General features: G+C 43.8%; 1 long non-coding RNA gene and 3 other non-coding genes across 5 annotated transcripts; all 4 read right to left on the minus strand.

Annotated features, from left to right (window-relative positions):
- Positions 1-20,175: 20,175 nt before the first annotated feature.
- On the minus strand, positions 20,176-29,901 carry LOC123366217. Of its 2 annotated transcripts, XR_006577963.1 has the most exons (6): positions 29,849-29,901; positions 27,920-27,975; positions 25,866-26,759; positions 24,712-24,741; positions 23,699-23,742; positions 20,176-23,138 (listed from the first exon to the last, which is right to left on the minus strand). It is a non-coding gene; the product is annotated as an uncharacterized LOC123366217 (long non-coding RNA). The 2 variants fall into 2 exon arrangements; XR_006577964.1 differs by lacking the exon at positions 23,699-23,742.
- LOC123367733 lies at positions 23,353-23,422 on the minus strand. Its single transcript, XR_006578616.1, has one exon. It is a non-coding gene; the product is annotated as a small nucleolar RNA SNORD50 (small nucleolar RNA).
- Positions 24,591-24,659, minus strand: LOC123367731. The gene has a single exon (XR_006578613.1). It is a non-coding gene; the product is annotated as a small nucleolar RNA SNORD50 (small nucleolar RNA).
- On the minus strand, positions 25,230-25,299 carry LOC123367732. The gene has a single exon (XR_006578615.1). It is a non-coding gene; the product is annotated as a small nucleolar RNA SNORD50 (small nucleolar RNA).
- Positions 29,902-72,089: the final 42,188 nt, after the last annotated feature.

The following is a 72,089-nucleotide window of genomic DNA, read 5'->3' on the forward strand; positions in this document are numbered from 1 at the left end:
AAACAACAGAGTAAGCAAAGTAGTTAGAAGAAAAAAGGCATCCTTCAAAAATTGGAGTTCAAATCCTAGTGAGGAAAATAAAAAGGAGCAAAAACTCTGGGAAGTGAAGTGTAAAGGTATAATTACAGGCTTAAAAAAATAAAATAAAAATAAAAAAAAGAGAATCTGAAGAGCAACAAGCAAAAGACTCAAAAACTAAAAGCAAAAAAATGTTTAAGTACATCAGAAGCAGGAAGCCTGCCAACAACCAGTGGAGCCCCTGGATGATTGATGTGCTAAAGGAGCACTCAAGGAAGACAAGGCCATTGTGGAGAAGCTACATTAATTCTTTGCATCAGCCTTCACTGCAGAGGATGTCACAGGAAGATTCCCACACCTGAGCCATTCTTTTTAGGTGACTAATCAGAGGAACTGTCCCAGACTGAGTCATCAGTGGAGGAGGTTTTGGAACAAATTGTTATATTAAACAGTAACAGGTCACCCGGACCAGATGGTATTCAGCCAAGATTTCTGAAGGAACTCAAATATGAAATTGCTGAACTACTCATTGTGGTATGTAACCTATCACTTAAATCAGCCTCTGTACCAGCTAACTGGAGAATAGCTAATGTAATGCCAATTTTAAAAAAAGGCTCCAGAGGCGATCCGAGCAATTACAGTACCAGGCAAATTGGTTGAAACTACAGTAAACAACAGCATTTTCAGATATATAGATGAACACGATTTGTTGGGGAAGACTAAACACAGCTTTTGTAAAGGGAAATCATGCCTCACCAATCTATTATAATTCTTTAAGGGGTCAACAAACGTGGACATGGATGATCCTGGATATAGTGTACTTGGACTTTCAGAAAGCCATTGACAAGGCCCCTCACCAAAGGCATTTAAGCAAAGTAAGCAGTCATGGGATAAGAGAGAATATCCTCTCATGGATCAGTAACTGATTAAAAACAGGAAACAGAAGGTAGGAATAAATTATCAGTTTTTAGAATGGAAAGAGGTAAATAGCAGTCTCCCACAGGGATCTGTACTGGGACCAGTGCTGTTCAACATATTGATAAATGATTGGGACAAAGGGGAAACAGTGAGGCGGCAAAGTTTGCAGCTGATACAAAATTACTCAAGATAGCTAAGTCCAAAGCAGACAGCAATAAGTTACAAAACTGGGTGCCAGGACAACAAAATGGCAGATGAAATTCGATGTTGATAAATGTGAAGTAACGAACATTGGAAAACACAATACCAACTATACATACAAAATTAAGGGGTCTAAATTTGCTGTTATCACTCAGGAAAGCGATCTTGGAGTCATTATGGATAGTTCTCTGAAAACATCTGTTCAATGTGTAGCAGCAGTCAAAAAAGTTAACAGAGTGTTTGTTAGAAACCATTAGGAACGGGATAAATAATAAGTCAGTTAGTATCATATTGCCACTAAATAAATCCATGGTTTGCCCACACCTTGAATACTGCATGCAATTCTTGTCACCCCATTTAAAAAAAAGATATATTAGAAATGGAAAATGTACAGAGAAGGGCAACAAAATGATTAGGGATATGAAACAGCTTCCATATGAGGAGATATTAAAAAGACTGGGACTATTCAACTTGGAAAAGAGTCGACTGAGGGGGAAAAGAGGTCCAGAAAATCATGAAAGGTGTGCAGAAAGAGAATAGGGAATTTATTATCCCTGCACATAATACAAGAACCAGGTGTCAAATGAAATTAATATGCAGCAGGTTTAAAACAAACAAAAGGAAGTACTTCTTCACAAAATGCCCAGTCAACATGTGGAATTTGTCAGGGGATGTTGTGAAGACAAAAACTATAACTAGATTAAAAAAATAATTAGATAAGTTCCTGGGGGATAGGTCCATCAGCTATTAGCCAAGATGGTCAGGCATGCTGCATGCAACCCCATGGTTTGGGTGTCCCTATGATGCTGACTTCCAGATCCTGGGAGTGGATGATACGGGATGGATCACTTGATAATTGCCCTGTTCTGTGCATTCTCTTTGAAGCATCTGGCACTGGCCAATGTCAGAAGACAGGACACTGGGCTAGAAGGACAGATCATTAGACTGACCCAGTATGGCTATTTTTATATTCTTATGTTCTTATTATAGACCTGTCAGTTTAACTTCAGTACCGAGAAAGATAATGGAGCAAATAATTAAGCAAACAATTTGCAAATACCTAGAATAAGGTGATAAATAACAGTCAGCATGGATTTGTCAAGAACAAATCGTATCAAACCAACCTAATAGCTTTCTTTGACAGGGTAACAAGCCTTGTGGATGGGGGGAAGCAGTAGAGGGGGTATATCTTGACTTTAGTAAGGCTTTTCATATTGTCTCATATGACCTTCTCATAAACAAACTAGGAAAATACAACCTAGATGGGGCTATTATAAGGTGGGTGCATAATTGGTTGGAAAACCATTCCCAGAGAGTAATCATCAGTGGTTTACAATAAAGCTGGAAGGGCATATCGAGTTGGGTCCCACAGGGATCAGTTCTGGGTCCAGTTCTATTCAATATCTTCATCAATGATTTACACAATGGCATAGAGAGTACATTTATAAAGTTTGTGGACAATACCAAGCTGGGAGGGGTTGAAAGTGCTTTGGAGGATAGAATTAAAATTCAAAATGATCTGGACAAACTGGAGAAATGGTTTGAGGTACATAGGATGAAAGTCAATAAGGATAAATGCAAAGTACACCACTTACGAAGGAACAATCAGTTGTACGCATACAAAATGGTAAATGACTGCCTAGGAAGGAGTACTGTGGAAAGGGAATCTGGGGGTCATAACAGATCACAAGCTAAATATGACTCAACAGTGTAAGCTGTTTCAAAAAAAGCAAACATCATTCTTGGGTGTATTAGCAGGAATGTTGTAAGCAAGACACAAAAAGTAATTCTTCCGCTCTATGCCACAACATTACGGTCATGTTAACATGACCTATGTGGGAAGATTGAAAAAATTGGGTTTGTTTAGTCTGCAGAAGAGAAGACTGAGAGGTGACCTGATATCAGTTTTCAAGTACATAAAAGGTTGTTACAAGGAGGAGGGAGAAAAATTGTTCTCATTAACCTCTGAGGATAGGACAAGAAGCAATGGGCTTAAATTTCAGCAATGGCAGTTTAGGTTAGATGTTAGGAAAAACTTCCTGTCAGAGCGGTTAAGCACTGGAATAAATTAAACAAACACCTTTCAGGGATGATCTAGATAATATTTAGTCTCGCCACGAATGCAGGGGACTGGACTAGGAGACCTCTTGAGGTCCCTTTCAGTCTTATGATTCTATGATTTCTCACTTGAGCAAATTTCCATTGGAAATGTAGGCTCACTTGCACAATTATATTTGAACTGATGAAACATGCTAGCTTCATAGTGTTGGGGAGAGAAACTCTCTATTCATAGACAGACACAGCATGGCTTAGCAGCAGCACAAGCTTCTCCAGGCTACTTCACCTCAATCTTGAACTGCACGAGCCATCTCTTTGAATTAGATGGTAGTTCAGTTTCCAAATCTATTCAGCCCTTGGCATCTCTGCTGAGATTGACAAATGTGTCAATGTGTGTTTGTATAGCTAAACAAATACAGCTACAATAAACCTGATTAAAAAACAAAATCAAACTCTGTGCCTCATACATTTAATCCCTCTCTAAAAACTAGTGCTCTCATCCTACGGTCTTGCATGATATTCTTATCGATAAACTAGGCAAATACAATTTAGATGGGGCTACTATAAGGTGGGTGCATAACTGGCTGGATGACTGTACTCAGAGAGTAGTTATTAATGGTTCCCAATCCTGCTGGAAAGGTATAACAAGTGGGGTTCCGCAGGGGTCTGTTTTGGGACCGGCTCTGTTCAATATCTTCATCAGCGACTTAGATGTTGGCATAGAAAGTACACTTATTAAGTTTGCAGATGATACCAAACTGGGAGGGATTGCAACTGCTTTGGAGGACCGGGTCAAAATTCAAAATGATCTGGACAAATGGGAGAAATGGTCTGAGGTAAACTGGATGAAGTTTAATAAAGACACATGCAAAGTGCTCCACTTAGGAAGGAACAATCAGTTTCACACATACAGAATGGGAAGAGACTGTCTAGGAAGGAGTATGGCAGAAAGGGATCTAGGGGTTATAGTGGACCACAAGTTAAATATGAGTCAACAGTGTGATGCTGTTGCAAAAAAAGCAAGCGTGATTCTGGGATGCATTAACAGGTGTGTTGCGAGCAAGACATGAGAAGTCATTCTTCCGCTCTACTCTGCGCTGTTAGGCCTCAACTGGAGTATTGTGTCCAGTTCTGGGCACCGCATTTCAAGAAAGATGTGAAGAAATTGGAGAGGGTCCAGAGAAGAGCAACAAGAATGATTAAAGGTCTTGAGAACATGACCTACGAAGGAAGGTTGAAAGAATTGGGTTTGTTTAGTTTGGAAAAGAGAAGACTGAGAGGGGACATGATAGCAGTTTTCAGGTATCTAAAAGGGTGTCATCAGGAGGAGGGAGAAAACTTGTTCACCTTAGCCTCTAAGGATAGAACAAGAAGCAATGGGCTTAAACTGCAGCAAGGGAGGTTTAGGTTGGACATTAGGAAAAGGTTCCTAAGTGTCAGGGTGGTTAAACAGTGGAATAAATTGCCTAGGAAGGTTGTGGAATCTCCATCTCTGGAGATATTTAAGAGTTGGTTAGATAAATGTCTATCAGGGATGGTCTAGACAGTATTTGGTCCTGCCCTGAGGGTAGGGGACTGGACTCGATGACATCTCGAGGTCCCTTCCAGTCCTAGAGTCTATGAATCCTGCAAACTAAGTATGTGCTTAACTTTATTCAGTTAATTATTACCATTTAATTCAATGAGACTATACATACAAATAAAGTTAAGCATATGTTTGCAGATTCAGGGCTTAAGTCAATTACTCTAATTTTTAAAAAATAAATTTATCAACTGGAGACAAAAGCACATTATTTTTCACTGATCAGTCCCTTTTAAAGACATAATCGAATTAGATTTAATTAATTTTTTAACCCAAATGTGTGAACAGTCTTAGGGTTAAATCGATCTAACGCTGATAAATTCGATCTAAACTCGTAGTGCAGACCAGGGCTTATTCTGCAATAATAGGGTCCACACATGGGGTTATTCAGGAATAGCAGCTGTTCCTTAATAACTCCCTCTGTAGGCAATCCCCCAGGGCTTGTCCACATTTAAAAGTTGTTTTGGATTAATTTGAGGATTTCTGGATAAAATTGCTATATGGTGGGCATGACGCTGGCAGGCCAGGTGCCAGCTCTTGCAAAGACTGCAAGCATTAGCTAAGAAATGACAAACTCATTGCTGGAGACCAGACCAGTTCACTTATATCTTAGTGTTGCTCAAAAACGGTATTAGCCTTATAAGAATGTACTTAGTGTTTAGACTCTGTAGAAGTTTGTAGGTTGCTGCATGTATTAGTCTTATTTGTAATATCTGTATTCCCTGCTATAGGGAAATATGTAATTTATGCTTTATAACTTTGAAAATGTTTGCTCTAAACTTGTGAACTCAGATGGGAAGCGTGTTCCCACACCCCTCCTCCTGATCCAGAAGAATATCAAAATCAGATGGGCCAAGGAAAACTGGAATACAGTAAGTCCTCACTTAAAGTCATTGCGGTTAACATTGTTTCATTATTAGGTTGCTGATCTATTAGAGAGCATACTCGTTTTAAGTCGTGATAACATTGTTTGGCTTGCCCCGCTCTGCCTGCCTGCCCGGTGCCCCTACTGGGGAGCGGGGTCGGGACAAAGCGGGCTTGCCTCACACTGCCTGCCCAGCATTCCAGCTGGGGAGTGGGGCGTGGAGGCTTGCCTCGCTCCGCCCAGCATTCCAGCCAGGGAGTGGGATCAGGGCATGGGGGCTTGCCTCACTCCGCCCGGCGTTCCAGTCGGGGGGAGGGGATGGGGCACTGGGACTTACCCCACCCTGCCCGCCCAGCATTCCAGCTGGGGAGTGGGCAAGCACCCGATTCTGCTCCCTGGCAGGAGCACTGGGCGGATGGAACTGGGCAAGCCCCCGCTCCCCGACCCTGCTATGCCCCTGCCTCAACCAAGCTTCACTATCATCATTGGTGAGTACAGTATTAAATTGTTTGTTTAAAGTTATTTAAAACTTATACTGTATATGTATATAATGTATTTTGTCTGGCAACAATTTTTTCCCTGGAACCTAACCCCCACCCATTTACATTAATTCTTATGGGGAAATTGGATTCGCTTAACATTGTTTTGCTTAAAGTAGCATTTTTCAGGAACATAACTACATTGTTAAGCGAGGGGTTACTGTACAATGGATTGGTGAATGGTCTTGTTGGATCTTGGAAATGCTACATGCAAGGAAGCTCATCCTATCCTGAAGGACATTTTGAATTGGTAGATCACTACAATTCTGTCACTCTGAGGTTTTAGACTGCAACTCATTTGTGTGTCTCTGTTTACATATTTTAACCTGTAAATAACTCGCATTTCTTTTTCCTAGTTAATAAATATGTAGATAGTTTATTACAGGACTGGCTACAGGTGTTGCCTTTGGTGTAAGATCTAGGGTACCCATTAACCTAGGGTAAGTGACTGGTCTCTTGGGACTAGAAGCAACCTGAATATTTTATGGTTTTTGCTGGAAGTCATTATTTATCACTAGGTCCAGTTTGCCTGGTGTTAGGTTGGGTTCACTTTTATATGTTTTGTGACTACAGGAATCCATGTTGGTTCCAAAATGGAGTTTTATGCCCACATGAGCTATAGATTACTTTTCCTGCTCTTTTATTTCTCCTGGAGTTGTAAACAACTTCCAGTCAGAACTGGTTTTTCCTAAGGGGTTTCCCGGGCAAGTGTAAAAAAGGCTGCCCCGTACAGGGCCTCAGGGCTGTCCATCTGTGTGGCAGCCAAGGACAGTCACAGGTTTTACTTGCAGGCATCTAACCATCTTAGTGATAGCAGGGTTAGGGATTTTCCTCCAACAGCTTCCTCACCTGTAAAAAGAGAGGAGAAGAAACAACATCTCCTGAGTGTCCTATCTGTTCTGATTTCCCGTGATCCTGAAGGAACATCAAGTGACTCCTTGGAGCTCCCTTCCAGAGGCTTGCCATTAGCCAGAGGATTGCCATCACTTTAATCTGTGAAGGTTTTTTTGATATATTTGTTTTATAGGGTTGAGCTTGAGGGGGTAATCACTGTATCGTGCCAGTTTGCTGTTTATTCCCCTTTTATTTGCCCCACTCTTTGTTATAAACCCTTCAATACACTTTATTTGATTTTACCTTTATTAATTGACTCCTCATTATTTAGGGTGGGAGGGGTCCTCTTTGCAGGAGAAGGGATCCTACCAGATGACAGACACTGGACAGGGAGGCTGAACCTAGGGAGACAGAAAGCATAAGGGTCTCTTGTCTTTACACACACACACACCCCTCTCCTTTTGGCTTTCACACACACACACACACACACACACACACACACACACACACACACACACACACACACACACACACACACACACACACACACACACACACACACCCTACCTCCTTTTGCCTTTCCGTCCTTTTCCCCTTCTAACACTGGGTGGCAAGATAGACTGGAGAGTCTAAGGGGACGGTCTGTGACTCCAAGATTGATGTAGTGGATCCAGGGATTCACATTTGTTACTGGGTTGCTGAAATCTAATTACAGTAGAACCTCAGAGGTATGGACACCTCGGGAATGGAGGTTGTCCATAACTCTGAAATGTTTGTAACTCTGAACAAAGCGCAGTTTGGGCTCCAGGTCCTCCAGCCGACACTCCAGGCCAGGCTTCAGCAGCAGCTGAGCTCCCTACTCAGCACTGGCATGAGATTGCAAGCTTTCCCCCCTCCCGGCAGGGATGGAGGGGTGTATGTGTGTGTCTGTAAACTGCATGTCCCCGCTTCCAGCCAGGGGAGAGGGGGTAAAAACATCTTGTCCCCCTCCTGGCGAAGAGGTGAAAGCCATGCAGACCCCAGCCCTGCTCCTGCTCTGCTGGCTCTGGCAGCCCACATCTTGCTGTAAGAGGTTGCTCTGCATGTGGGGGTGGGGACAGGTAGCCCAGATGTGCCTACCTTTAAGATAAAATACACGCACAGTACAGTATTTGTTGTGGGTTTTTTTGTCTCTGCTACTGCCTGATTGGTTACTTCCAGTTTCACATGGTCTCCAGTTGACCAGTCAATCCGTAACTCAGGTGGTTGTATCTTTGAGGTTTTACTGTATAGAACATACCATGAGTTTGTGATGTATGCCCTGTTTTTGACTGTCTGCCCTGAGGTAGGCACCATGGTCATGAGTCACTCCAGATAGCATGCCAGTGGGTGCATAACTGGTTGAAAGACCATATGCAAAGAGCAGTTACCAATGGCTCACTGTCAAGCTGGGAGAATGTATTTAGTAGGGTTCCACAGAGGTCTGCCCTGGGTCTGCTACTATTCAACATTTCCATTAATAACTTAGATAATGGAATGGAGAGTATACATATAAAATTTGCAGATGACACCATACTGGGAGGGGTTGCAAGGACTCTGGAGGAGAGGATGAGAATTCTAAATGACATCGACAAATTGGAGAATTGGTCTGAAATCAACAAGAAGAAAATCAATAAAGACAAGTGCAAAGCACTATATTGAGAAAGAAAAATCAAATGCACAACTACAAAATGGGAATAATGGGCTGGGTGGTAATACAGCTTAAAAGGATCTGGAGGTTATATTGGATCACAAATTGAATATGAGTCAACAGGGTGATGCACTTGTGAAAAAGGCTAATATTCTGGGGTGTTTTATCAGGAGTATAGTATGTAAAACATGGCAGGTAATTGTCCTGCTCTACTTGGCACTGGTGAGGACTCAGCTAGAGTATTGTGTTTGAGGCTCCATACTTTAGGAAAGAAGCAGACAAATTGGAGAGAATCCAGAGAAAAGCAACAAAAAATGATAAAAGGTTTAGAAAACCCATGCTACGAGGGAAGACTAAAGCAACTGGGCATGTTGAGTCCTGAGAAAAGGCAACTAAAAGGGAACCTGATCAGTCTTCAAATATGTTAAGGGTTATAAAGAGGATGGTGATGAACTATTTTCCATCTCCACTGAAAATAGGACAAGAAGTAATGGGTTTAATCAGCAGCAAGTGAGATTTAGGTTAATGTGATGGGGTATACAAATACCACACTGGGCTGGAAGTGGTTAAAAGACAGTATTGGGCCTAGATAGCTTTGCCCCTCCTGCCCTGCAGAGAAAGAGTTGAAAAGGGAGCAACACAGCTCAGAATGGGGAAGGCTGGGGAAGAGGACAGTCCTACTCTGAAGGCTCCTGACAAAGGCACCAGAAGTCTCCCTGAAGGAACAGAACTATATGCTGACCCCAGTTGGGGCTATGGTGACCAGATGTCCTGATTTTATAGGGACAGTCCTGATATTTGGGGCTTTGTCTTATATAGGTGCCTATTACCCTCCACCTGTCCCGCTTTTTCACATTTGCTGTCTGGTCACTCTAGTTGGGGCTGACAGTTTGTTTTCTTCATTCTACCTCAACTGGGACCTGAAGGTGAAGGAGGAAAGTAGCAGTAGGAAGTGACCCAGGGAGGGTAACTCAGAGGGTCCCCTTGGAGGCCAAATGCTGTTGACCCTCCAAGTGCCCTGGGTCAGAGCCTGGAAGAGTGGGTGGGCCAGGGCTCTCCCTTACTACTGCCCCCACTATAGGGTGGATGCTAACCACTAGGAACCCAGCCCATCAAGGACCCTATTACAGTTAGATATTTGAAAAAACTTTCTAATTATATGGATAGGCACTGGAATAGGCTTCCAAGAAAGGTTGTGGAATTCCTGTCATTGGAGAGTTTTATGAACAGGTTAGACAAACACCTGTCAGGGTTTTGACTAGTATAGTTCATCCTGCTTCAATGCAGGGATCTGGACTAGATGACCTTTTGAGATCCCTTCCCACCCCTACAGTTCTATGATTCTATCTGAAACTGGCACCATCTTAATCAAACTCACTCCCACAAGCCACTGAGTTTTATATTTACTGTAGTGACAAAAGTTTTTAGCTGACAACTAATAGAACACAATTCTATTCCCTTTGCATGTTATCAACAGAGTTTTTAAATAGCAGTTTTGCTTTGAGAAGGGACTAAAAATGGCATGTGGCTGGCAGAGGGATACAGTTCCCATGTTCATTCCTAATGCCAACTCTGCATACTAAGCCTGGAATTTGAAAGACAATTATTTCTCCTGGTTTATGCATCATCACCAACAAAAAGAATCTGCAGAAAAAATCCTGAACTAGTTGCACCTATCCAAGCCCCACTGGATACAAGAAGATTACATAGGTTTAACTAAGGACTTAATTTAAAGATAATAGGTTTTCAAAAGAATAACTCAGGACAGTATTTGGTCTGTGGAATCTTTTACTGGTGATAAAGAAGGAAAGAACCTAAATTACCTTTTAAACCTTATGTTGACTATGCAGAGACTGAAGTTAGGCAAAAAATGTTTTTATGTATATATGTAATAAATATATGCATACACTTAACTGAGTAAATCTGATATGCCAATTATTAAAAAACAATAACAATGAATCCACACTATGCTATTTTTGTGGGTACTTCTCACATGGAACCACACACAAAAATTGGATCATGATGTTATAAAAATATACTATACATTCAACTTTATATGAAGATTTCAAGGAAAAAAATGGTTATTAAACTGTTCTGTAACTGTTGTTTTTCAAGATGTGTTGCACTTGTACATTCCACTCGGTGTTGGTATGCCCAGTTCACAGCCATCAGAAACTTCTTCCCTCAGTGGTACCCAGGGGGTGGCTTGAGCTTCCCCTACCATCTTCGTTGATAGATGCAGCAGCAACCAGATACCAACAGTTCAAGCGGGACCCAGAAGTCTTGATAATATTAAGTTTAGATCCCACAGAGCAGTGGTTCTCAACCTGCAGCCCGCTTGCAGTCCAATCAGCACACAGTTGCGACCCATGTCACATCCTCAGGACCACACCGGTAGTATATATATTGTGGACTATAAAAGAGAACTGGATAAATTCATGGTGGTGAAGTCCATAATATATAACACAGAGAGAGCAGCATATGTAGCCCACAGTGGTAAATAGGTTGAGAACCACTGCCACAGGGGAATGGGGTGTTGCACTTGAGGGTATAATTTTACTAAACTCTTTAAAAACTTTATGGATATGTCCTTGAAGAAAACAGAATTGTCCATTTTAGGATAGAATACTGAAATGGCAGCCATATGTACTTAGATGGAACTAATTACCAAACCTTGGTATTTCAGGCATAATAAGTAGTCCAGAATATGTTGAACTGAAGAACTGGTCGGTGCTACCCATACTGATAATACCAGATGGAGAAACGCCTCCATTTTGCAAAGTAGGTAGCTATTGTAGAGGGATTTCTACTAATTAGCGTGACCTCTTGAATGTCTTTTGAGCAAGCCTGTTCTCTGGTGTCTACTCATGGAGGATCCATGCAGTTAAGTGAAGGGACTGTAGGCTCAGGTGGAGTAGGTGACTGTGATCTTTAGTGATTAGGTCCAACTGTAGTGGAAGTGAAATTGGAGGTTTCACTGACAGCGCCAGGAGAGTAGAGAACCAGTGCTGATGGGTCAAGGCTGGGGCTATAAATATGACTCTGACCTGGTTCTGTCTTATCTTTAGAAATATCCTGTGAATGAGTGGGATTGGTGGGAAAGTGGAAAGAAGTCTGCCTGACGATGTCAGTAAAAAGGCATCTGTTATAAAACCTGGGCTGTGACCCCACCGAGAGCAGAACTGCTGACACTTTCTGTTGGACTTTGTAACGAACACATCCATTTGGGGAAAACCCCACTGCTGGAAGATGTATATGGCCACATCTGGGTGAAGAGACCCCTCATGGTGACTTGTAATGATCTGCTCAGGTGGTCTGCCAGGTCGTTTTGTACCCTTGGCAGGTAAGATGCTTCTAGATCTATTGAGTTGGCAATACAGAGCTCCCAGAATAAAGTAACTTAAAGTGAGCTCCCTACTCCTTGTAGAGGTAAAACATTGCCACCCTGTTGTGTGAGGACTAATAGGCTGCTTCCTCTGATCTGTGACAGAAATACCTGGCACACCATTCTGACAGTTTTCAGTTCTCTGACACTGATGTGTAAAGCTAAGTCCTTTGAGGACCACAGACCCTGTGTCTGTAGAGAACCTAGATAGGCTCTCCATCCAGAGCAGAAGCATCTGTCATGAGCATGAGAGTCATTTGTGGGTGGGTAAACACATACTTTGGCTGGATTTGTCCACCACTCTAGGGATGTGAGGACATGGGAGGGCACTCTTACCACTGAGTCTAACTAATGCCAGCCAGCTCTGCAGAGTTCTGAGGTGCAGTCTTGCACACTGAACATAGGTGGCAAGAGGCCATATGATTTAGAAGCCTCAAACAGTTTCATGCTGTTGTGACTCGATGAGCTTTCAAACCTATAACAATTGATTGGATTGCCTGGAACCTTAAGTCTGCAAGAAAGACTCATCACAAGCCAGGGCCTATTACAGCCCCTATAAAGTCTATCCTCTCTACCAAGGTGAGGAGAGATTTTTTTGTGTTGATTAACAGTCCTAGAGCATTGAACATTGACTGGATTAAGGCAACACTGTTCTGTATTTGCAGTTTGGACTGCCCCCTGATCAGCCTGTTGTCCAGGCAGGGGAAAAAACTTGAACTCTTGATCTATGGAGGAATGCAGCTACTATGGCCATGACCTTTGTAAAGACTCTGGGAGCTGCTGACAGGCCAAAAGGCAGTACAGTGAACCAGTAATGATTTTATTAGAAATTGGAGTTTGATTGATTGCCACATGGAAGTAAGCATATTTTAAGTCAAGGGTGGCATGCCAATCCCCAGGATCCAGGGAAGGGATAATAGAAGCTAGGGTGACGATGAGAAACTTTGTCTTTTTTAAGAATTTGTTGAGTTGATGCAGGTCTAAAATTGGTCTAAGACTCTGCTCCCCCCTTCACCTTTGGGATTAGGAAATATTGGGAATAAAACCCCTTCCCTCTGAGACCATATGGAAGCTCCTCTCTTGTTCCCAAGTGAAGGAGAGATTGTACTTCCTGGATGAGGAGTTTCTAATGAGAGTAGCCCCTGAAGAGAGACAGGGAGGGAGGAGTAGAAGCAAACTGGAGAGTATATCCCACTTTTACAGTGCTCAAAACCTACTGGTCTGAAGTAATTTGGGATGAAGCACTGTGGAAACAGGACAAGACAGTTAGGGACTTTGGAACTGCACAGATGGAGACTGGTATGTCAACCTTGACTGGCCCATCAAAATAACTGCTTTGCACTTCCCAGGTGTTTTGAAGGACCTGGAGTAGAGCTGGAGAGAAACCAGCAGGAGGGAGAGGTCTATGCCTGTAACCCCTGGACCTCTTTTTTGATAAGTCCTGTCAAGGAAAAGGTATGCAATATTGGTGCATCTGCTGTGGCCAATAGTGCTTCCTAACTAGGGCAGGTGTGTATAGACCTAAGGACTTCAAGGTGGCTCTCCTTAAGTCCATGGAGATTACCGTCCATCTGGTCCGAGATGATGATCTGTGCATGGCAACTGTGGAAGCCATGGTTGCAAACCGTCACTGAATACATCTTTCTGCTGAATAAGTCTAGCCTCTTACCATCTTTTGGTTTGGAGGGTGGCAACCTCATGTCCCTGTTGCGCTCTCTCATTAGCTGCCATAACTAATGAGCCTGGATGTGGGTGAGTATAAAGGTAGTCAAAACCTTGGTAGGGGACACGATACCTTCTTTCTATCTTTCTAGAGGTGGGAGACAAAGAGAGTGGAGTCTGACATAAAACCTCTATAAGTTCTAGTATTGCCTCGTTAATTGGCAGAGGTACCCTAGTGGAACCTACAAATGACAAAATGTCCAACAGCCATGTAAGGACTCCCTAACCACCTTAACCTGTACACCTAAGTCTGCAGCCGTTCTCATTAACTATGTCTGATAAACTTTAAAATCATCAGTAGGGGTGAAGTTGTCCTAGACAAAATGGCTTCATCTGGAAAGGACAAAGAGGAAACCAAGACTGGAGGGGGCAAAATCTCTTCTATCAGCAGTTGCTCTGGAACCTCTTTTTCATGCTTATTACTAGGCAAGGTATCAGACTCTGGAGACGGAGCCACTCAGTGCATAGATTCTGCCCTTCTAGATGAAGGCACTGAGTACGCATGGTGTGGGGAAGATCTGGAAGCGGTGGGAAAACCCCACGGGTTCCAAAACAGCCACTGGTATGGGGCATGGCCCCACTGCCCTAGCCACATTCCCATGGCAGGTCCCATTGAAGGGACATGCTGGTAGGTCAGAAGAGAGGATCTTTGAGGAGACTGGCGGATCCTGCTTCAGGGTTGTGAGATGTAAGAACCCACCTCCAAGTCCAACGACAAAGAGTCCCCTACCTCTGACCATGGTGGGGATGATCCACTTGGTACCAGGAACTGGTGCCAAGAGCCTGGTGATGGGTGGAGTGATACCATCATTGCAGGCTTCTCCTGGATGGTACCAAAAGCCTGCCTGTCCAGGAAGCAGGCAACTGCAGTTAAATTGCTGGTGGGCGGGGCAGGAAGCAGAGATTTCTTGCCATTGCAAACACCTCTGGGGTAGTTGGCATCGAGATGGTCTCGTTGCAGTGCCAAAGAAGTTGATGGTTCCACTTCTGGCACCAGGCTCAATGGTGCTCCTTTAAAAGCTGGAACCAACGATGCTGACTTAGGCATCAATTTGGTGGTGGAGTGGTTTCAGGTGCACTCTACTTGACTCCTCCTCAATCCTCTTATCAGATTTAGAGGGGGGAGACTTAACCCTGGCTAGTGCCTCCCTGGAAGCTTTGGGGATTTTTTGGTATGGGTAAGAAAGGTGCCAGGATTCTGCTAAAGCTGTAGGTGCACTTCTCACTGAAATTGTAGCACTTGGTACTGAGTCAGAGTGGGATGGCTCCAATGGTGGCCTAAACGCCACCTCTGTCGGCAGGAACTTCAGCCTAGCCTCCCTATACCTGCAAAGGCATTCATCCTTCCCAATGCTTCCTCCAAGCACTTTAGGCAGCTATCGTGTGGGTCATTCACTGGCACAGTTGCTGGAACAAGAAGCACATGGCTTGAAACCCAGTGAGTGGGGCATACCTCTGTACTGTGAATAGAAAAAACCCAAAACAGGGAAAAAAGTCCAAAAAACTTTATATATAACACAGCTGAAACTTGGAAGTCACCAAGAGTGGAATGCACAGGTGCAATCACTCAAAGAAAAAGAGATTACTAACCTGCTCCGTATCTGTTGTTCTTCAAAATGTGTTGTACATGTCCATTCCATGAGCCACCCTCCTACCCCTCTTCATCAGTTAGGGCAAGAAGGAACTGAGAAGGTCTAAGGACAGCTACTCCTTTTGTGCCTGCATGCACTGGCACATGGCAGCAGGGGAAGCTTGAGCTGCCCAATGGGTACCACTGGGCACACAGACACTGAGTGGAATGCACATATACAATCACTTCAAGAAACTGATATTGTAGGATATGGAGGGCTGGTTGTGGTAATAGGTGGACAGGAAACCTCCGTCAAATGTGAAAGATCTACATTTCAGGGTTTTTTTCCCTAATGTTGATGCTATCTTTAATATTTTCTATATAATTTTGTTTCACATGGTATCTGTGTTTCTGATGGAAATCATGTGGCAATTCTATAGTTCTGATATTCACTGTACATTATTTTAGCTTAATTTGCTACAGAGGCAAGTTATCCTAATATAAGAACATAAGAACAGCCATACTGTGTCAGACCAAAGGCCCATCTAGCCCAGTATCCTGTCTTCCGACAGTGGCCAACTCTCAAAATGCGGATGGAGTTTATCAAGTGTATTACAGATGCTGATTATTTTACATTACGATTAGCATGAATATGTATGTGAAGTGATGTTAAAGTTGTATTTTTAAATGAATTTATTTAAATGTTAGGGTTCTGGGACTATTATAGATACAAAACTTAAAAGAAAATGAGTGTTAATTATTTGTAACCCAAGTTCTTTGAGATGACTGCACCAGGCAGTGCATTACGCATAAGAACATAAGATAAGAACGGCCGTACCGGGTCAGACCAAAGGTCCATCTAGCCCAGTATGTCTACCGACAGTGGCCAATGCCAGGTGCCCGAGGGAGCGAACCTAACAGGCAATGATCAAGTGATCTCTCTCCTGCCATCCATCTCCATCCTCTGACGAACAGAGGCTAGGGACACCATTCTTTACCCATCCTGGCTAATAGCCATTTATGGACTTCACCACCATGAATTTATCCAGTTCTCTTTTAAACACTGTTATAGTCCTAGCCTTCACAACCTCCTCAGGTAAGGAGTTCCACAAGTTGACTGTGCGCTGCGTGAAGAACTTCCTTTTATTTGTTTTAAACCTGCTGCCTATTAATTTCATTTGGTGACCCCTAGTTCTTGTATTATGGGAATAAATAAATAACTTTTCCTTATCCACTTTCTCAACAGAAATGGAAATATGCAGAGCCACTTGAAGAAATATCAGTTGCTCTTTATTTGTGGTGTTGCTTTCCATATTCATGCATGCAGATATTAATCATAAAACATATTCAGTGATTTGATATGACTATCCTAGTTTAGCTAGACTTACTTTATGAAGTATATTGAAGTTAAAATTCAATCACAGGAGATCTTCCATTGACTCAGAAGGACTGTTGAGAAGAACCTTCCTCTGGAATAAGTGCCACTGCACTCAATGGGACTATTCATGATGTACAGCACTACTCAAGGTGCATAAGGGTGGCAGAATTTGACCATTATATTTGTAAAGCTGTATATGTGTAGTTATATATAAGTGATTATGATGTACTTTTTTGTTATTAACACTTGCATGTGGGAAAGCAGAGTAAAGTTAAGAAGTGACCTCAGGATTCCCATTCTGAGCTGTGGTTTCTGAGCACTTACATTTTTACGTCTAGATGGAGAATGGGGGAAACACAATGCTAGCATACACCATAATGAATGCCCTCCTTACCAGCTATCAAATAAGCATGTACTTTATAAAACACAAACCAGAAAGAAATGCAGAAATTTAAATACATTCAAAACTTGCTCAGAAAGGATACCTGAACAATTTTTTGCCCCTTTCATATTCTTTTCAGTATTTTCACTAGTCAGAACTTTCACCTCTTAAGAATCCAGGCCTGGCTCCCTGTAATAGGATTCTTGCAATTAAATTTTTCATCATGGTATCTGCTATATTATTACCATTTAAAATTTATATTCTCATGTGTTAACTTGCTCTTGCCCACTAAATGTTTAGTGTCTAGTCTGCCCTTAGCTTATGTGAAGGATGTGTGCAATGGGAGACATTAGTTCTTTCTAACCAATGTCCCCTCAGTGTCAGACCAGCAACTTAAAAGTTAATGTCTCTTCATTCTATTCTTTGGAACTGAAGATAAGCAATTTTCAGGAATGGTAACAGTATTTCCCCAAGTAGAAGAGTCAGATTCAAACCCGATAGGATAAAAGAAATGTACTTAGTTTAGGGTAAAGCAGACAAACCATACTGGCAATAACAATTGTTTAAATGTAGTTGCTTTTTTAAAAATACAAGTTTTGCTAATAGTTGAAAAGTGAAATGTACATGTCTGATTAGAGTAAAATATTTACAAATGTATCTTGCTCTGTATTTTAACAAAATTACACCCCATTCCTATAGAATGCAAGAGCAGGTGTTAATTTCTCTCCTGATGTGATCTTACAAATAATAAAGCAAATGAAAACAGGGTTTGAGGATGAAATATTTCCTTCAAAATGTTGTTTATGGTACTTGTGATGTCACTCACTCTAGTACAGAAACCAGGAAGCAGCTAAAACTGGTGAGAATTGTCTCACGTTAATATGGCACTAATTACATTCATTTAACATATTACATATATTTCAGCTGCTTTCTCCCTCTTTAGGAATCTCACAAAATAGACAAAAGACTTATTTTTAATTCCCCAAACTTTCACCCTTTATTCAGTTAGAAGCTGAGTAGTTATATTCCAGTCCTGTTAGCCTCTTTCGAGAGCTAGAATGACTTAACCTCAACTATCCTCCACCTGGAATCACAAAACCAGCACTGTGATTGCTGCTGTGACTACAATCCTGCAAGGTTACAAGACTGAGGTTAGTCAGAAACAGCCCTGTGGGTGGGTGATGTATTGAAGATGGGAGTGGGAAGGCAATGCAAGGTGAAAGACAACTTGTGGAAGTGCTGCAGAGGAGTATCAGAAGGGAGAAGACCCAATACTTCTGCTGCAGCATATCAGTCCTCCCCAAATCCCCTGCTGCTCTCAAGTAAATAAATTGCAGAGCTACCTGAGTTCTACAAACAGTGTAGGCTTATTGCGTCTCCATATTTCACTTGGTGTTGAGTACTGGTAGGAGAGAGAAGTAATGTCAGAGGTAGAGAAGAGCTCATCTTTTCCTGCAGTTTTCTCCTTTAACTTCCCATAGGTGAGGGAAGACGAACACTCAGCACAGAGACTGGATCTAGCACACTTTATATACTTGTGGCCCACAAGACATTCAAATTCAGCAGAAACTAAGTTTTGGGCTTTTTAAACTAGTTGTCCCTCTCCTGGTTGCAAAGAAAACTTCCCAAATATGAAATGACTGAAAGTCAACACAATGTTGTCTTCCTGAGTCTGCAGGCAGCCTGAAGTAACGGCTCTTAGGCTATGGCTACACAGCATGCTGCTGTGGCAGCATGTAGAATATGTCTAGGTACATGAGGCAATGAAGAGCAAGCTGCATCCACACTGCAGAATGTAGCTACCTGTCTCAGTGAGTTCTGGCAGCAGGGAGCTGTGAGAGCCTCTGTGCTGCCAATGGCTTTTACTGTAGGAGGGAAAGGGAGTATATCACAAATTTATATTCCAGCCCATGGCCCATAACTGCAAATGAAATTCAGTTCTCACCTCTGCAGGAGTGTGATTTTCCTGGCATAGGTCCCAGCAGTTGCCTAGTGACTTTTTTCTTAGGTGGGAAGGGGGTGAAAATGATTTTGGTCTTGGCCCCACGGTTCAGAAACCTCTGGACTAAAGAATGGAACAGGCCATCTGCCACAGGCCAACTGAGAAAACAAAGGACCTTGACATGTGATGCAATGTCTTATTTCCATATGCTTCTTCCTTAGTGTTATTTCTGTCCAGACTCTACCAAAGTCATTTCTAAGTTTCCAGCTCCACTTTGGGAATGTATCATTTTAATGGATAGTGTCCGAGGGCAACAAATTTTTCCCAACACAAAGCACCATCCTGAAGCTTTGTGCTGGGCATTACGGACCAGATGCCTAAAGATAGCGAGGTGCCTAAACCTGATTTAGGCACCACTGGAACCCACAAAACCCCTGCTCAGCTAGTGCCTCACATCACTTGACACCTAAATTTGTGCTGCAAAAGTTTCTGGCTCTAGCATGTGCACTGCAGCTTCACTAGATGTCTGAAGACCTGGCTCCTACATGAGCCCCACTACTCTACAAAGGGCGGGGGAAGGTACTCTCCCCCTATCTTGCCTGAAGCTGTTTGAATTTTGCCCAATGACTTCTCAGCCTGATGGTCAGGGCACCCACACATGAGCTAGGAAGGAAAGGCCCACTCTCCAATGATGAGGTATACACAGAACAGCTTTAATAGGACACACAGTGAGAACCCTATCAGAGTAACCCCAGTTTGGCCATTAGGAAATTCTCCCAAAGTGCACAGAACCCTTTTCTAATCCTCTTCCCCTCAGGCAGAAGACAATTGAATGTGAGTCTGACCCAGTCCCTACCCTATAAAAGTACCTAACCCCCAGGTCAAAACATGTGAGGTACCATTCTCCACTTCCCTCTGTGCAGTTGCCCAATAGTCACAAGAAACAGCTTATAGGCACCTAAACTGTGACACCAGGAGAGGTTTTCTTGTCCATGGAGCACAATCCTTATCAGCATCTTCCAGGGCCTCGCTTAGGGAAGGAGTTGCTTAGCATATAGAATTTGATGGCTCCATTCTCATTTTTACCAGTTTAAGTCCAGTTGCACAAAGGATTGCACACAGGGTTTAACTATTTTTAATGACAGCAGCTACTGAGACAGAAAAAGTTATTCCACTATCACATGGGAAGAGATACTAATATCCTTAAAATCAAACTTGGTTCTCAGGCAATGTAAGAAAAACACTGCTAAAGGCACATGGTTTATTCTCACATGTATTAAAGGCCAAAGTACAATAAAGCTGACTAATGTAGCTTTAACTTCTCAGTTACTAGCTTGCAATAGACCTCAACATTCAAATCCAATTAATATTGGTACAGACTGTCAACAAAGTTTTGCCTGATGCATGCTTCATTTACAAAGCAACTGAACTTTAAAAGGTCTTGCACCTTGTTAAACAGGAATTTTATAAAATCAGGTAAATGACTGAATTTTCTTGTTGTGCATTAAAAACCTGCCATGATTTACATTTAATTCCTCCTGGAGATAGGCCTCCACCATTCACTAAGCAGAGATAGCAGGATCTTCTTGCATAATACCCCTTTCTGCTACTTTCATCAAACCTAGATCAAGGAGCAAATCCCAGAGTGACATTTTGGAATGTGATACACGGGAGGTACTGGGGGTTCCCAAAAATACATTTAGCAACTATATCTGGCAAGAATGTACTCCTCAGACACACTAATATAAATTACATAAGTCTTCTTTCAGAATGGCTAACATACTATTTACCAAATCTATTGCTGCAATATCATCCACTTCTCTAAACTTCCTGCAGGCAGCACATTTTTTCCCTCCAGGAGGCAAATGAGCAGAATGACTTGGCTAAGAGTAGCATCTTTTTAGCTCGCCATTTGAAAGCTTCATCAAAAGGTTTCTGCATATTACATAGGCTTTTCTTAAAACTCCACTGTGGAAGAGTTAGAAACAGATTGCTTCCTTCACACTTCTGAAGCACTACATAGTCAGTAATTGCTCAAGCACAGAGAGTGGAATCCCATTTGTCTGGGCCATAGTGTTTGAGTTGGTGCAGTGGCAGGCTATTTTGCCTTTGCAGTTCTTGTAAAGTATAAGCAGCTGTAAAGGAATGGCTGAAGTGACTGCAGACTTGACATGCACGGGTCAGCACTTTTCTGAACAAAGATGAGGATGTGAATGAACTACTGCATCAAGATTGTGTACAAAGTATGGCACATGGAAGTATCGCCCTTCCTTAATGGCACATACATCTGATAAGATTGTGGTAATAAATCCTCCTAAAAGTGAGCAAGAGGAAAGCCATTCTGCAGTTTCTCCAATACACAATGGATTGTAGGGTTTCAAAACTTCAAACACGGTGTTGCATGTTGCCCAATATTGGGCTGTAGGCTGTGTCAAAGTATCTGGCTACCTGCTACCACAGGTAACTGAAGAGGAAGAGATACCCAATGAGCTGATACACACAGTCCACGGTCTGACCACTGGTCCACATTTCAGTGGGCTGATTGATCTTCCTCACCTTTGACAGCCTCAATGCCTTGGACACTGCAACACGGAGTTCTGTTCAACTATGGTATTGCCTTAGCCAAAAAGTAGGTTTTGCTAGATATTTGCCACTTGGGAATGGGGTATTCCATTAGTGCCTGAAAGCCCTCTGCCCTGACCAATAAAAGGGCTGCAGACCCACTGCTAGCATTGTTGCCAGTTTTGTATTAAGCATGGAGATTACAGGATATTTCTTAACCTACTCTGAAAGACATATCAAAGTATGTGTCAGTCGATGGGTAGTTTGCCTGTGTATCTGCTTCCCTTCCTAACACTAAAAGGCATACTGGATGGTATGCCACTGACTGGAGTATTTGTGGACCGCAATTTATCAGATGTTATGACCTGTCTCCTCCACCTCTTTCTCTACTGCATGAGGGCTAAGTTGCTGAATGCAGCAGAGATGTTTCTCCCACATTATGGCATGGTTATTTTTCAAAAAGTTTCTTAAAACAGAAGTTCCTGAGTGGGCCTCTTCCACAAAAAAACCCATAGCATTGCTAGCATCTTTCTGCTCAACAGAAAAGCTCCACACCAATGCATTGGTCTTATCATGCGGTTGGGCAGCGGTGCATAAAAACCTACTTCTTTCCCCATCAGCATAAACAGAACCCAGGCTGTGGTTTAAGCCTAGTTTTCTCTTGTGACCACAACTCCTACGATGAGTGTTGCATTTTGCTTTCTTACAAATGTCTGATTTTTGCTTCCTCAGTGGCTTCACTGATTAATACCACCACCTGATCTTCCTCTTTCACTTCCTGAATGAAATTTCTCTCAGAGGGGGAAGTGTCATTACTATGATTTTCTACATTAATTGGTGCTCTCACCATCTTTCTACAGAAGGTGCCTGGGTTTTCCATTGCCCATTTTATTACTGTTTGGGGCACACATTTTTCCCCAGTAATATCAAAGTGTGCTTTATTTCTTTATTGTGCTTTTATTTCCTTCACAGGAAACTGGCTAGCCACTTGAAGTTTTTCCCCGATGCTTATTGTTTGTTGCCCTTAATATTTTGTTTACTGAGTAGGGGAGCCTCTCCTGATAAACAGTGGGGAAAAATTAGATTTTATGTTCTATTTCCCTTCAGCCACCATAATCTCCTGAGAGAAGTCATGTCAGATTTAACATCTTCTGTTTTCAGACTGACTTTAGCCAAACTGAATTTTCTCTTCTTTGATCCCACATGCAGTTTCCCTATTATAAGACAGCTCTGGTTTCACTAGAGGGAGCTGAGTCTTCTATTTTGTCAAGATCTTCAGATTTCCACAAACCATGATTGCTCAGTTTTAAAAGAGGCAGAGGCCAACTGGTTCTGGGCCATGTGAAGTTTCAGAAATATTAACTACCAAACTCCACAAACTATTTCAGAAGCATAAACCTGTAACATTTTTTGTCATTAAAATCTTGGTATCTGAGTATCTTCAGGTGTCAGACTTCTTCCAGTGATACTATCCACACTTGTCAGGTGACGATACAAAAATTCCACCTCATCACTAAAAAGGGAAAAACAAACTAAATAAAATGGCTTTTTACATGAGAAACTGAATCCACAAAGGAAAGAAAAGTGTTACAAGACATTTTACATTTTATTCTTAAGCAAATGAAGCTATTCCACCTGAAAGTGTGCCTTTATGGTTAAATAGTTGGTAGATTTATTCAATAGAGAAATATAAAATTTAGTCTATTTCTAGGATATCTTAAGACCTTATTTCAGAAGCTAGATCCATATTGAGTTTTTCAGCAAAAAAATCACCTTCAGAATAGGATCATAAAAACCCCAATTACAATATGCGCTCAGCCCATAGAAGTAAGACACTGACATTTCACAGACATCTCTACAGATTAGAAGAGGGCAGTGTTGATTGATTCCAAGGCTAATTAAGATCACTGATATATTAAGGGCCTTGGAAAGAGGAGGGATGTCCTTTCAGGTCAGGACAAAATGAGATCAGCTCCTGACCAAGTTAAGCCTATAGATATCTGAAGTGAGAAACCCAAAATTACCAATACGAGGCACTTTTCAACAAAGGGTGCATTTTCTTCAAGTACATACCTGAATAACTAAATGCATCTGCTCCTACATTTTCCACCATTTCACTGTTCAAAAAAGATTCAGTTAGTAAATCAAATGTTCATTTTTAATTCTTAGTTTATGCAAGGAAATGTGCAAGTCTAACACCCCTTCATCTTTCATAAGACTTGTATCTGTATACGCATTCTGCAAATTCTGTTGAGTTGCATGTGTAACACCATGGTTATACATCCTTTCTTATCCTAAAATATCTGCTTTTCTTGCTCACATAAATTTGGCACCTTTGTAAGGCTGGGTAAACAACAAGCAAACAAATGTGATCCTGACACTAGAGACTACTAAAATTCCTGTTTTCCTATCATTCAGATTAGAACTGGAGGGAACTCCCAAAGGATAAAGTTAGTTCTCAGCCTACGATGAATAAAAAATCCCAAATGGGCCTAAAAAATAGCAGGTACTACTAAATTAAAGGCCTACTTCCAGGACACTTTTATTGCACTGTCAGGTATTCAATGCATTTTAATCTATTACTGCAACAGCAATGGAAAATGAAGTGGCCTCATCCTAGATTGAAATATCAAATATTTCATGAACGATCAATCACGCATAATATCCTATTAGAAAAGAAAGCGCAAACCAAATACCATTTAAGTACATAAAATGAGCCACTGATCATGCAACAGCCCATGCATCACCACAAGTTCAGAAATCAGACTGAAGTGAGGAATAACAGTGCAGTTTTAGAAGAAAACAGACAATAACCATGCCTTGTGGAAAACAGTAAATGAGGATACAATAGGCAAATTCAGTCAATACAGGAAATTTACCAAGTAAACAAAATCTAACTTGTTTGAAATACTACTTTCACACAGCTCTAGTGTTTAGAAAAAGCAATATGAATCATGGTTGTCTAATCTCAGAAGCCAGATCCGTATGAGTTTTTCATCAAGGAATCAGGTTCGGGATAGTATCATCATTGATCAGACCAGAATTACTCATACTTCATCAATATCAACCTTTATTAGAATACATACCTTTAATATTGAGTCAGCCTTCAGAGATCTCTGCAACAAGACAAATTGCACAGTAGTTTGGTGAAACTGAATACTCCAAGGGTTAAGTATGTTCATTTATTATTTTAAAGAAGTATTTTCCTAGAGCAACTGTGATGAGGATGTCACACTTTCCCACTAGTCTGCTACCTATCCAGATGCAGGAGTTAACTGCACAGGAAGTTAGGATTATGTAAGTACTTTACATGTAAACACTTTACAGATGTAGTATGGATTACACCAAGTCAGAAATTCGATATTGGCATTTTATTTATGAATGATAGGTTTCCAGACAGCAATGTACCACAAAGCAGTGCAGCACAGCCCCAAGTGTGAACACTACGTAACTGCATGTACAGCTAGTACAGCACAAAAATGACAGTTTGAGTAACTGCATCAATTGACATTAAATATGTTTACTGTTACCACTAGAAAAGTATCTAAGTAGTGCACAGAACAGTGGTGTAACCAGATTAACTCTTCTGAACGATGGTGGTCTTATCTCAGAAGCCAGATCCGTATAAAATTTCTCATCAGCAAGTCAGGTTCGGGATAGGTTCATCACTGACAGACCACTTTAAAAATTAGACACTTTTTGGTATACTGGAACACTATGCCAAAATTAACATGTGAGAACTATAATTCAGTTTAGATACTATCCTAGAATGAAATTATTTCTCAACAAGTTGAAAAGTGCCCTTTATCCATTTCGGCCAGATACCTTTATCAATACAAAGCACTGCAACTTATAGATACAATAATAGAGTCTGTTGATTTTAGAAAAGTGATTTTTCTTCCTCCATGAAAAATATCAGTAAACTATTTTTGCCCTGACAAAGGAAAGCACTTAACAGATCTGTTCCTATTACATGTCTTGATTTAAAAAAAGATTGAAACTGCTTATATAAGCTAGAAATATCAAAATCACTTTTATAGATAAAGAGGCAGGAATGTATAGCCAGTTCATAAGACAGACTACTCAAAGGTTCAATTGACAAAGCCAACTTACTCCATAGCTTAGCTATGTCCCACACTTTACAGTCTTTGAAAAATATTTGTGCTTTCAAGATTAGTATATTGTGATTGACAATATTTTGACAAAAGTGTATTTTCCAATTGTTTTAAGTTAAGAATACCTGTTTTAGTAGTACTAGAATCGCAAGTAGTTTTATATCCCAACTGTGCTGTCAGTTATTCATTCACTGATTCATTATCCACTGGATACTTGCTAATAAGTCACACTAGAAATAAGGATAAAGTAACCATTTAAATTGTTCCTAATAAATATTACATAATACAGCATTTTGAAAGTGACCTAACAAAACAAGTTATGTTCCCCTCAAGCATTTTCAGGCAAGGGAAATACTAGATACTCTTAACCAGCATAAAAGATATAAAAAAGTGGCCCAAATTTTGCACCGATCAGGGTCACTGGCCAAGACCCTGAGAATCACAGCTAGTTTGCATGTAAGTGTGCATATTTTTATTAAAACCACACACCACAATAGATGTTCATTTTCTCTAATAGATTTGAATTCACCACCAACAAAAATCTTTGAGTAGGTCAGTTTTGTTCTCACCCTCTTAAGAGTTGAGAACACTAAACTTCTATCCTGAGTTAGATAATTCAGGTTAATTGACAATGCGTTAACATGGTTGTAAAGCCTAGTGGGGCAACTCCACAAATGGTTATGGTTTACAATCTCCCATAATATTGGTCTTAATCAAAATAAACTACACCACCACATCTACCCATGAATCTCGCAACTGTTCACAAGGTCAAGATAGACCACATGATACCTCACAGGACTGAAAGCAACAATTTTACCCCAACTATTCAGTTAAATATGGATTAATTAAATCAAAACAATGCATTAAAAGTCTAGATTTTTGCCAATCCATTTATCCCCATCTTAATATTTATTCTTCCACTTGACCATTCACAAACATACTTCTGTCTTAAATATTCAGGAACATCCACAATTGTACATCATATAGTCTTCTAGAACTGTTGATGTTTTCATGAAGGGCTGCAGTTAAAATTAAACAGAAGACGGTCAGATTTCAATGTAGAAAAATCAATAGCAAATTCAAGTTTTATAATATGGGAATATTTATGCTGTCTTTGTTGTGATACAACACTAAGTCATATTGCATCATAAAAACTGTTTAAGAGTAAGTTGTTCCCTGCCCCAAAGAATTTATAATCTAAGTCAGTCAAAACAAAGCTTCAGCTTGTGTCAAAGAAAAAGTTGACATCTAATCAATAGACACTCAAAATTAATATGGTGTATTATGCTAACCTGAAGTACTGTCTACCTATGCGATGACAGGGGACTTCTGAAAAACCAAGACATATCAGACATACACTTAGGCTCTAATCCTGCAAACACTTATGCACAAAATAACTCAACAGGACTAGCCACATACATAAAGCTATTCATGCTCAGATACTTGCAGGATCTAGGCCCAATTACTGCAGATGATAGTCAACTACCTGGCTTAGTCCATATGGCCAATTCACATACTAACCCTAAAGGTATGTCTAACACTACCACAGCACAGCTGCAGCCACATCTCTGTAGTGTAGACATTTACTACAGTGGCAGATGGATTTTTTCCCATTGCTGTAATAAGTCCATCCCCTTGAAAGGCAGTAACAAGATCAATGCAAGAATTCCTCTGTCAACCCATCTACAGTGGGGGTTAGGTCAACCTAACTACATGGCACAGGGTGTGAAATTTTTCCCAGCCCTGAGCCATGTAGCTAGGTTGACCTAAATTTTAGGTGTATAACATGTCAAACCAAACATAGAACAATGTAGTGCCAGGATAAACAGGTGCTCCAGAGTCCAGAATATAGGGTACAGTGTTGGTGATAGCACCAAAGTGCTTTCATCTACTGAAAAGCAGAAGTAGTAAAATGCTAGAGAGCTGATAAATGGAAAATTATGTGGAATGAGTCCACTAATTTACTGTAGCTATCTTTTCATTGAGCTCTACCCAGTAATACTGTGACAAAGTAATTGACACTCTGGCACATACCGCAAGAGGGAATTACTTTCAAATAGATGAAGACATGGAGAGCGTTCTATACAACTGAAGCACTTTGGAGTGTTCAATCTTGACCAAACCCAAAGACAGTGCTCTTTCCAGCCCAACCAATTTCAAAATATTCTCAGAGCCATACCTTAATTATTCTGCACAACTTCCAGGATATCACCATGAAGTTTATCTCCATAGTTCCTATAATAAACAAAATTGTGACAGAACTAGTTATATGTATTTCAAGTAGGCAGTGCAGACAGTTATATTAGCTGAAATTACTTTTAGTGCTTTAACTAGTCTTTAGTCCCCATGCTAATTTTTGCAGATTTACAAAGTGTTCTGTTGCTGTGTGAAAGACCAGCACAAACATGGCAACTAATTATACAAAAAACATTGTAAAAATGTGTGAAAAATAAGATGTGGAATACCCATACTGTATTTTGTGTGCAACACCATAATAAGTACACAATCTACTTAATTAAGGATGTTTCAACTACATATCTCAAACCCAGCAATCTCAGATTAATTGTTGGAGTGTCCTGCTACAGCTAAATAATCCCAATTTTTTTATACACTAGTGGTTCCACATTTTAGTGTTCACATCCCAGCTGCCTCAATATTCAATCAAAACAGCCCACACACACTTGTGATACTGCCCACCCTACACCCCCAAATCAATACAACCACCTCCCAATTGCTTCTTGGAGTTCTTCCTCTCCCAAGGCTGCTTCTGTAGCACCCCTCATTGTCCTTCAGGAGCCCAGAGAGCCTCAGCTGAAGCTCTGGGCTTTCTGTTCCTTTGCCACCCCTCTCCTCCAAGCCAGTTCCACATCTGAGGGTACTAGGCCAATGTGAGAAGATATCAAGAGCTGGAAAAAAACTCCAATATGTGTAATTCATCTTGACAGTAGTTTCAAATCCCTAAAATTCCCAGCTGACTTGTTTGTGTACTGCTCTGGCTTTAGGTACAGTAATTCAAGCATCAGCTACTAAATTATACTGAGTGGGAGTCATGACTGTACAAATGCACTAAGAGGGGATTTCAACATGAAATACCACAACAACCATAAGGATTAGGAATTAAAGCTATCAGTTTATAGCATTCATTTATAGCCACTGAGGATCCATGAAATAGCCCATTTAAACTCATTAATTCAAATCAGATATGTAACTATCAATATTCAATACTAGTCTGCTATATTTTGTAATTTCCTTAATGATTTTTATCAGTTTCATTCAGAGATGCTTTTAAATTTCTACCTTAATACATTTTCAACGTAATATGAATACAGCAACATATTTACATAATTAAAGCAAGTTTATTGCACACACACAGCTACTAGTACCATATTACACTTGCAGGAAAGTGGTAGGATTGATATGGATGCCCGGGCAAGCGTGAACACCACACATCAAAGCTGAGCAGTAACAGATCAGTTTCACAGGACCAGAGATTAGCATAAAACGGGCCCCCTGTTTTGTTTAGAACAGGGACTGCTGGATGTCGCGGAGAACAGGACGGACAGACTTCCCTGATCAGGAAGAGGGACGGACGGACTATCTGGTGCTGCCCAGGAGCAGACTGTTGTCCAGGCCTAGTTTATTTCGCGCTCCCTTTGCGGCGCGACACGTGACACCGCGTTTGGACCGCGCCAAGAAGCGGAGCGCAGCGCCGCCACGCACGCAGCACCCTGCGCCCGCTCCGCAAGGCTCGAGACAGGGCCCGGACCCACCGCCCAAGCCGCACTTCACGCGGATCAGCCCCGCCGCGCCAATCACGCAGCCTCTCTATGAGCTACTGATCCCGGCATGCACCGCGCCACCTGCAAGAGGCGGCTCAGAGGAGCGGTGCCTTTTGGGACGTGTAGTCCCCGCAGCCCTCATCCGGCCGTCGCCGCGAGTCCCACAATCCGGCCTCGGCAGGGGCAGCCGGTCCGCGCTGGCCGCTTCGCCAGCCCCGGGGGAAACGCAGCAAGAGCTCGCAGAGAAACCTAAAACGCGGTCTCCCGAGAACAGGGACCGGACCGGACCAGCCTCTTCCCTCCCCGGGCGCAGAACGCCCCAGACTCACCCGCCATTTGAACCAGCGTCACTGACTCTCCGCAGGAAAGAGGGAGGGAGCGTCCCTCAGAGACTGTTATATAGCAGCTGCCTGAACCAGAGCGAGGCCGACTCCTCCTCTACCCGCCCATTGGGCAGCGCGCGCAGGGGCGGAGTTTTGTGCGGGAGGGTTTGAGTCCCGATTACCTCATCGTGCAGCCAGGGCCACGCCCCTCGCTCCCGGGGCGCGCGTCGTAGCGGCTCGAGGATTCAGAGCAGCAGAGAGGGCGCGCGCAGGGTGAAGTTCCAGTGGTTAGCTCCGCTTAGAGCTTGGGGACTGCCACAGCGTTGACAAACTGTGGTTCAGTCTACAGCCCCGGAGAAGAGCGTTGTGATACTCCAAAGCGTGTCCTTCCCAGCTGCAGAAGCTGGGCCAATACAAATTATGACTTGATCTCTCCGCCTTGTGGCTCGCAGAGTGCATGAGAAAAATTTGGATGAGAAAAAATTCTTATTAAACAGCATCTATTTGTGCATTGTCTAATTAGTGCCAGAATAGTGTTCCTTAGGGTTATGGCAGCGTTTACAGCTGTAGCAGCCTAAGGGAGGAAAGAAGATAAAGTTTTTCTCAAGAACTGCATGGTCAAACTATTGTGATTTTTTTTATGTGAAAAAAGGGATAGTACATGACCTGAAATGCTCAGAAGGTGAGAATCACTGTTGCTGCTTAATTTGCTATAACTGCCCCTACTTGTGTTTTTACATAGCTTCAGCATTAAGAAACTGTGATCATATTACCTGTGATTGGTCTCACATGTGGTAAGGCAACTCCCATCCTTTCATGTATGTATACCTGCACCTGTATTTTCCACTCCATGCCTCTGATGAAGTGGGTTCTAGCCCACGAAAGCTTATGCCCAAATAAATTTATTAGTCTCTAAGGTGCCACAAGGACTCGTTGTTTTTACAAATTTTCTTGTTGATCAACGTTGCCTTTCTCTTACAGACACGGAGAAGGTGTACATGGGCTGTGTTTGAATTTGAGATAACAGTGCATCCTCTTGTAGCATAGTTAAGAGGGTGCTATGAAAAAACACAAAGTGAATGGAAATAGGCTTAAGATATATTTTCAGTAATTTCCCTGCTGGTTCTTGTATATTTTTCAAAGTAGGTATGAAAACACAGGTGTGTGGCTGGGTTTCTTTCAAATAGTAAATATATCTATGAATTGTGTACTCTCTCTGTTCACGTTATAGAGGCATTACAATTTTAAGGCAAGCTTCATGAGCTCTTTATTATAATGCTTGCGTTCTTTAATATTTTATATACTAGCCAAAATAAGCACATAAATGCCAGTTGGCCAAAGGGAGGACCATCCCCCTAAATAAACAGTACTAAGGCCAAAAGTTTAAAACTTGTGTTCCTAAACTTACATAAAAATCCATTGTCTTCAGTGGTAGTTTTGAAATTGCAGATCTCTTACTTATTTAGGTGCCAAAATAGGGATTTAGTTATCTAACTTTTCTTAAATAGAATCTATTACTTCAGGATTATGAAATTTAGTATTCTCATTTTTAGTACATTTTCTAATTTAGTTTTAAATATCCCTCGTGATGGGTCTTCCACTAATTCATAAGGGAGGCTACTCAGCAGTCTAATAAGTTGCACTGTCAGTCACTATAATATTTCAGGACTAGATCACTCAGCCCTTACACAGATGACTATTTATCCACAAAAACATCCCACTGAAGGTACAGTGGGCCTACTTGTGTAACTGCTCATAACTTCAATGGATGTGGGGGCATGGATCAGTGTTCACATTGCACTCCCAGTCAGTACCAGAACCACGCCGGAAGCTAATGATTCAACCAGCACTCCAAATTCGGTGATGAATCCTGGTCATGTGCCACCTGAGGCAGGTTGTTCCTTCTCTAAAACGTGCAGTGGATCCCAATCCACAATCGCTCCCAAAGCACTTTTCTTGATATTGTAAAATCCCTTTTCTTTATTTGAATCCATTATCCTTGGTGACCTCCTTACACCATCCTAAATTATTGTTCTCCATGCCTGGTGTTTACACCTTTGATATACTTGTAGAATGGTTAATACATCCCTGTTTAATCACTTAGCTAAGCTATATAGCAGACAGTTATTTTAATCATTCTTCACATGTTAATCCGTTCAGCACCCAGCTACTGATCAAATTTCCTGACACTGAAGTAATAAGAAATATTTCAGGTGTTGTCTCAACTGAGTCATACACAGAGAGATTATAATTTGTTATTACAGAACATGTCTTCTTCATATTGTCATTTTTTATTTTTTGCTGCTATCCCACACCATACACTATAGTCTTATTTCCTTCTTTGTCCCGCCACCCCACCCCCATTCACTGCTGGAAGGCTACTTTCCAGGTTTGACCCAGTCACCCACCCACTGAATATCTGTTTTCAGATTATTATTCCCCACCTATATTAACTTGCATTTTCCTAAGGTGGATCTCTTTTTATTTGCTGACTAATAAAGAGACCTATAAAGGTTAGAAATACACCTCTACCTCAATATAACGCTGTCCTTGGGACCCAAAAAATCTTACTGCGTTATATCAAACTTGCTTTGATCCACCAGAGTGCACTGACCCGCTCCCCGGGAGCACTGCTTTACCATGTTACATCCGAATTCGTGTTATATGTCCACAATGTTCACTGTGACTCCCACTTAAGTATTGTTATGCTGAAGAGTATAGATAGTTGCCAGTCAGGAATTGCTTTAGCTATAGACAAACTAGGCCACAGCCTAGCACAGCAGATTTCTGAGATGGAGGCTGGTGGGGCTGCCTTGGGCAGGGGGCATCCCCAACAGGCACTCCAAGGAGCAGGAAGCACCCCCAGCTGGGCAAGCACTCCTGACCCTTCCCCAACCACTCCCTGCCCCCAGTGCAGTAAGATCATGGCTCAGGCACTGAGTAGCTCAGGGCTGCTCCTGGCACCACCACGAGTGCTTCTGGGGCTTTGGCCACAAATACAATGACCTGCCCTGTTCCCTGTCAGCATGTGGGCCCTGCTACCCAGGCAGCACCCAGCCCCTGCCATGGCTGCCTTTGCCACTTCAGCCCCACTGTGTCTGGGTTCTGGAGGTGCTACCACAGTGCGGGATAGGAGCTCATCCGGAAAGGTGTCGGCTGAGGGTGCAGAGGCTGGGCAGGGGTTGCTAAGCAGGGGTGGAGTGTGGGGGATTGCATAGGCGATGCAGGCTGGGATGGCCTGGGGGTGTGGAGTGCAGGGGGCCAGGTGTGGGGTGGGATTATGAGGGGCAGACAGGTGGATTTGGGATGGCATGGAGGGCTGGGAGTGTGGGGCTAAGCTGGGGCTGCAGCAGGCTGGGGCTGTAGGGGCTGAGATCCAGTGATCCTCATTCTGTCCAGTAGGAAGGAGCCTGCTGCTCCCTGTACAAGGGGTGATGTGTAGGTGGCATAGGGGTGGGAAGTCTATGCTGCCCATTAAACAGGTCCCTGCTGGCTAGGAGCTGCCAGTGCCCAGATGTCAGCCAGTTCCTTTTTCCCCCGGGGAGGGGGGAGGGTATCTGTCACCAGGGCCAGCAGCCTCTGCAGCCCCAAGCCACTGTGTCCTGCCTGGATCAGCCTCTGGCCAGGCTGCACAAGGTTCAGGGATGGGGGTGTTAGCAGTGAGGGAGGCACTGAAGTTTTGCTTGGGGTGGAAGATCGTCCTGAATGACCTCTGCTGTCAGCAAGTGTCTTTGATCTGGAAGCTGAGAGGCATGCTAGCCACCCTTCATTCTGACAAAATGCAAGAAGCCATTAAGGGCCTTTATGGAGTGAGATAGCTGAAACAACAGAAGCCACTCTCCAAACTAGTGATCCATGGAAGGCCTGAGCAAGAATTAATTTAGGGATAATAAGAGGGTTTTGGTCCCCCCCCCCCAACATAGATATGCATTCCAGGTAGGTGTCTGTGCATGCTAGAGCCAGAGATTTGCCTAGCAGTACCTGTAGAGGGATTTACTCATGCCTCATGGCTGTAGCCCCTCCCCTGGTTATAAGAGATAGCAAAACTCTGACCCCTCAAGTTCTGCTGGCTGGAGTTGGAGCTCTGCAAGGGTGTAGTCTCACAACCTCACATTCAGCCTTTTTTAAGCCTAGTTCATTGTAGCTAGTTTGTTAAAGAAACATTATAGAATATAGTATTAGTGATCCCTGGTGATGCCCTCACTGGGGTTCAAGCACTCTTGTTCATGTGGAGTGGTCATTCCCAAGAGTAACCCCTACATATGGTAGTTGTTCTGCCTTGGCTAAGCCCACTTTAAAGAGCACTGTTGTAGCTGTAGATCATTCAAAAAGAGGATGCAGGTGGCACAGGACCTCTGCCTCAACAGCACCTGCTTGAACAGGCCATGCTACCTCACCCAGCACAAAGCCCTTCCTTCAGCCACAGATTGCCCTACGAGTGACCACTTAGGCTCAGGGGGAAGCTCCTTGTGCCTGGAGGTCTTGTTCATTGTCCACATCAAAGGCGAGGTCCCTTGCCTGTGCACTATTGGTGGCTGCAGTTCAGCCACAAGCCCAGGCACCCCAGTTCCCCTTCCTGTAGAGCCGCCAGAGTTTCCCTGTCCAGAGATACTAGATCAGGAGCAGGACCTGACTGTGGCTCAGCCAAGGGCCCCATTCTAGTCTCTGGATGATTCTGTGCTGCCCAGTTCATCCTCCCCTTCCATCCCAGAAGACTTTAAGCCATACCTGGGGCTTTTATGTTGGGTGGTCTCATCCCTCAGTATTCAAGTGGAGTTTTTCCAGGAAAATACCCATGAACTCGTGGACATTCTCGAGCCTTCTGTTCCTGGAAGGGTGGCACTCCCACTTAATGAGGTGCTCTTTGAACCAGTGAGAGCTCTTTGTGACACACCAGTTTCAGTGCCACTGGTGGCTAAGCACTTGGAGAAGTGCTATTTTGTGCCTGTACAGGGATATGAGAGGTTCTATTCTCATCTGACCCTGAACTTCCTGGTGGTCACAGCAGAGCCCAGCAGGGAAGGTTCAAGTCCATCCCCACGGATGGAAATTCTAAGCAGCTAGACCTTTTGGGCAGAAACACACACACACATACACACCTCTCATCATCATTACAGATGAGGGTCACAAACTGGCAAGCTTTGCTGTCCAAATATGACTCTCAATTGGTCTGCTATGTACAAGTTTGAGGGTCAGTTGGCCAAGGCCTATTGTGATGAGTTTCAGTTGTTTGTTGCTGAGGACTGCTTGGTGACCAAGAGGTTGCTGCAATCTGCCCTTGATGTTGCAGATACCTCGGCCAGGGTGATGGTCTCTGTTTCCTGGCTGCAAATCTTGGGGGAATCGATCTGGTCTCACAGCAAGCATTTGTGGACTTGCCTTTCGATGGCCAAACCCTGGTTTTGAACAAGACTGATGATACTCTGAATTCCTTTAAGGATTCCAGGGCTACATTTGTACAGGTGTGACTACCTGCCCTTTCCTGGTTACTATATGCAGCCTGTCCACATCAAAGTCCAGTAAAAATAATTTAAAATAGGATATTAATCCTAATTAATAAGTATTTATTCATAAACTAAAACCACTATCATAGGCGCCAACTTTCCCCGGTGCCAGTGGGTACTCGTGCCCCCCCACCCCTGACCCCGCCCCAACTGCACCCTTTCCCCGCCCCTGCCCCGCCCCCTTTTAGCCCCTTCCCAAAAGTCCCACCCCAACTCCCTCCTGCCCCTATTGGACCCCTTCCCCAACTCTCCACCCCAGCCCCGCCTCTTCCCCAGCGCGCCACGTTCCCCCTCCTCCCCGCTCCCTCCCAGCGCTTGCCGTGAGAAACAGCTGTTTCGCGGCACAAGCGCTAGGAGCTAGGGGGAAAAGCAGGCACGTGGTGTGCTCAGGGGAGGAGGTGGAGGCAGGGCGGAGACGAGCTGGGGCGGGGCGGGGAGCTGCCGGTGAGTGCTCAGCATCCACCAATTTTTCCCCGTGGGTGGTTCAGCCCCGGAGGACCCACGGAGTCGATGCCTATGACCACTATATAATAAGAGACAGGTGAGTAAGTAGCCAATGAATACAGAGCTACGACAACCAATGATCCATTGGAATTAAAATATGGAGAAATAAAAGAAAATAAATAGTAGGATATGCGGAATGGGAGTCTGGGATCACTACTCGTCACTGAACATGGCCCTCATATCAGCAGTGGCATATAGCACGAGCCTGCAAAGATTTTCTTTAAAATTCGTACATCTCTCAATTCACAGGAACTTTAAAACAAACAAACAAACAAACAAACAAACAAAAAACAATTACCTTCACTCCATTTGCTATGAGCCCCAATTACGAGACCAAAGAAGTGGACGGCTTTATACTCCCAGATATGTTTTTGATATCTTCTTTCAACTCGGAATAGTAGTCAACCTTCTCCCTGTGGGCCCTTTCCAAACTGTTAGAATTGTCCTTCGAACAAATGGTAACATCTACTACAACTGTAGTATCACCCCCTCAAAAAAACAACATCCTGCTTATGCACATTCCCTTCAGTATTTCTAAGATGTGGCTCCACTATTGTCTTCCACCCAAGTTTACTAACTTTATCAATCACAACGGAGACTATCCTATTATGTCTTTTAATCCGAGCATCTTTAGTTTTATAGCACTGTCCATATATGTGGAAAGATTAGGGGGACCATCCCACACCATCTACACATAGCATTAACTCCCTCTCTTCCTCTTGCTAAAGTCTCCCTAGTTGGATAAACATTAGCCCTCATTTGTAATGCAGCAATTAAGGAGAAAGATTTAGCTATACAAAGTCTCTTCAAGAACAAGTTACTGATAATATTGTTCTTACAGTACTTAATACCCACCCCCTGACACCTCAAACTACATCATCTGGAAAATTCCTCATCTCTCCGTTTCTTCAGGTTAGGAGTATCAGCACTATAAATCAAGATCTTATCCACTACATTTTTTCCAGTGTAAATGAAAGATAAATCAATCCCTTTATCCTTTGAGACTATATGCCTCCTCCATTTACGAATCAACATATTGGGAATCTGCACACTAAATTTTGTTAATGCTAACCCTCCATCTCTTCCCTTAACATAAAATAACCCATCTGTAGTACACTATGGGAGATGTAAAATATTTAACAACTTTCCTAACCAAAACATCCAATCCACTTAAAATATAAAAGGGAGGCTCGACTAAAAGCAAATTATAAAATAGCCTAGGTAAAATATATGTCTGTAAAATCATCAATTTTGGGGCAGGCTTAAGGGGAGCCCTGCATAGACTATCACACCACTCAGTCAATTTAACTTCTAGAGACACATCGCCCATTCGAATCCAGGGGTTGATTCTTGCCTCCAGACATTTTTCAAACTGACCTGGTTGCACATAGTCGATACTCTCGCTACCTAATTTCCAATTCTCCTTAGGGTTAATCACATAAGTCTTAAGTTTAGGTAATATGTGAAACCCTTTTGTGTTCTTAACATTGACCTGTAAACTAGTAGTCATACAAAATCAGTCTAAAATTTCAAGATTTTTATTCATCCCCCAATAAGAACTACTTAAAATTGCCACATCGTCAGCAAATGCCAATGATGTAATACTATTTCCCCAAACATAAAACCCAGACCCCTCTGATCCTAATTAAACTAATAAGAGATCTACAGCTATATTAAATAAAATTGGAGACAAAGGATCTCCTTGTTTTATCCCGCTCCATATAAAAATGTACTCAGTACTATCATCACCAACCCATACCTTAGTAGTGCAATTACTATATAAATCCCTAATAACTTCTATAAAATGTTCACTAACGCCAAACCTCTTAAGGCCAGATATAATATGCCCATGTCAAACAGAATCAAAGGCTTTGGCCAAATCAACAAAAACAATAGCTAACTTGTCCCCATTCCATTTCACTCTCTTAATTTAATTATCTAAAATAGAAATATTCTCCTCACACCCCGGGGCTGAAATAAATCCCTTTTGTCTGTTACATATTTTGCAGTTGTCAACCTCTTGGCTAACATTTTTGTATACAGTCTAATCCATGGTCAACGGTCTTCAAGAGGACAGTTTAGCTAATTCTTCCTCATCTTGTACCTTGGAGATTCAAATTGTTCTATTTTCTTTAAAATAAATAGTCAGGGATTTGCATATATAAAAAACATATATTAAAAATTTGTGAGAATTTGAGAGTCCAAATTAAATATTTCCCATAAATCATTAATAGTTACCCTGTCAGGGCCTGGGGCACTAGTTTTACAAATAACTCGCAAGGCCTCCCTAACTTCCTCCATAGAGATCGACTCAGTAATAAATCATTATCCGCATCCTCAACGTCTGGGGGCCATCCTCTCATACTACCATGTCCAATATTATCTAACATACCTACATAATATTGTTTGATCTCAATCAGGGGAGTATTACATTTGACTTTATTTAGTTCTCGCATAATTATCCATGCCAATCTTTTCTTATCTTTAACAAATAACTGTTGATAGAATTTATCAGGCCTTTTTAGTAGCATGCCTCTGAGTAGAAATTGACTGCTCCTTTCCATCTCCATTCCCTTTATTCCTTATCCTATTTCCATTCTTCATCTCTTGTTCCTCAGCACCACTACTTAAATCAACATCTATCAAGGATTTACACCAGGGGTCAGAAGTGGTGTACCGAGTCTTCATTTATTCACTCTAATTTAAGGTTTTGCATGCCGGTAATACATTTTAATGTTTTTAGAAGGTCTCTTTCTATAAGTCTATATTATATAACTAAACTATTGTTGTATGTAAAGTAAACAAGGTTTTTAAAATGTTTAAGAAGCTTCATTTAAAATTAAATTAAAATGCAGATCTTATCAATTTAGTGCAGTGGTTCTTAAGCTGGGGCGCATGCATTCCCTGGGGGTGCGAGATGCCCTTTCTGGGGGTGTGAGACATGCGAGATTTTTTTAGAAGGTAAATCATCGAAAACACAAATTAAGCACAGGCACGTAAGTACAACTACTTTGTTTCATCAAACCTATGTATTTATTAACATTATACATGTTTTAATGATTACTGTAATATACAAAGTTTTTAAGTTTTCAAGTTTTTAAGCTAATTGTAGTGTAATTTTTTATAAGAGCTGCAGAGCGCTGGGACCAGGCCAGGAGCAGAGCCCTGGGCTGGCTGCCGGTACTCCAGGCCAGCAGGAGGGCTGAGCAGGGCCAGAGGCACAGACCCCGGTTGGCAGGGGGCTGGGCCGGGGGAACCCCAGACCAGCAGCAAGGTGAGTGGGGCCAGCGACTGGTATCCCAGGCCGGCAGCAGGCTGAGCGGGGCCAATGGCCAGGCTGAGCTGCTCAGACTGGCGGCGGGCTGGTGTTCCATCCACCGGCGCCTACCAGCCGGGGTCTTGGCTGCCAGCCCCACTCAGCCTGCTGCAAGCCAAGGGTTCCATTCACCCAGGCCAGTGAGCGGGCCAGGCGGGGCTGGGACCCTGGCTGGCAGCAGCATGCCAGTAAAAAAATTGGCTCACGTGCCGCCTTTGGCATGCGTGCTGCAGGTTGCCGACCCCTGATTTACACAATTCCTCTACCATCCCCTGACCAACAGAAACTATATGAGCTTCTCTCAATAACTTTTCAATTTCCTCCAGACTACCTAAAGTCTGCTCAGCCTTTCTACTTTGTCTACCTTGCCTACACAATGTAACCACATTATCCACAGATGGAGTCTCTCTTAAAGAAAGAATTTTTTCCCTAGGGGGTGGAACCTCCAATATACACTCATCACAAACTCCTTCATTACTTAAATCAACAATATCCTTACTAACCCTCTTCTTAGCCAACTTATGTCTTTTATCTGAAATTTGTTTATTAGTTTAAGTCCCTAATTCACTCTCTATACACTTATTTGTATTTCTCTTACCTGCATATTTAATCTCTAATTGGGTAAGAAGTTCAACTTCTTGTTCAGTCCATATTTGAGAGTGAGTAGACTCACTAACAACCTTCCTAACCACCTTACTTTCCTTCCTTTGCTCATTTCAAACTGCAGGATGCCTATGTCTAGTATGTTGTCTCAGTCCTGACTTAGTGTGGAAAGCCGACCCACAGAGCAAACAGGCATAACCCATATCCGGGGTGGCCACATTCTTGGGCACACACTTGGGGTAGTGGCAAGCTATATTATGGGACTGAGTGTTTACCACATTTTTTGCATTCAACTCTAATGGCCATACTCTTATGGACTACGTTGATATGTTTAGCCTACTTACCAAAGGTTGCTAAAGTCTGTGGGCATATAGGACAACAACAACATTCAACAGGATATTCTAAATAAGAAATTCCATCCTTCCATGAGCTGCTATTTTGTAAGTTATCCGCATTATTAAAAACAGTAGTTAAATTAGCCCTAAAGTGTCCAATCTCATTAAAATACAGATCATCCAAAGTACCTAAATACTTAAAACTAGGATTAAAATTGTCCACATCCAAATTATTAAAAAAGCTATTCATAAAAACCGTAGGTAAAAATGACAAATCATTATCAACCTGGTCCTCACCTAACCAGCCAAAATTCTCCACTCCCATATCATCTCAGTCTTGTGAAGTAACCACTCACAAAAAATGTTTTATGCATCAGTCCAGCAATCCAAATTAGTCCCCTAACATATTTTACACTGCCTGCCGGGGCATCAAAACCAGCAGTGGGGGCGTTGCTTACCTGGTCCAGCGCCACTACAGTATGAATATTAAAATTCCTTTTCTTCATAATGAAAAAGATGTAACCCTTCACAGGGGGACGCTATCCCTTACCAGGGGGATTCACCCGTGCCTGGAGGAGGCTACCCTTGCCAGGGAAAGGCTACCCTTACCAGGGGGAGTAGATTTTCTTGGGGCTGCCCACCCCACCCCCGAATAAGTGGGAGTTCGCCCTCTGCATTCTGCCTGGCGATCCATACCAGTTACCATCTCTCACCACGAGGAGGTGGTGGTAGAACTTGCCATCCAGAGGCTTTCCTCATTGAGGGGGTCTCTGTCAGCTTAATGTTGAGTCCTAATGGGAGTGTGAAAGAGGGCTCAGATCTTGGTAGAGATTGCCCCTCGCAGTAGGGTTTGCACCCTTCTTCAACTCACCGATCACCCAATCCACCATAACCCTTGGGCATTAAAAACCATCTGAACTCGACAACTGAACAGGGTCCAGAGACACATAAATGGCCTTATGAGTGTCTTTGGGGTTATACATGCCACCCATGCAGAGATGCACAGCAACAACAGTCATATAGGCTACAGCATCCTTTCATGCAGCCCTTCCCCACCGAAACAGTGAGACTATCCCAGGAAGAGAGAGAGGTCTCACAAAAGGAACTGCTCGAACTCGAGGCTTGGCCAGTATTTTCACCCTTCTTCAGTGCCCGCGAAGTGCCCATTTTGACACTTCAGTGAGTCCAGGGCAACATTCCAGTTGTCGTTCTTCCACCTTTGTTGTCCCTCTGTTCATTTGGAGACAGACTAGCCTGCTTTGACAATGCCTGGGTCACAATTATCTCTGACAGCTGAGTCCTTGACACTGTCAGATCAGACTATACCATCCAGTTCCTCTTCACGCCCCCTCCCCACCACCTTTCCTTATCCATCTTCAGCGACCTCGGCATGAGACACTGCTCTTTGAGCAGGTCAGCTCTCAGCTAACATTGGGAGCTGTGGAGGAAATTCTGCAAGAATAATGGAGTCATGGGTTCTACTCCCAGTATTTCTTGATACCAAAATTCAAGGGCGGGATGAGGCCCATCCTTGACTTTCACAGACTCAAATTCATCATGAGGTTCCTCATGGTCACACTGTCAGCTATCCTCCCTGCTGTGTCTCAGAATGACTGGTTCGCTGCTCTGGACCTTCGGGACATTTATTTTTATGTGGCCATTCTACTGAGTCACAGGAAGTTTCTGTGTTTTGTAGCAGGAGAACGTCATTGTCAGTGTATGGGTTCTTCCATTCAGCCTCTCTTCTGCCATTGAGTCTTCACCAAATGCATGGCAGTGGTCATGCCGTACCTCAGGAAGAAGTGAATCTACATCTTCCCCTCTCTTGATGACTGGTTGCTGAAGGGCTGCTCGCTCATGTCAACATCCCACTGCATTTACTCGACTATTTGGGACTCATTCTAAACATCATGAAGTCAACCTTGGCTCCCACTCAACAAATAGAGTTTATGGAGGTCTTGTTAGATTCCATGAAGTAGAGAGCATTTCTGCTGACTGATCCCTTCCAGGAAATTCAACAGCTGTGTCTCAGGGTATGTCTACACTATGAAATTTGGTCGAATTTATAGAAGTCGGTTTTATACAGTCAATTGTGTGTGTCCCCACACAAAATGCTCTAAGTGCATTAAGTCGGCGGACTGTGTCCATAGTACCGAGGCTAGCGTCAACTTCCGGAGCGTTGCACTGTGGGTAGCTGTCTTGCAGTTCCTGCAGTCTCTGCCGCCCATTGGAATTCTGGGTTGAGATCCCAATGCCTGATGGGGCAAAAACAGTGTCATGGGTGGTTCTGGGTACATGTCGTCAGGCCCCCCTCTCCCTCCCTCCCTCCCTCCGTGAAAGCAATGGCAGACAATCGTTTTGTGCCTTTTTTCCTGGGTTACCTGAGCAGACGCCATACCACGGCAAGCATGGAGCCCACTCAGCTCACTGTCACCGTACGTCTCCTGGGTGCTGGCAGACATGGTACTGCATTGATACACAGCAGCAGCTCATTGCCTTTTGGCAGCAGACGGTGCATTATGATTGGTAGCCATCATCGTCATACTCCTGGGTGCTCTTTTAGCTGACCTCGGTGAGGTCGGTCAGGGGTGCCTGGGCAGACATGGGAGTGACTCAGCCAGATCATTCCCATTTTCTGCCGAGCACCCAGGAGATGACAATGGCTAGCAGTCATACTGCACCGTCTGCTGCCAGCCTAAGATGTAAAAGATAGACGGAGTGGATCAAAACAAGAAATTGACCGGGCAATGTGCACATCATGCTGATGAGCTCTGCATGGTCACCTGTGCTGATCAGCTCGCCACGCTGTCCAAACAGGAAATTAAATTCAAAAGTTCATGGGCCTTTTCCTGTCTACCTGGCCAGTGCATCTGAGTTGAGAGCGCTGTCCAGAGTGGTCACAATGGAGCATTTTGGGATAGCTCCCAGAGGCCAATACCGTTGAATTGTGTCCACACTCCCCCAAATTCGACCCAGCAAGGCCGATTTCAGCACTAATCCCCTCGGAGGTGGAGTAAAGAAATCGATTTAAAGAGCCCTTTAAGTTGAAAAAAAGGGCTTTGTCATGTGGACAGGTCCAGGCTTAAATCGAGGTAACGCTGCTAAATTTGACCTAAAAATCATAGTGTAGACCAGGCCTCAGATTCTTTTCACATTGTGGGGCATCCCAACAAGCAACTTATTTGCAACAAGGGACAACAGGAAACATCACCTGTTCTGTTCTTGGGGCGGTCTCAGCCTGGGCTCCCTCTCTGACACTTTCCACTGCAGCTGGCAGTTGACTCTTCTGTATGCCTTCCTTCCTATCCCAATCTCCAAGCTCAAGGCGGATTGAGCTAGGCTCATCCTGATTGCCACAGCGTGGCCAAGACAGTGATGGTTCTTGGATCTCCTTGCTCTGTCAGTTGTGCCTTCCACATTGCTTCCTCTCCCTCCCGACTTTCTCACACAGGACTGCAGCCACAGTGTGCATCTGGCGATCAGTTCCCTGCCCCCTACAAGGTGGCTGCTGCCTGAGTGAATGAGGAGGAAGAGCATTGCGACAACTGGTGCCCTCCAAACTGGGGTGGGGGAGAACACCAACTGAAGGGGAGGACACGTGACCTCCCCACATCTCCTCCCCTCCATGCCTTGCCCCCAGGCTCTCTCCACCCCACTTCAAGTTACCTGTGTGTGTGGAGGCTCTGTCCTCCCACTGCACTGGCTCCCCCACCTCCCCCAGCACGTTCAGCTGTTCTTCCTGACAGCCAGAGCCGGGCAGGGAACAGGACAGAGCCATTCCCAGATGCTGCCTGGTGCAGTGCAGCAGCTGCCTGGGAGAATGCCTGGCTGTGGCAGCAGCAGGCTGCCTCCTGCCCATGGTTGGCTTCCGGGATAGTGGCTGAACAAGTCAGAGCCCCGCGCTGCCCACCAGCATGCTCAGAGTCAGATCCTGTCCCTAGAAGCAGAGCCTGGCTAGTGAGTGGGCGGTTGATGCCACTCCCTCCCCCGCCCAGTAGAAAAGTCCTTGGCCTGTGGGGCCCACCCAGCAGGGACTTCCATCCAGGACATCTTGTAGTACCTGCTATATTTTCAGAAATAGGGTCTGACTCTCAAGTTCTCTGAGAGTGCACTTGGTAGCAATATCCAAGAAAAATGCCAATGCCATGGTGATGAGATTTCTGAAAGGACTTCTCTGCCTGCATCCTCCAGTCTGAGAGCTGGTCCCTTTGTAGAACCTGAACATGGTTTTAGCAGCTCTAACAGGGCCTCCATTCAAGCCTCTTTTTTCCTGTCCACTGCCCTTCGTCTCAAGAAAACTGCATTCTTGATTGCTATTACCTCTGCCAGGAGGCAGGGTGAGTGAGTTGCAGGCCCTGATGGCAGGGCCTCCTTACACACATTTCTCTAAGGACAAGGTAATGCTCCAGTCACACCTGATGCTCTTATCCAAGGTGGTTTCTCAGTGGCCATGTATTTGCCTGTATTTTCCCCTAAGCTGGAGGAACAATGCCTCCATTTGTTGGACACTGTCTACCCTTTTATCTGAGCAGGACTACACAGTTCTGTGCTTTGCCTTGCCTGTTCATATCATATATGGACCACATAAAGATACAAGCGGACTCTGCATAGACCACGATTGGTGCCTCCCTTTACTGGGGGGCACCAGCTAAAGCGGAGGACACGTGGCCTCCCCACATGTCTTCTCCCCAGCACGTTTGGCCGCCCTCCCTGGCAGCCAGGCCAGAGCAGGGAGTGGAACGGAGCAGTTCCCAGTTGCTGTTCCATGCAGCATAGCCAGCTGCCTCGGAGAGAGCCTGGCTGGGAGGGGTGGCAGCAAGCAGCCTACTACCTGCCTGGACTCAGCTTCCGGGACAGGAGCCGAGTGAGCTGGAGCCCACCCCCCGGCATGCTCTGTGCACAGCAGCAGCTGCTTGGGGGAGAGCCTGGCTGGGGTGAGGGGCAGTGGCAGCCTGCTCCCTGCCCGGGCTCGGCTTCTGGGGACAAGCCGAACGTGCCAGGGGTGTGTGTGTGCACGCATGCGCTCTGGCTCACTCAGCTGCTGTCCCTGGAAGCTAAGCCGGCGGGGGCGGGGGGGAGAAGGGAAGCCTGCCACCACTGCAGTCAGGCTCTCTCCCAGGTAGCTGCTATGGGCAGTGTCCCACTGCGGCCAGAGAGGCTCTGGCCCCATCCCTTCCTCTCTGGCTCTGGCTCCACCCCTTCCTCTTGCCGCCTGGGCGACTGCTGGGGGCACTGGACCCTCTATGCGCCCTCCCCCACACGACATGTTGCCTTGGGAATGTCTTGTTTTAACACTGCGTATGAGATCGTATGTGCTAAGGAGGCATAGCTGACACCGACTCACTCGACAAGAGCGCAGACAACATCAGTAGCGTTCCTTGACATTTCCATATTGGACATTTATGAGGCGGCCATATGGCCATCAATACATATGGTTACAGACTATTACGCAATCACTGCGTCTTCCAGGGCAGATGCTAATGTTGGAAGAATGGTCCTACAATCCCTACTTCGATTGACTCCGAGCCCCATCCCTTACAGGTGGGGCTACTTATGAGTCACCTACCTGGAATACACGTCTGCATCTACTCAAAAAAGAAATGGTTACTTACTGTAAGCGTGGTTCTTTGAGGTGTGATGCAGATGTGTATTCCACAACCCGCCCTCCAGCCCCTCTGAATTGGAGTCTTCCCCTAGATGTTCAGTGTGAAGGAACTGAGGGGAGTCGGGGCGGCACCACCTCATAGAGCGACTCCTCAGTCCCATTAGCTTGTACCAAAGAAAAGACATAGCTCTTCCTCAGGCTCGGTACCTCACTCGACTGTATTGGTACGGAATCCAGACAGAGGCAGAGACCCTACAAAGTGTTCAGGGGAGAGGATCTTCCTGGAACACTCGTCACCTACTGTGACTTGGGGTGCCTAGGGTAGCCCTCACTGAAAATGCCAAGGTCAGGGCAGGCTGCAAAAGAAGAGCAGATTCTCTTAGAACTGGAGGTTAACACTGAAGTTAGATTCACTATCCAGTCACAAACTGTGCTCCTGATCCTCCCACTGGTTATTAAGGAGCTGAAAAATGTAATCACACAGCCCCCTTTATTGCATTCCAGTTCTCTGGCTCCCAATAAGCACATAGGTCCAGTAAGGTGAGGAGTTTTTAAAAATTCTGCTCACTATACAAAATGTTCTGAACCCCAAAGGGACAGTGTGTACCAACCCTACACTGATGCAGCAGGGGTTAATCCTTCTCTTTGGGCCAAGGCGGCCATGCCCTCTTGGCTATGCTGGGCATACTCCAGCTGAAAACAGGATATAAAAGGAAGCAGAGCAGATCAGTCTGGGCTGACCACTGGAGAGGAAGGAGTGCACTGCTGACTCCTGTCAAAGGACCACCCGCACTACAGGATGCAGAGGCCATCCAGACAGAGATGATTCATGACCTCCACGCTCAGGACACCACTGAAATCCCAAGATGGCAAGCCATGGAGAATCAGGTAGGAAGTGACCAGGGAAACTTTGTGGGGAGTCAGTTGTAGAACTGGAGACTAGCTTGGTTTGTTGTGGCAGGATCCCAGCTGAGCTGGTGGTGAGCAACCCCACCACCGACAGGGCCCTGGGTTAAGACCCAGTGGAGAGGGAGGGCCTGGGTCCCCCTACCGTAGCCACCACCCATTCTGGGGTGGTGACCCAGCTCGTCAATACTATTGACTCTGGCCACTAGGCCACACTGCCCTGACAATGAGGGCTATGCTATTGACTTGGGCCAATAGTAGGGTTGCCAGGTGTCTGGTTTTTGTCCAGAATGCCTGGTTGAAAAGGGACCCCTGGTGGCTCTGGAACAATAATTTTGTCATCTCTGGATTGGTGGATCGACCCTCTGAAAGTTTGTGTAGGGGTTTCTCTCCCCTCCCCCCCCCCCCTACAAACCTTCACTCTAGACTCAGATAGGGGTTTCCTGCAGACTCAGGGTGTCTGGTCATCTCAAGATCTAACAACTCAAAAATATCAGGGAATTAGTGGTATGTATAGCCTGGTTGGCCTTCCTCCTCCATGTAGTAGGAAAGAATTAATTCTAACAGACAATTTGGTGAACGTGTTTTACATAAACAGGCAGGAAGGACACTGTCAACTGAACTGTGCCAGGAGACAATTTGCCTATGGGACTTTTGTATAACCAACTGAATTCATCTCAGTGCTGCTTACCTTCTGCTAATGTATTCTGTTTCCCTGGATTATCTGAGCAGGTCCTTCTGAGATCATCATGAGTGGGCACTACATCCAGATGTGGCCAGGTCCAACTTCCAGCTCTGGGGACTCCCCCAGTGGACCTGTTTGCAACAAGAACCAACAGAAAATTCCATCAGTTCTGTTCCCAGGGAGGGCTCAGCCCAGGCTCAGTGACAGATTACTTTCTCCTATTTTGGTAGAATTCTCTCCTGTATGCCTTCCCTCTGATTCCTTTACTTCCCAGGGTCCAGCTGGAGTGTTTTCTACTATTCAGAATGTCCTTCAGCTAGGAACACTTGGAGAAGCGCCCCACTTAGCCAGTGATTTGGTCTCATCAGAAAGGTGTACGTCCAGAGCAGACACTCCTTGACCTCGTGCTGGACTATCTTCTAGATAGAAAACCAGACTTTAGCTGCCAGATTCACTTTTATAGAGCTAATAGCCATTTTGGCTTTGCATGTCTTAGTGGATAGTAGATTCCTTTTCTCCAACCCCATTGTCAGATTCCTAAAGGACTTAGTAAGATTGTACTCCCACCCTCAAGATCCCATCCCTCCTTGGGATCTGAACTTAGTCCCATCAACTTTGCTAGGACTATCCTTTGAGCCCCTTGCAACTTGCTGCCTCCTCTCCTCTATGAAGGTAGCATTTCTAGTTGCAATTACCTCAGCCAGAAGGGTGGGTGAGTTGAGATCCTGATTATCAGAGTCTCTCTCTATACAGGTTTCCACAAAGATAGAGTTTATGTCTGCCCTCATCCAAAATTTCTCATAAAAGCAGTCTCTAATTTTCAGGTTAACCAGGAAATCTATTTGCTGATGTTCTTTCCAAAACCCCATGCACACAGGGACAAGGAAAAACTTCATTTTTTGGATGTCAGAAGTACTTTAGATTTCTGCCTGGAGTGTACTAAGCCCCTTAGATCCTCTATGCAGCTGTTCACTGCAGTTGCAGACAAAGTTAAGGGCTACCAGTTTCCACTCAGAATCTCATCCTGGATCTCTTCCTGCATATTTTTGTGCTACCGACTGGCTAATATAACCTCACCAGCTAGAGTATTGGCACATTCTTCTAGAGCACAGGCAACTTTGGCTGCTTTCTTGGCACAATTGCTGATTGTAGACATTTGTAAAGCAGCGACTTGGTCATTGGGCCACATTTTTGCTTCTCATTATGCCATTTCCCCTCAGTCCAGAGATGATGCCAGGTTCGGACGGGTTGTCTTACAATCACTGTTCAGGTAGATCCAGGCCTACCTCCATGCAGGTTTATCTGTGAATCACCTACACTGAAATGGATGTGCAATCACTCACAGTAAAATAGGTAATCACTTTTTTCTTATAACAGTTCTTCCAGATGTGTTGCACATGTCCAATTCCACAACCCTCCCGCCTTCGCCTCTTTTGGATCCTATTTGGTCTGAAGAAACTCAAGGGGGACAGGGGTAGCCCTGCCCTCTTATACCAGCACACAGGGGTGTGTGACAACACAGGGTGCTTGAGCCACCCTGATGGGTACCACAGAGTGAAAAAAAAACCCTGACAAGTGCACAGGGTGTACACACACATGCAGTGGAATAGACATGTGCAACACATCTGGAAGAACAGTTACAGAAAGGTAGGTAGCCATTTGTTACCATCATTCTTGCCTTAAATTGTGTTATAAAACTATGGTTAAGTTTGGAGAAATGCTAGTATTCCTTCTTTGTTACTCATATTTTGGACGAATTGTACTGTATTAAGCTTTAATACAGCACCATAAATATACACAGTACTTCATAATGCACTAATTCAAAAGAAATTATTTTGGTGAAGTTCTGTTGCTTGTATAATATAGGTCAGATTATCTGATCACAATGAAAAAAAACCCACTTTTTGAAGGGTGTTGGAGTGGGAATCACATCTTAAAATGATGGGGCTACTTCTATCAGCTCAGGTATCGAATAATCTACTTAAAATATTCCATGCAGGTAAGAAATAATGCTAGTTCATTGTGCCAATATTGTATTTATAACTACTGTTTGCCACATATCTAAGTTTCTTCAAGGAATAAGATGCATATGGTCTATTTAAGCTTTTGTCTAGCATAGATAGATGTGCAGAGAGGATTGATCTCAGATACAGGAAATATTAATTGATTTGTTTAAATTGTCTTAATGATCCAGTAGCTCATTAGCACAAATAGTTCCCACAGATTTCATTGGGAGATCCACACATACGACAGCAGGATTATGCCTTTAAGAGCAAGTCAAGGCTTGAAATAACTTTAATAAAGTTACACACATGGCATGTGAACTAGTTCTCTTGAACTGCATTCAAATAATTCTCTTTCAAACACAAGAGGGCACTCACACCTCACTTAAAGTGTACAGCAAATTTGAAAAATTAAATGTATTATGGAGAGTCATAAAGGGTCTGGGCTGCTGTGATGCTAAGCTTTGCATCACCTAACTTTTAGACACCTAAAATATCACAGGAACAACGCAGGCTTTGTGAATCACAGTTAGGCACCTAGCCTCCCTATTCAATGAATGGGGAGAGATAGGCACCTGCAGTTCACAAAAGCCAGCATACTAAAGTAGGGCACTGCCTAAAATAGCAATGGGAGATGCTGATAAGAGGGGTGTGTCCTAAGCCCTCCCCCTCTCATAGAGTTAGGTGTTTAAGTCCAAGCTACTGAGAACCACTCTGCTTGCAATTCTCACCCATGAACCCTGTCCTGGAGTTATGCACGTGTGACTTTATCTGATAAAACATGACCATTCTAAACAACTTATTGTTAAACTGACAATCTTATCTCAATGTCTGAAGATTTATTTTGGAAATAATTTTAATTGTTACAACTCCACACTACTTAGGCTGAATTTAATTAGTTCATTTAATCTTCAGTCATAGGGGGACAAGATTCCTACCAGGTAAACTCAATTCGGTGACAGAAATAATGGCTCTGATGCATTCAAACTGATTTGAAATCAAGTTTGATGATAAGTATATAATGTGGTATCTGGGATACTGAGCACCATGGAACATTACACATGTAACAAACAAATGTGGCAAAAATGCCTCTTTATTAACAAAGTGATTGAACAACCTTTGAGCATTACATTAAGCTCTCAATAACTGTCATAATGAGAAACAAACTGAGCTAAAACCTGATCTTTTATACTGGAGCAATCACACTACTTCAGTAGTTTCCTCAGTGTGGCAGAATTAAGTCTACATTTAAATGTCAATTTAAAGATCAGTTATATTGTAAAAATGTTTAAATTAGTTGCCTGAAAATATAACTTAGTCTCAGGCTCTTTATTTTATAACTCCATTAATTAAAAATCTGAGTCCCTTGATTGTTTGAGCAAAAATTGCTGTGTTAATCAAATCTATAATTGCCAACATAAATTGGTGTGTGTGTGTGGTTGTTTTTGTTTTTAGAAAAGCCTGAGTGTTTTCTCTAAGATGTCTATTTGATGAACAGTAGGCCTCATCTGGTGAATGACAGAACCAAATATGACCTTGCCTTTCAATGTCAATTTGTCACCTCTTAATTCTAACAGTACAGTATCTTTACCATGTTGTCTGGGGGGGGAGGAAATTCTGGATAATGGACAAACATTTCCAGAAACCTTATGCTTAACTTTGCTTTGTCTATAGAGCCATATTAAAGGTTACTGTCACTTGATATTAAATAGTTTTTGTATGTGAAATCTTTAGCCAAAGTTTGTTACGCTCAGTGTAGCAACCTACAAGGAACTTGGAGGGAGAAGCACAGGCTGCCAGAGGGAAGAGTTTGGAAGAGGCATTGGAAAAACAATCTGTGCATACATGGCTAGAATGCTAGCTGCAGTTGCAGCATCTCTAAGAGTCACTTCAGTTTTAGAAACACAGATTTTAAAGCCAGAAGGGAACTGTGATGGGTCATCTGCCCCATGCTGGCCCATAAGGGGTTAATAGAACCCTAGGGAGGCTGCACAACAGGCAGCCAATTAGAAAGGGTCTGTAAGGAGCCTGCAGTCCTCCAATCAGACCTGGGCAGTCCCATATAAGAAGAGCTGCTGGGCAGAGTAGGGTCAGTAGCTACCTGGAGTTTGAGGAAGGAAGCGTAGGCTCTAGCAGGAGGAAGGAGCACCAATACCCTAGACAGAGCAGTACTGCTAGCAGGGACTTGGGGGAGCTAAGGATGGCTCCTGGGTGGCTGCAGGGATTAACAAGTTGAGGCCCTGAGGCAAGGACAAAGACGGTGCTGGGGCACCACAGGGAAGTGGCCCAGGGAAATGAACTGAGGGGTTGGAAGGGATGCCACAAGTGGTGGCCGTCTACAAGGTCGTTGGGCTGGGACCCAGAGTAGTGGGTGGGCCTGGGTCCCCACTCCTCATCACTGAGGAAGTAGCCAGACTATTGGCTGAAGTTGCCACTGAGGGAAGTGGCTGGACAGCAAACTGTAGTTTCCCCTGGAAGTGGGGGAGAACAGAATGTGACATGGCTGGAAGGCTGTGTCATGAAGAGGATACTTGAGTCCTGGAGCCGAAGTGGCAGCAGCAACACACTGCCAGAAGAGGGCACACCAGCTAGCAGGGTGAATCCCTGGGACAGCCAGCAGGAGGTGCTATAGTGGTGAGTGAACCCTGTCACAGGATGATTATGATCATCTATTTGATCTCTTGTATAACATAGGCCACAGAACTTCCTAGAATATTATTCCATAGAATAATTCCTAGAGCACATCTTTTAGAAAAATCCAATCTTGATTTAAAAACTGTCAGTGATGGAGAATTTGCCACAACTCCTAGTAGATTGTTCCAATGGTTAATTTCTCATTTGTCAAAAATGAATGGCTTATTTCCAGTTTGCATTTGTCTAGCTTCAACTTCTAGCCATAGGATTGTGTTATACCTTTCTCTGCCAAATCAAGTCACCCAGCAATCCTCCTTGTTAAGCTAAATAGATTGAGCTCCTTGAGTCTATTGCTATAAGGCAGGTTTTTCTAATCCTTTAATCATTGTTGTGGCTCTTCTCTGAATCCTTTCCAATTTTTCAACATCCTTTTTGATTTGTGGATACCAGAACTGGACATAGCTCTGGTGCACTGACTGCTGGAATACTAAATACAGAAGTAAAATAACCCCTCTACTCCTATGTGAGATTCCCCTGTTTGTGCACCTCAGGATCACATTAGCTCTTTTGGCCTCAGCATCATAATCAGCGGCATATGAATTCCCAGTATCTGCCAAAACCACCAAATCTTTGAGTCACTGCTTCCCAGGATAGCATTCCCCATCCCATAAATACTGCCTGTATTCTTGCTTCCTAGAAGCATACATTTACATTTAGCTGTATTAAAACACATTGTTTGTGCCCAGTTTGCAACTGATCCAGATCACCCTGAATGAGTGACCTGTCTTCATTGTTTACCACTTCCCCAATTTTTGTCATCTGCCAACTTTATCAGTGATTTTATTTTCTTCCTGGTCATTGATAAAGATGTAGGGCTCAGAACTGATCCTTTTGGGACCCCACAGGGAGACAGATCCACTTGATGACAATTCCCTGTTTACAGTTACCTTGACACTTTAGAGGTTAGCAGTTTTTAATCTATTTAATGAGTGCCATGTTAATTTTATTCTAGTTTTTAATCAATATTTGCAGCACCAAGTCCAATACCTTACAGAAGTCATTTATATCAACACCATTATTTTTATCAACCAAATGTATGTCATAAACAATTTAGATTTACAGGTTCTAGTTTCCATAAACCCATGTTGATTTGTCTTAATTATATTACCCTCCTTTAGTTCATTAATTGAGCATTGTATCAGTTGTTCTACTATCTTGCCTGGGATTGAATTTAGGCTGACAGGCCTATAATTACCCAGGTCATCCCATTTACCCTTAGCTTTCTTCCAATCTTCCTCAGTGTTCCAGAACATGGAGTCCTCTCACATTATTACGTGAGCACACAGCACAGGGGAACATGCTAGCAGTCATCAGTAGCATAACTTACAGCAAGAACGTGTGCTTAACAAGAAAACAAAGCAGCAGCTGAAACAGAGTAAACACACAGTATGGAGGGACTTGGATCACTGGAAAAGCCTGACTTCCAGACAAACTTTTCACAAGCACAGGAGCAAGAACTGACTCTGTATACAGAACAGACTGTGAAAGGTTGATGATATCCTGAACAAACCTGATGGAATTAAGAAACTTTATTGAATTAGGGATAATACCTTTGGGTGTACATTGTATTAAAAATGCAATTGTGTATGTGGTGGTGTAGCATTTATATACCTTCTCTACTAGGGAAGAGGGATGCTAATGTATTTCCTTTTGTATTGGCTTTTGAAGCCTCCCCCTGGAGATATGCATATACTAATTCAAACTGGATTTTCCAGAGACCAACAGACAAAGAAAAGACTCTTCGATTAAAAATATGGGTCCTAAGCTGACTCAGTCTTCTTCCTGATCCAGCAAACTGACAGGACCCCGTGGTCCATGTAGACCCCCAATCCTTAGGGGAGAGTTGGAAGGATGTGACCTTGGGAAGTCTCATAAGACTGCTTGTTCTGAGCTGAAGCTATGATGAACTTATAACCCCAAAGAAACCCAAGTGGGGCGATTCCTGGTGAGCTTATTAGCATATGAGCAGGTTCTTTATTATTTTAATGCTTTCTCTGCAATACCTTTTACCTGAAGAATAAAGAAGGCTTGCTTTGAAATAAGAGTGGTTTCTACAGATATGTTACCTCAGTTATCAGTCTCTGAAGAGAAAGCAAGCAGGTTTGTTTAGACAAATGTCTTTGCTGGGAAATACACAGTGAAGGCAGGAAACTGTGCAGCCTGGGAGTACCTTAGTGAGAAGGGAGGGAGGTGTGGGCCTCCAACTAGAAAGGCGACAGGTGGGGAGCTGAGTGGGTAGCCTTGCTGAACCACTGAAAGGAAATACAGGTGCAGTTGCCCTGAACTTTGACAGGATAAAGATGAGAAAATGAAGGTACAACTTTTTTTTACTGTCACTGGGAAAACACTGCTGTGCAGTGTTGCCAACTCTTGTAATTTTTTGTCTTGTGATACTTGGTGTGTTTTCTTTAAGTCCCAGCTCCTGGAGTCATAAGAATACAACAATTTCAGCAAAAAGAACAGGAGTACTTGTGGCACCTTAGAGACTAACAAATTTATTTGAGCATAAGCTTTCGTGGGCTACAGCCCACTGCCCACTTCTTCGGATGCATGGAATGGAACATAATAAATTTTATATATAATATATATATATGATATTAAAAATTTATTTGAAAATCTTTGCCTCCTTGCTTTTGATGTTTTAGTTTTCAAGCATATCTGCAACCATGAGGGCTAGAAACTTAGCTTTTCTTTTTTTTTTTTTTAAATGAAAGCTGAAGTTTCTAGCCCTCATGGTTGCCTCCTTGCTTTTGATGTTTTAGTTTTCAAGCATATCTGCAAAGATTTTCAAATTTTTTAATATCACATTTTTCTCCCTGTGATGGGTGTGTATAAACCCCATACTGGGACAGGTGTGATTAAGGGCACAGCTGACTCTGCTCTACCCAACCTGCAGAGCCTGTTCCACCTGGAGGAGATTATAAAAAGGAACCAGACATCTCAGGTATGGGGGTGGAGAAGACAGAACTGTGCTGGCCTATGTAGCTCTCTAACACATTGAGATGTTGTCACCCTTAAAATGGCATGGAGGGCTATGAAGGACAAACAGCAGCTGTACAGAAGGCTGACATTGGTTCCAATAGCTGCAAATAAGCAACACCCTTTCCATCTGCCTCTGGAAGAACATAGCTGCAATTCCTGTTCACTTGCCACAATTGTCTTCATGACATCCTTCTTGTGGCAGTGTTCATGTACTCATGTCCAACACTGGGTGGCAGCACCAACTCAGACATACAGCATGTCAGGGCCATCACCTATGTCTTTGCCATTTTTTGTAATGTTTCAAGGATCGCCAGAGTGCACAGTGTCCCATTGTAGATGCCCTACTTTCTTTTCCAGTTTTTGTATCTGAACTTTTTCCTTGTTTTACACTGAAAAGCAATTTGTAGTATATCCATTTCCTTTTCCAGTGGAAGCTTCATAGTTAAGAAAGGGAGAAGGATATGGGGTCCTATATACTACAGTCTGGGGCTGGAGTTTATAGTTACACCTAGGTAGGGAGGAGAGTAGGCAGTTGTAATTCTTTTTCTAGTGGTCTGTGTAGTTCATCTAGGGTTTTTTCTGCTGATATTTCACCTGTTCTTAATCTTGTTTACATTTTTACCAGTCACATGAAGGGGAAGAAACATAAATATCACCAGCAATCTGCTAAAGTTGAAACCTTTTCTCCACACACTCATTTGCCCTGGTATTGATAGGTTGGTGTGTAGCAGAGTTTTTGTTTGCAAGAGTTCAGCTGACCTCTTTCATGGGCTTCCATTTGTGGCTTTGTATTTCTGAAGTTTCAGGTTTGAATGAACAAGCAAGTTTCACCTGGTTTCACTGAGAACAATCACTGGCTGGTCCCTTCTTTTGAAATTGGGGCCCAGCTACTTTAAAGATTCATGAACTTTTGAATGGACTTGAGCTAAGTGTTAAGTCTGTAACAGAAGATGAAACTAGCCAAGTTTTGCCTGTGTGACTGCAAGCGCCACATGAACATAGCAGTGTCCCACACAGATGTATGTCTTGTGCACTGAATCTCACAACAATCAACTTGTTCTCTTTTAATATTGCTGTGTTGGGTGAGGCATTAGCATGCTCTTCTTAGAAATAGCACAGAGAACTCAGTGCAACAGAACTCGTTCCTCTGCAACAAGAGTTGTAAACTTAGAAGCGGACCAGTGTTAATTATAAGCCTGATTCAATAAAAATGTCCAGACTTCCTCACAGGGCTCTGGAAGCCATTGAACTCTTTTCTTTTGTTTCTGCACACAAGCCACACATTTTTCATTTAAGGTAGAGCTGGTCAGGAACTGTTTGATTCTCTTTTCATTGGAGAATGCCAATTTGTCAAAACTGAAACATTTTGTGGAAAAATACTAGTTTTTTAATCAAAACTTTAATTGGGAAAGTTCTCAGGTCTGGGATAGAATTATCTTGTCTTCCTCTTCTTCTCACCCCCCCCGCACCTCCCCAAAGTCAGAGATGCAGATTAGCCAATAGTTCTATGGTTAAGGCACTCACCTGAGATGCAGGAGACCTGCATTCCAGGCTGTGGTCTGTTATATCCTTGGGGGGGAGCCGGTTTAGGAAGAAATCAGTTGAGGCCAGACAGCTAACAAAACCACCGTTTTATTTACAGAGACAGAGAGCTCACTCAGCTGGCTGAGCTATCCCATAATAATCTAACTCAGTTGCCATAGCAACAAAAACCATGACAACCAAATACACAACAGGTCTGAATCAAGTATGGCAGGTACATGTATCTGTATTTCCCACATCCCAGGTCAGTGCCTGGTTCACTTGGCTTTTTGGCTATTCTAGAGCAGGGCTTTAGTGTTTGATTCATTTAAAAAAAATTAAAAGGTTCATTCCACATCAGAAGAGAACCAAATTTCAAAATCTCAACTTTTCATGCAGTAGAAGTCTTGTTTATATAAGGTCCCATTTCTTCAGACTGTTTGGTGCTTCTCTTTTTTTGTATCTGATGCAGTGGCAGATAACTGACTTCAGTGTCCTTGTCTTGTTGCTCTTTACTATATTACACTTCACTGGGGAGCATGGAGCAGCATTCACGTTACACTCCCCATCAGTACCCAGCCTGGCCCGGGGAAGTTAATGATCTGACCAGTGGACCAAATTCAGTGATGAATCCTGGTCACGTGCCACCTGAGGCACCTTGCACATATGCTAAGAAGATGCTTCATTGACTATAGCAGTATATTCTTTAAAAGCTTTAAGTGTTATTGGTGTCTTGTATACGAAACTTTTTAATATATTTCATAACTTTTTAAAATAAACTCAGTGAGTGAAACTTAAAATTCCTCAATCTTTTTGGGTCAAATCCAATGATGGTGTAAATTAATGTAACTCAGTTGAAGTCAACCATACCATATCAGCTTACAACAATTGAGGCTGTTTCCTTTTAACTCTAACTGTAATATGCTGCTATAAAGGCTTTTTATTCTTTTTTATACATTCTAATACTAGACTTCTAGGATAGGATTTTTGAACTGATGATTTTAAACAAAAAAAATCACCAGTTCAAAAATCCTACAATTGTACATTTGATTATGTGTGCAAATCTGATTCTGCATTTGCATGCATACATAGCCTCTTATTCCTACAACTATTTTAGTAATAAACTTCTTCCAGCTATCTAATAAATTAACATTCTTCCTGAACTGTTCTAATGTCTGCATCCTACATGATCTGCTTACTTAACAAGGAAGTATTTCTAATTCTAATGACAAATCTATTTTGCATATTGCTGCTTTTTTTCTCTTGCAAATACTGAAGCTGGCCCTAGTTCAATAATGCATTCCCTTCCAGCAAAGCATGTGCTTGTCTTAAATGCACACTTAACCTTCCTCTTAACGCTAACTAAAGTGCTTTTCTGAATTGGGGCCTAAAGACCAAATTCTCAATTTCTGTAAACTGGCATAGGGCTATGGAGGCAGCAATAGAAGTGACCCAAGGAGGAGAGGAGACAAAGAAGATGGTTGGATGCAGAAGCTCCATGATGTACATCATCCTCGAGTGGGTATTTGATAGAAGCTAATTATATGGAACTGCCACCTATTGGATCTTCTTTGCCAGGAGTTCTATCACTTAGGACTAGTTACACTAACCATGCTACATCGGTGCACTGCTGTAGCACATCTGGTGAAGATGTGCTATGCTGATGGGAGAGCGCTCTCCTGTTGGCCTTTGGCGGCTTGCATGTGGGAGTTCCCTGGTCCCGCAGATTCGGCAGCATGCCTGCGGGAGGTCCGCCAAAGCCGTGGGACCAGCAGAACCCTCCGCAGGCATGCCACCGAAGGCAACCTGCCTGCCGCCCTCGCGGCAACCAGCAGAGCACCCCCCGTGGCTTGCCGCTCCAGGCACGTGCTTGGCATGCTGGTGCCTGGAGCCACCCCTGCCAGTTCCCTGCACTCAAGGAATGACTAAGTATTATCTAGACCATCCCTGACAGGTGTTTTTCCAACCTGCTCTTAAAAATCTCTAATGATGGAGATTCCACAACCTCCCTAGGCAATTCATTCCAGTGCTTAACCACCCTGACAGTTAGGAAGTTTTTCCTAATGTCCAACCTAAACTGCCCTTGCTGCAATTTAAGCCCATTGCTTCTTGTCCTATCCTTAGAGGTTAAGAGCAACGATTTTTCTCCCTCCTCCTAGTAACAACCTTTTTACTTACTTGAAAACTGTCTGTCCTTCTCTAGACTAAACAAATCCAACTTTTTCTGCATCTAATAAATCTCACTGGGTACCTTCTTTCCTTTTGGTTTTCTTTTTTCTTCTCTTCCCCCACCCTGTCAAGCAGCAACATGAAATACACAAGACACTTGTGGGCTGTATATAGGTTTAATAGAATTAGTTAAGTGTAGAGCACACTGAAGTTGTAAAATGCTATATAAGCACTAAGTATCATAACCTAGGCAGTCACATTGTTATAGGTGGGCCTGGTCATATGCCCTGTTAAGGTTGCCCAACACTTCCCATTATAAGACCCTGTTTTTAGATACTTACAACTTTGCAGAACTCTGGGCCAAAAATTTTGATGATACATTCCTGCCTCAATGTTTTTGAAAAAGCTTCAGACAAAATAGTTTTATCAATTTCCTAGAACATTAGGAAAAATTGGCTTTTTCCATGTTTCAAAAAACATGACTCTCTGGTGGTTGGTTGGTTGTGGTTTGAGTGCCCCATCCTATGGAACAGGAAAGTGCAATTTAGCAGGGGATGGCCTCTGTGTGGTAGGAATGTGCTTTTTGCTGTTCCTGTGGAAAATCTGTCCAAGTTTGGCTAGGTTATAAACTTTTGGAAAAAAATCTTTGTCCATGAACAGTACAAGCTAAACAGTTGGAAGTTTCTAAAATTGCTGAAGAGTCAATGTTCACTGAATGTGCTTCAGCCTCTCACTGAATGTGTGACTCAGGACTGTGCATATGTCATCCCCACAAAGCAACTGAGCAGGCTCCATCCTCTCACAGCTGCTCTAGCCTTTGGTGAGGCTGGACACTGGAACAGAGCAGTGAGCCTGTCTCTTCTGTGCTCAGTGACTCCTCTGCATGCACCCAGGCATGTGGATGGGGAAGCTGCCTGACTTGGTTCCAAAGGGAACAAGAACTGGACAGTGCAGAGGGAAAGTAGTATATTGGAATAAGGAACTTGGTCAAACTGGGACTGGAGGTGGTGGGACAAACTAACTGGGAGTTGTGGGGAAGACTGGGACTGGCTGGGCCAGGAGACTCTGACTAGGAATGGGATGCTAGGTCTAGGCACTGCTGAGGGGTGTGCCTAGGAGACACTAAGATTGAACTGAATGAAGAGTGGGAGAGAAGGGAGTAGAATAGGACTGACTGGGCAAGAAGACTGGGAACCAGTATTGGGAAATGAGGAGGGGAGCAGTATCTGAGGATGCTGCAAGGGGAATACTGGGACTAGATGAGCAAAGAGACTGGGAAAAGTAGCCAACAAGGGGTGTGTGTGTGTGTGTGTGTGTGGGGGGAGAACTTGGACAAGGAGCCAGGAAAAGGGTGCAGGGGTTGGTGGGAGATAGATTGGATGAGAACCCTCGGAGAGACTGGGACTGTCTGGCCAGTAAGGCTCCAAACAGGAGCAAAGGAAGAAGGATTTGAGGCCATGGAAGGGGAGAGACAAACTTGAGAAGGAGCTGGGAATAGGGACCTGGGCCAAGGGATGGGGAGGTTTGGGGGGGGGGGGGGCTGGAAGATTAGGAGTGGTGGGATTTGGATGTGGAGCCCCTGGGAGAAAATAGTACTGACTGGGTAAGGCAGAGATCCACAAAGTATGGGGTGTGCTCCCCTAGTGGGGGCATGGAGGACTGTCCGGGGATATGTGGCAGGGCCTGGGCCAACTCCCACAGGATGGGGAAGGAGTGTCACCTAGCCCTCCCTGCCCCAGCTCTGATCCAGTCCTGCCCACAACTGTGTCCCTGGCTTCCAACCCCACACCTGGCTCCATCCCCAGCCTTGGCATTGCTCCACACCCAGCCCTGTACCATCCCTGGGCCGCAGACTGCAGCTCCGTTCCTGACCCGGGACTGAGGCTGGGGGTAAGGTCATGAGCGTAGCCATTGGCAAAGTGAGTCTCATTCCCTCTAGTGCAGGTCCACATGGAGGATGACCTACTATTGTTATCAGTTACTCCATTAGCTCAAGTGGCAGAGGCTTACATGGTAGATATAAAGGTTCCAACCCTGCTGTCGAAGTACGTAAGTGTCAATATGATGTCACATGATGGAATTTCTGTTTTGTTTTGTTCTTCAAAAATGTAGCAAATAACACACTTCTGAAAAGAACAGTAAGGTTGCAAAGTCAAGCACTCAAAAGTTAGGAAGTTCCAAAATTAAGGTTGCCTGTACCATCTTTAATTATGATGATAGTTTCTAATTACATGATCATACTATTTTCCTTCACAGAAGCTGTGTCATTCACAGGGGTGTCTCCAGGCCCCAGCACGCCAAGCACGTTCTTGGGGCGGCATGCCATGGGGGGCGCTCTGCTAGTCGCCGGGAGGGCGGCAGGCGGCTCCGGTGGACCTGCCGCAGACGTGCCTGCGGAGGGTCCGCTGCTCCCGTGGCTTCGGTGGAGCATCCGCAGGCACGTCTGCAGGAGGTCCACCGGAGCCACGGGACCGGCGACCGGCGGAATGCCCCCTGCGGCGTGCCGCCGTGCTTGGGGCGGCGAAATGGCTAGAGCTGCCCCTGGTCATTCAGTGCACAGGATGGCTCTGCTTTGCAAATGAATCAAGTTGTGTAGTGAAGGAAGCTGTCTGTAGGACCCCTTCATTTGTTGCAGAACTTAGGTGTATTAAGACAGTTGAATGCTTCCTTGGAGAACTGCATTCTATCCCTACCTGTGCCACAGATATTCTCTGTGCTAGTTAAGTTACTTAAACCAAACCTTTCATAGGTGTTCACTAGTTGCAAGTGCCTTATTTTCTGGATGTCCTGAGATCCTAGTCTCTGACTTGCAGAAGTGTTGAGCACTCTCCACCGCAACTGAAGTCTGTGGGAGCTGTGCTTTGAACATAGATTGTGTTATATAATACTAAGTACTCTGAAAAGTCAGGTTTTAGGCATCTCAAATTGTCCACTAATTTTGAGTGGACTCTTTTGACCTTAATCTGTTTGTGCCTTATTTCCCCATATATAAAATGGGAATACCAGCCCATCATTTCACAGGGGTTTTGTGAAGATGGTTAATATTTGTAAAGCACTCAGATAATATGGTGATGAACACCAGAGAAAAGCCCACAAGGAAATCAATAATACTGTTTTCAGGGCAGGGTGTGCCTAGTGTTCGGTAAATAAGGCGTGATGCCATTTACTGAAAAAATACTGAGTAGCTCCTCACTAGGTGAGAATTGTCCATCCTGTGCACTGAATGTTAGGGGTCCTGTGAAAAACGATATGTGATCATTTAATTAAAGACCACATCATAATATGCACAAAGGGGCCAAATCAAGGTTGCGCAGGAATCTTTAATTCTGTATTTCTTAACTTTTGAGTGCTTGTCTCTGCAATATTAAACACACACAAATTAAGAAAGTTAATTACTATTAAACTTGTTCTAATTCTTTCAGTTTGGCCTGTCATGAACTATAGATTTCATCAGCCGATTCCAACTTCAGGCAGGCATTACAGGAGATATTGCTTGCTCAGCTGCACATTGCTATGAAGTGGTAGGGGAAAGGCTTTCTTCCCAATTGTCTCCTCTTCAGATGGGGTTCTTATTATCAGGGAAATTATTGGTTCTCAACCTCTTGAGTCTTTCATCCTGTAACCATTTGCCTGCTGTGCCTACCATTTTCATTAGTCTTTCCTCATGATTGCTGCTTATATCTTGGCAGCATTATTCATAGGCATCCTTCTGCCCAAAGCTTGTGACCTACTCTCCAGGTCAAGTGCCTTTTTTTACGCCTCATTCCAGTGGCTAGAACTTTTTTCCCTTGTCTTCAGAATAACTTGCAGGAATTACCTCAGTGAGGCCCTCTGTGCATTAGAAATGTGTACCTGTATTACAGCAACTCCCACCAAAGGTGCAGCTGCACTGGCACTAGCAATGGGGCCCCAGATTGTATCTTACTGACAAGCATAGCAGTGTCATGATAAACCCTTTATTATTATAAGCCAAGGTCTGAAAGCTCTTGCCTGCCATCTGTTGATGACCTGAGGAAAGAAATTTCAGGAGCAGACCCTATTGGCTTAGGTGAAGTAAGTTGGTGTGTCTAGGGCCTGGTCTACACTACGTGTTTAAACCGGTTTAAGGAGCGTAAAACCGATTTAACGCCACACCCATCCACACTAAGAGGCCCTTTATATTGATATAAAGGGCTCTTTAAACCGGTTTCTGTACTCCTCCCTAACGAGAGGAGTAGTGCTAGTATCGGTATTACCATATCGGATTAGGGTTAGTGTGGCCACAGATCGACGGTATTGGCCTCCGGGTGGTATCCCACAGTGCACCACTGACCGCTCTGGACAGCAATCTGAACTCGGATGCAGTGGCCAGGTAGACAGGAAAAGCCCTGCGAACTTTTGAATATTTCCTGTTTGCCCAGCGTGGAGCTCCGATCAGCACGTGTGGCAAGGCAGTTAAAAATCAAAATAAAGAAAGAGCTCCAGCATGGACCATGCAGATGTGATTGCTGTAAGGGCAGGCCAATCTGTTCTATCAGCGCTCCGTTACAGAAGACGAAATTCAAAATCATTTTTAAAAAATCTCCAGACAGACACCATAGCAGGGACTCAGCGCACTGCTGCGTGACAAGCGTAACGGAAAGCCAAAGAATGAAATGGACGCTCATGGCCTGGAGGACTCAAGCTATCCCACAGTTCTTGCAGTCTCTGAAAAGTATTTGCATTCTTGGCTGAGCTCCAAATGCTTCTAGGGTCAAACAGTGTCCGCGGTGGGTCAGGGCATAGCTCGGCAATTTACGCACCCCACCCCCAGAAGTGAAAGGGAAAACAATCCTCTGACTCTTTTACATGTCACCCTATCTTTACTGAATGCTGCAGATAGACACGATGCTGCAGCACTCAACACCAACATCCTTGCTCCCCCCCCCCCGCCATGGGTGGCTGATGGTGCAATAAGACTGATATCCATTGTCATCATCAGCCTATTGGCACATGGGGCAGTGCAAAAGGACTGGTAACCATGCCAACTAGCATCAGTGAGGTCGATCAAGGGTGCCTGCCCCTAATTTTTCCTGGTAGATGGTGCAGTATGGCTGGTAACCGTCTTCATCATAGCAACAGGGGGCTGAGCTCCATCAGCCCCCACCCTTCATGTGTAAAGAAAAGATTCAGTTGCCCCTGGACTAGCAGCGGGATGCTGGGATCCTCTCCTCCACACTGCTTAATGTCCTGTCTGGACTATCATAGCAGCTGGAGCTGCCTTCCACTCACTTCTCACTAACAAGTCACTGTGTCAGGAGCACCCCCTGTGAATATGGTGATGCACCCCCTGTGAATAGCATACAGCTCATAATTTCTGCAGGATCTGACACAGAGCAGCTGTGCTCTCTGGTTCTATGATACAGTGGTTCTCTAGTACACTTGCCCATATTCTAGGCAGGACTGATTCTAATTTTAGATACCAAAAAGGAGGGATTGACTCAGGGAGTCATTCTCAATTTTGGCTTTTGTGCCCCTGGCTGAGATCAGCCAGGGGCACTTATGACAGCAGCAAATAGTGCAGTGCAAAAGGACTGGTAGCCATGATCATCTTATTACTAATTTATGGTATGGTAGATGGTGCAATATGGCTGGTAACCATCTCTGCTGTCATGCAAAAGCAAAAGCATGCTGCTGTGTAGCGCTGCTGAATTGCCTCTGTGAGCGGCATCTAGTACACATACGGTGACAGTCACAAAAGGCAAAACAGGCTCCATGATTGCCATGCTATGGCACCTGCCAGGGCAATCCAGGGAAAAAAGGCACGAAATGCTTGTCTGCCGTTGCTTTCCCAGAGGAAGGAGTGACTGACGACATTTACCCAGAACCATCCGCGACAATGATTTTTGCCCCATCAGGCACTGGGATCTCAACCTGGAAATTCCAAGGGGCGGGGGAGGCTGCGGGAACTATGGGATAGCTACGGAATAGCTACCCACAGTGCAACGCTCCAGAAATCGATGCTAGCCTCGGACCGTGGACGCACACCACCGATTTAATGTGTTTAGTGTGGCCGCGCGCACTCGATTTTATACAATCTGTTTTGCTAAACCGGTTTATGTAAATTCGGAATAATCCCGTAGTGTAGACGTACCCTAGGTCAGCATTTCTCAAATGTGGCCACCAGAGGCTTTTTTTTACTGTCACAGCAGCCTCCAAAGCATAGGCAGAGATTGGGGTGGTGGTGTAATAGAGGGCCTTGCTTCCCCAAACTGTATATGTTGATAGTGGAGGGGCACAAGTTAAAGTTTCAGCTACCCCTGAATGGCTCGACTCACAACCCCACCCCAGTCTACCCTCCCAGAAACCAGCACTCTTTCCCTGCTGCACCCAGCTGTTGCTCCTTAATAACTGTTACCAAGGGCAGCGAGATGCGCCATCTTGGTGTTTGCACTGGTGCTGCCAGCAGGGATTGGTGCTTTGCACTGCACAGCCTTTTTGGGGGCTCTGGGCAATGCCTCTGGAGACATGTGGGGCTGGTGTGCATGGTACTAGAAGCGGCTGTTGTCTGTGGAGGCAGCTGTGGTGTTCAGTCACCAGGGTTCTCCCAGGCAGTTCCCCTGCTTCTGCCCAGCCAGGGCATGAGATGCCTGGGGCTCCGCAGACAGCTGGGGAGTTCCTGACCCACCTTCCCTGGGACAGACTCTTGCTGAAGGGCCATGGGAGGCAGGGACAGAGATGGGTCAGCACTTGGATGTGTTTAGGAAAAAATAAATAAAATGCATGAAGTTAATTATGTATTTTAGGAAAAATTGTCAGAGTGGTCCCCAGCAAGAGTCAGAGTGCAGTCATCAAAAATGTTTGTGAGAACTGCTGGTCTAGGTGATCATCTGATAAACCTGCTTTGCTAAAATGATCAATTTTGGCTGTTTTGGATTAAACTTCACTTTTAGTTTTGGCTGCAAGGGTAATGCAATTGTTTTTGCCCTTATGTATGATTAAAGGGCAGCAAAACTGTACTTAACATGCCCTAATGCGGTGGGGGGGAGGTCACTCTAACTTGAACCTCATTTGCTAAGTAGAGGGTAGTGACGCCAAGTGAAAGTCTGAGGTGGTGGGATATAGGTATTCCTACCTGGTAGTGCCACAGACTCTTAGCTATCACTTGGCTCTCTTCCAATATTTAAAGACAGAGTGATCAGACTCAAGTTAGATCCCTCTTCTAGGGGGCTGAATCTTAAATCTGGTATGGAGACAGTAGTGTGGTGAGAGACAGAATGCAGCAGCAGTGAGGTTTTCTACTACTCACTAAAAGCTGGGGTACACAACCCTCAGAACACATCACATCAGCAGGCAGAGGTGATCAGTGGCATTGCTCGACATTCCCACTCCTGGAGTGGGAAGTAAACTCTCAAGAATGCACCCCCAAATTCTGCCTTTGTTGATCTAACAACAAACTGAGGGCAATGCAGTGGAGGGAAAAGGGAGGGGCACGTCCGCAGGGATGGACCTAGGAATTTTGCCGCTCCCAAGCGGGAGGTCTGCCGAAGCCATGGGACCAGCGGACCCTCTGCAGGCAAGCCGCCGAGGGCAGCCTGCCTGCTGCCCTCGCGGCGTCGGCAGAGCGCCCCCCGCAGCTTGCCGCCCCAAGCACATGCTTGGCATGCTGGGGCCTGGAGCTGCCCCTGCACGTCTGAACTTTCATACCAAGAGGTGGGAAACTGTGGACACTGCCCAAGATATTGTGGGGTAAGAGTTTACTTTGTGTCTCCATGCTTTTGAAATCATTATGTTTTTCCCCCAATTAATGCTGAATTCCTTCTACTCTTAAGTTTTCTCTTGTTATACAGACTCCACACTTGCCTCAGAGGTGCCCCAGGGTGGGAATACAACAAAATCCAAGTGAAAGGAAATACACTTTACCTCTACAATAGGCTTTATGCAGAACTGTATTCATAAGAGCATAACATTTTCATCTAGATTCTGAATGGACAGACAAATAGTTGCTAGAAATGAATTAACTTAAACTGGCAGTGGATGACTTTCATTGCAATGACAATATCTCTGTTCTGCCATTAACTTCCTGCTTTATCCAAAATGTTAAATTATTCCCTTCTGTACAGAAGATGGTCCTAATTAACTTTACTAAAATTAGCTTTGAAAAAATTGATTTGGCATCTATTTTTGATCAGTGCATTTGTCTTTATCTGGCTCCCACAGTTGCAATACTAATGGTACAAATAAATAGGATAAATATTTTGTTGACTCTGACTTTATATGCAAGATAGGTATCCTAGAACTGGAAGGGGCCCTTGAGAGGTCATCTAGTCCAGTCCCCTGCACTTGTGGCAGGACTAATTATCTAGACCATTCCTGACAGGTGTTTGGAGATTTAAGAGCAGGTTAGACAATGGTGGAGATTCCACAACCTCCCTAGGCAGTTTATTCCAGTGCTTAACCACCCTGACAGTTAGGAAGTTTTTCCTAATGTCCAACCTAAATCTCCCTTGCTGCAATTTAAGCCCATTGCTGCTTGTCCTATCCTCAGAGGTTAAGAAACAATTTTTCTTCCTCCTCCTTGTAACAACCTATTACATACTTAAACTGTTATGTCCCCACTCAATTTTCTTTTCCAGACTAAACAAATCCAATTTTTTCAATCTTCCCTCATAGGTCATGTTTTCTAGACCTTTAATAATTTTTTGTTGCTCTTCTCTGGACTCTCTCAGATTTGTCCCATCCTTCCTGAAATGTGGTGCCCAGAACTGGACACAATAGTCCAGTTGAGGCCTAATCAGAGTAGAGCAGAAGAATTACTTCTTGTGTCTTGCTTACAACACTCCTGTTAATACATCCCAGAATGTTTACTCTTTTGGTCCACTATGACCCTCAGATCCCTTTCCACAGTACTCCTTCCTAGGCATCATTTTCCATTTTGCATGTGTGCAGGGTTTTTGTGGCCCCAAGCAGCGCCCCCCCCCCCCCAAAAGCCATGATCTGCAGCTCGACTGCCGCCGCTTCAGTCTTCAGCGGCAATTCGGCAGCTGGTCCTTCGCTCCGAGAGGGAGTGAGGGACTTGCTGCCGAAGACCTGGACATGCCGCCCCTTCCCCTTGGCCGCCCCAAGCAGCTGCTTGCTAGGCTGGTGCCTGGAGCTGGCCCTGTATGTGTGCAACTGATTGTTCCTTCCTAATTAGAGTATTTTGCATTTGTCCTTTGAGTTTCATCCTATTTACTTCAGACCATTTATCCAGTTTGTCCAGATCATTTTGAATTTTAATCCTATCCTCCAAAGCACTTGCAACTCCTCCCAGCCTCGTATTGTCTGCAAACTTTATAAGTGTACTCTCTATGCCATTATCTAAATCATTGATGAAGATATTGAACAGAACCAGACCCAGAACTGATCCCTGCGGGACCCCACTCATTATGACCTTCCAGTATGACTGTGAACCACTAATAACTACTCTCTGGGAATGGCTTTTCAACCAGTTTTGCACCCACCTTTTATAGTAGTTCCAGCTAGGTTGAATTTCGCTAGTTTTGTTTGAGAAGGTCATGCGAGGCAGGGTCAAAAGCTTTACTAAAGTCAAGATATACCACATCTACCGCTCCCCCCACCCCCATCCACAAGGCTTGTTACCCTGTCAAAGAAAGCTATCCGGTTGGTTTGACAGGATTTGTTCTTGACAAATCCATGCTGACTGTTGCTCATCTTCTAGATGTTTGCAAATTGCTTAATTATTTGCTCCATTATCTTTCTGGGTACAGTAGTTAAGCTGACTGGTTTGTAGTTTCCTGGGTTGTCCTTATTTCCCTTTTTATAGATGAGCACTGTATTTGCCCTTTTCCTTCTGGAAACTCTTGTCTTCCATGACTTCTCAAAGATAATTGCTAATGGCTCACATCTCCTCAGTCTGCTCCTTGAGTATTCTAGGATGCATGTCTTCAAGTCAATAGGGCCTGATGAAATCTAATTTGTCCAAGTAATTTTTAACTTGTTCTTTCCCTATTTTAGCCTCTTCTGTTTCTACCTCATTTTTACAGACATTCACTATGTTAGACATCCAATCGCCACCAACCTTCTTGGTGAAAACCAAAACAAGTCATTAAGCACCTCTGCCATTTCCACATTTTCTGTTGTATTCCCCCCTGCCCCATTGAGTAACAGGCCTACCTGTCCATGGTCTTCCTCTTGCTTCTAGTGTATTTGTAGAATGTTTTCTTATTACCCTTTATCTTTAGCTAGTTCTCATTTTTTGCCTTGGCCTTTCTAATTTTGTCCCTACATACTTGTGGTGTTTTTTTTTTTTCATCCTTTGTAATTTGACCTAGTTTCCACTTTTTGTAGGACTTTTTTAAAGATCATTGAAGATCTGGTTATGCCAGGGTGGTCTCTTGCCATACTTATCTTTTCTTCGCAGTGGGATAGTTTCCTCTTGTGCCCTTAATAATGTCTCTTTGAAATCTGCCATTTGTTTTTCTTCTATTGGTTTTTTTTCCCCTTAGACTTGCTTCCCATGGGCTCTTACCTACTTAACTGAAGTATTTAATAAAGTCACCTTTTTATGAAGCATTTATACAGTGTGTGCATATTCTACACAAACATACACTTTAAAGTCAATATAATTCCATTACTGGCTCTCTTATGATGCCATATAAAACAGCTTCCTATCAATGAAGTGAAATGTGATCCAGTTATTATCTTTCATTTACCACAAATACCTTTAGCTAAACTGAATTTAAATTTCCAGCACAAGTTTTAGGTTTGCTTGTCGAGTGAAAGAAAGTGTTGATCTAAAATGTAGCTCTGAACCATTAATATGGAATGGAGACTATCAGTTGTGCCTGAAGCACCCAAGTAATCAGGAGAGCCAGAACAACCTTTTGCTGATTGAATTCAGCATTTATTTCAGATCTTTCTGACACAATGCACTGATATCAGATGCTTTAAGTGCTAAAAACCTCACCAAGCATGAACAGAATTGCCAAATTTTTTCAGGTGCTTACTGTTGCTAAGGAAACTGCAGGAGCTGGGTTTTTTCTAGGCTGTGTGGTGCTGTGGCTTGAAGTGCATAACTCTAAAATAATGTAGTAGGGACATAAGGAAAAGAGCAGGAAAAAATGAAGACATGTAAAATCTTTTAAAAACATTTACTGGACAAAATATTACCTAACCTCCCTAAATAGGCACTCAGCTACTACAGTGATGGAACAGAATAAAAAGGTGTATTCATTAAAGGTGGGGATTCTTTTACCTATCCCAGGGGAGGGATAGCTCAGTGGTTTGAGCATTAGCCTGCTAAACCCAGGGTTGTGAGTTCAATCCTTGAGGGGGCCACTTAGGGATCTGGGGCAAAAATTGGTCCTGCTAGTGAAGGCAGGGGGCTGGACTCAATGACCTTTCAAGGTCCCTTCCAGTTCTAGGAGATATACTAATCTCCAATTATTACCTTTAAATTACCTACAATAAGTTCCAAAGCTCAAGCTGTATGGAGCTGCTCTGATCAGTGACCTACGTGGACAGAGTTTGGTGAACAACTTGCAGGCCTAGAGCCTGAGCTGCAACTCAGTGTTCAGTGGCAGTGGGCTGTCAGGAGTGGATTACACCACCTTTCTCCTGGAGCCAAGTTGGTCCCTGATTTAAATTAGAATATTTTAAAGGTTGTTTTAATCTGACAGCTATTGCAGCAGCCAGGAATTGCCAGGGCATAACATAAGGGATTCCGGTCCAAGCCTCATTTTCCCAGGATCTGCCCCCAGAACTGGTAGCTGAGACTCAACAATCAAGCTACTTCACACCTATTGTAGAGAGATGTCCTGTTAAATGGCCAGGACTAAGACCACCAATTAATTTCACAGAGGCCCCAGTGCAGCCATAAGAACATACTAACTTTTGTCCACTATCTGCTTGACCTGGATTCAAAATGGTAGCAGATAAAAGGCTCTATATCCAAACCCTTGACTCTTGTTCATCTGAATTTTGTGTATAGGCTTTAAATTCTAGTGTTATCACCCTATAATTAAAGGGGACTTTTATATCCTCATTATGAATGTTTAGCACCCTAACAGGAGTTAATAGGATTCACCAGTCTGTAGAAGCATATATAGTCAATATTCTGCTGATTCACCATGTCCCCCAGACCAGGTGGGCCCTATAGCTCTAATCCAGAATATAAAAGCACTTGAGTCTCTGGGACAGAAAGTAGGGAGAAAGAGTCAGAAACAAAAACATCCTGCATGAACCCACTTTAGAAATAGGTAAGCTTAATAATATACCCTTGTAGGAAAGGTGTTATTGTTTAAGTTCATAGAGAACCCCAGTAATGCTTGCCAGGTATTTTGTAGTTTTATGGCGGTTTCCTATATTAAAATTTTCAACACCCTTGTTATTCAATAACAAAAGATCAACCAGACAGTAAAGTTTAAAAACCTGAGTTTGAGTTGCTCCTAGCTGGAGTTGAATAGGCATTTAAAAATGCAGTGCTCCTCAGTGTTGGCTTGGATGGTGTTTGGCTATTAGCTTACTGTCTACTGTCAGATGCCTATTTATTCAGCAGTGCATCTCTGCCAAACCAGTAGCAGGAAAAGACCCAAACAAACAGATGCTTACATCCATTAAGACCATATTACAGTAAAAGCTGTGATTTCCAGCTCTGTACCAACTGGAAAGCTCTATAAACTGGCATTTCTAATCTTGATAGAAAGTCCAGTTTATAATCTGGCTGGTGTGGGGCCAGCAGGCTCCCTACCTGGCTGCAAGTGGCAACTCGTCCCTGCTGCTCCTAGGTGGGGGTGCATGCTGTCTCCACCCACAGGCACCACCCCTGCAGCTTTCATTGGCTGTGGTTCCTGGCCAATGGGAGCTGTGGAGCCAGCTTTCAGGGCAGGGTGGGGGGCAGCACACAGAGCTGCCTAGCCACACCTCCACCTAGGAGCAGCAGGGACAGGTCGCCACTTGCAGGGAGCTAGCTAAGGTGAGTGCTCCCCAGATCTGGCACCCTGAAACCCCTCCCATACCCCAACTCCCCAGCCCTGCACCCAAACTCCCTCCCTCTTAATTAACCAGAATTTTTCATTTACAGGCACCCTCCATTCCTCCTACATGCCAGATAAAAAAAGCTTTTCCTCCATTGTCTTAACGTGGGAACTCTTAGTTTTAAAGGTCATATAATGACACTGATAAATGTAATGCATATTGTGGATCAGCAAAAGATACTAAAGCTACATTCACCTAATCCTGTAGCCCCAGTTATTGCAACTCTCTGGTAGGGGACAATAAATTCTTCAGTTTTAGTCAGTTATAAATCCCTTCTGAGCTAAAGCTGCCAGCTGTGTTGAGTTTCAGCAAATTTGTGATCAGAGCTTAAATTAGTTCCATATTGCCATGCATCTCTTTCTAATCAAGTGGATTTTGGCTTTTCTCTGGATGAAACTGATCCCAGAAGCTAAACACCAAAGAT

This window comes from Mauremys mutica, chromosome 3 (assembly GCF_020497125.1).
Source record: "Mauremys mutica isolate MM-2020 ecotype Southern chromosome 3, ASM2049712v1, whole genome shotgun sequence".
NCBI classification, from domain to species: domain Eukaryota; kingdom Metazoa; phylum Chordata; order Testudines; family Geoemydidae; genus Mauremys; species Mauremys mutica.